General features: G+C 36.1%; 3 protein-coding genes, 1 non-coding gene and 1 pseudogene across 5 annotated transcripts; 4 read left to right on the top strand and 1 right to left on the bottom strand.

Moving 5' to 3' along the window:
• The first annotated feature begins 13,321 nt into the window (after positions 1–13,321).
• LOC130953780 (small nucleolar RNA R71) lies at positions 13,322–13,425 on the top strand. The gene has a single exon (XR_009075941.1). It is a non-coding gene; the product is annotated as a small nucleolar RNA R71 (small nucleolar RNA).
• Positions 13,426–26,938: 13,513 nt separating this feature from the next.
• On the top strand, positions 26,939–33,877 carry LOC130950052 (DNA-directed RNA polymerase II subunit RPB1-like; annotated as a pseudogene).
• Positions 33,878–37,760: 3,883 nt separating this feature from the next.
• Positions 37,761–40,469, top strand: LOC130948238 (pentatricopeptide repeat-containing protein At4g02750-like). The gene has a single exon (XM_057876949.1). The coding sequence runs from the start codon at positions 37,919–37,921 to the stop codon at positions 40,190–40,192; it is 2,274 nt and encodes a 757-aa protein (XP_057732932.1). The 5' UTR covers positions 37,761–37,918; the 3' UTR covers positions 40,193–40,469.
• Positions 40,470–49,218: 8,749 nt separating this feature from the next.
• On the bottom strand, positions 49,219–52,076 carry LOC130950051 (uncharacterized). Its single transcript, XM_057878615.1, has 4 exons — positions 51,716–52,076; positions 51,060–51,141; positions 50,149–50,954; positions 49,219–50,048 (listed from the first exon to the last, which is right to left on the bottom strand). The coding sequence occupies exons 1-4, from the start codon at positions 52,074–52,076 to the stop codon at positions 49,219–49,221; spliced, it is 2,079 nt and encodes a 692-aa protein (XP_057734598.1).
• A 2,796-nt stretch (positions 52,077–54,872) lies between these two features.
• LOC130950932 (protein SMAX1-LIKE 3-like) lies at positions 54,873–58,217 on the top strand. 2 transcript variants are annotated; one of them, XM_057879535.1, is made up of 3 exons: positions 54,873–56,168; positions 56,264–56,468; positions 56,718–58,217. In XM_057879535.1, exons 1-3 carry the CDS (start codon positions 54,955–54,957, stop codon positions 57,981–57,983), a joined length of 2,685 nt encoding a protein of 894 aa, XP_057735518.1. In that variant the 5' UTR covers positions 54,873–54,954; the 3' UTR covers positions 57,984–58,217. The 2 variants fall into 2 exon arrangements, with proteins under 2 accessions (XP_057735518.1, XP_057735517.1); XM_057879534.1 differs by having other exon boundaries at positions 56,715–58,217.
• The last annotated feature ends 13,872 nt before the right edge of the window (positions 58,218–72,089 follow it).

The following is a 72,089-nucleotide window of genomic DNA, read 5'->3' as shown; positions in this document are numbered from 1 at the left end:
GCAACACAATCAAAGACCATTCAATACTCTTCCTCGCAATAAAAAAGGTACCCAGCTTTGCCTTATATAGAGGAAGCACTCAGCACGTCCCCCGAGTTGCATCACCAATCAACCAGACTTCGCCACGTAGGAACACGCCCCCACATGCTGACTTAGCATGCCCTCCCACGTGTTGCTTCGTCAACCAATGATAGTTACCCACGCGTAATAAATTATTTTTATTTACTTGGCCTCAAAATTAGTTTATCACTAACTACAACAGAAGTGGTAGATAGCGGCGGTTGACTTTTTGGATTGAGATGGTTTACTAACCACCGCTAAACATATAGCAACAGTTGATTGGCCGCTGAAACATATGGCGCCGGTAAACCCTTAGTGGCGGTTTTCTGTGACCCCTGAAATAACTGCTGCTAAACAGTATTTAATGGCAAAAAGGTTTTGTGGTGGTTAACGATCGCTGCTATTGACCAGAACTGATTTAAGATCCCATCTCACGATGGTTAGTTAACCGCCACTATATTTGTTGTAAAAAATTGCAGTTTTTGCAGCGTTTAATAGTAACTGCCGCTAAACTTCGTATTTTTGTTTTTCATTTTAAATAGTTTATTTGAATTTTCATTTCATATCACAATCACCATTTAAAAATTTTTTTAATTTAAAGATGTCACGTATTAATTTAACTGATTATGTTTTCAATTATAATAAAAAAACATAATTCAAGCAAAACACAATGCTAGAATAATCCAAATTATATATATAAATGCCAAAATAAAATAGTTAAGAGCAATTTGTCCTCAGAGTGCATTGTTCGTAAAGCAAACCAAAAAAAATTAAATTGTTAAAAGATCTCTATCAATTTTGCTGCGCTCTCCAAAGACCTCAGCTCTACAGTAACGTTAGGTGACAAAGTGTCTCCTTACAGTTGGATTATGTATCTCAATAGATTCTCTATGGTCTGTCTCTTTGTCTTCTCTTCTACTACCTCTACCTTTAGTTCTGCTGTCGCTGCCTTCAATTCTGTAATCTCCTTCTGATACTCCTCAATTTGCACTATAGAATTCGATTGTTGTGTAGTATTACGAATAATTTCAGTTGGACATGGTCCAAAACCTAATCCTCGAACTCGTCCTCAATGCTCATTTCCAAGGACTCGTGCAAGCGAATTATTATGTGAAATTTCCTTCGAGGAACCATCTTGGCTCTAGATATTTGCAGTCGCTTCCAACAGACATACCAGAATTGGGTTATTATGATTTCAAAGTTAGCAACATGAATAGAGCAAGAGATGTAAATAATTATAAAACAATACTTACTCTAACAACACGCGCATCATCATTCATATACGAGCCATCTTTTTTTTTTTTGAGTCATAGTCCATACATTTTCTCTACCAATGCGCCTTTGTTGTGCTTTCTTTTATAACCACATTAAATATTTTCACAATCATACATGTAACAAATGAATATCACAAAATACAAAAAAATATATGAAAGATAATAAACACATAATTACCTCTTCATCATTTCGCCTTGCCAAGTTTTTTTACCCCGAGTATGTGTATAAAGTTGCTTCGACCGATTTAGAGCATTTTGTCTACACTTTTACTATAAATAAAGACACAAATTTAATTGATCATGCACTGAATTTTAGAACTTAATGAATCCTTATAGAGCCCTGGTTTTTTAAGGTTTAGAAACATAATGGACTGGTAGTTTGGGTTTTTAATTCTATCACAGTCAATCAATCATTATATTCAGGTATTCAAAATGTTTAAAATTGCAACACTAAATGGCATACTAATTCAATGTTAATTACCTTCATAGAGTTCTTCAAACGATATTGAAGGAACCATTTTGACGGTTGTGCATTTATTCCTAATAGTTTACGTTTAGCATTTTCTTCTAAATTCTTTCTGTCGTCATAAAACTTATGAAATAAGTTATTTCTTGTTTCCTTCTAGATTTTTCCTATCCTTTGAATCATTACCCACTTTATTTTTTCATTGTCATCGTCTTCGTATTGAAAAGTCCGCTACAAATTTGAGATATAATGCAATGAATATGAACATAAGGAAAAATAAGGGCATATATCATATTTTAAATTACATAAGAAGCTATCAAATTTAAGATTCTACCTTAACTATGTTGTATGCATGTTCCTTTAGAGCAATGTCCATTGTCTTCCAAATCTCTTCATTTATGAAAAAATGTTAAAAGTCAGCACCCACACTCCCTAAAAATCCACTAAATAAACCAGCTGCCTAACTGGTCGGTTGTAACTCTGTATTAAACTCCATTATGATCTATTTACCAGGAGGAAGTACTATGGCCTCCTTGACGCTCAAATTCATCCTTTTTGTGACGCCATCCTTTAAGGAATAAATAACAAGGTTTTGTGTCATTATCGTTGCCCAAAAATTACATAGAATACTAAAGTGATCTAATTATAATAAAATAATCAAGATACGAGGAAAAAACTTTATCGACAACATCAACACTCCAATAATCTGTATCCTTGCAACCGTTGGGATTCTTACAACGTACATCGTCTACTTCGGCATATAAGTCGTCAACGTGATCATCCCATGACTCAACCTCATCGGCCTCGGGATCATAATCTTCATCCTTCGAAGATATTTGGGTAGCCTCAGTAACATGTTCAATCTTTGTGTGTCATGCGGAAGCTTCACCGGCATCATTCTAAGTTGACGGAGCTAGCCGTGTTTCAATCCGCGATGGATGGAATAATATATTTTTTCCAGGCTTCTCAGCATTGATATGCTGAGTTTTGACATCAGTGTCAGCATTGGGAATACAATGTACGGCGGTCTCCTAAGAATATTTTCAAACATTTACACAAACTAGAGTTTTTATACACTTATTAGAAAGATGAATCTATAAAAGAACCAAAAACGAAAAAGGAAGACATTTACAATTTCAATGTAACCAAACAAATGATTAACCTAAACTAACATTCACATCCAACTTGAAAAGAATGCAATCAAAATATTAAGATAAAATAGGAAAGACAATGAATACTTAAAAGTAAATACACAGAACCAATTAATATTCCAATGCAGCCTTTTTCATAAATTAAAAGTCATAATTGCTTTCAAACCGGTTTATGACTAACATTTTTAACCTACTCAAACATTAAAAATAATTCTGTGAAAAACAACATGATGCTATCAAAAATAGATTTTGTATATGTTATTCCCACTTTGAGATTAGAGATTAAATACAGTTGGATAACTTTTGTGGCTTGGAAGGCAATTTTCTTTTCTTTAAGTGGAAGAGCTAAATCAGATCATAGGCAAAAGGCCATTTCATTTATTTAAAAATCCTAATATATCACTTGAATTGAGATAAGTATATATGAGTAGTGTACATTCCTCTTGAATAAGAATGAGAATATCATACCCGTTATGTCATCAGATATGGCTAAATGAATAGCCTTTGAATTTTGTAGTGGTTGGTTGCTGTGAAATTTAGGATAAAGTCTATATTAGGCTGACTATTTATTCACTTATTTATTGCTCACATTTATTTATTTTCTACTTCTGTATCTGTTTATTTCTTTATTCTTTATTTTTTTATTGTTGATTGCTTGGAAATTTCTTGATGTTTGTTGATGTAGATCGTATAGTAGGCTGTATGTAACACTCTACCACATAAAACTTTACGCTTAAGCCGTAAAATAGAGGTTGTATGGTATTACGACCTCTAAAATAAGATATATACTTATAATAGTAGAAAAGATATAATATACGAGGAGCCTTAAAAAAATAGGTAAAACAAAATCGCAAAAATAAAAACGCAACATTCAGAAAACGAGATTACTTGCGTGTAAAGAAAACTAAAGTTCATAAGTAAAAAAAAAACAGAAAGTGGAAATAGAGGGCCAAAAGTACAAAATAACAAGCTCCTAACTCAGCCTGCGAAGCTAAGGCTGGCCGGAGAATATTTACATATCTCAAAACCTAAATACGTAAATGAACCCTAGCTCTCCATAAACCTCTAAGAGAAACAAAATAAACAAGTTATTCGGAGAGAAAGTTAAGTACATATATACATAACTATACATCAAAATGAAACCCAGAAACCACTCCGCTTCAGAAGTCCAGACACCTAGCGTGGTGCTGCTCGACTTGCATCTGAAAAATAACAACATAGTATGGAATGAGAACCAGAGGTTCTCAGCATGGTAAAGGTGCCACGCATATAAGATATAAGGTCCTGGGAATGCCAGAGGATATCCTAGAATGCCGTCCCTCGGGTATAAAGCTTAAGCAACTAAAAACAGAAGCCATACGTGGGTGGTCATCTAAAGGTTCTCAACCTAACTAAACTTAACCCGTTCACTAAACTTCTCCAGTTTTCCTCCACTCCTCCATCTCCTAAGAGTTGCATAGACAAATAAGCAAAATAAGGCACACATAAGTAGTTCACAAGTAATACAGATAACAATTATAACAGATAGTAGAGTATAATAACATAGGCAATCCCATATAGTTCACAAGCAAGTAGATCAGACAATATGCACATGATGTATGCCTGTCCTATGGCCGATGAGTCTTATCTGTCGATTATCAAGCCAACCCGACAAGTCCGGATGTTAAATCCTTGGATTGTCTCTCGTCGCGCATTCCCATGAGTCTATGCATAGCTTTTTCTCTTTTCATTCATAATTCATACATTCATATATAACTTTACTCAATAGGGGTTACCATTCCCAAAAATTTATACGTGTCCGGTTACCCTTACGACGTAGGGTCAACAGAGTATCGAGTTTCGACCTGGAATATGTGGTGGCAAGCCACGGTACTTTACCTAGGGAAACTCGTATCTCAAATAACATTGAATGCATAAGCCTCCTAAGTATTTATAATCATTGTAATCTTTGGATAACCATATCATATAAACCATGGTACCATATACACTCCAAATATACACATTTCCATATTTAATTCATCACTTTTCCCACTTTACTTCAACCCCAAGTTACCTCAATTTCCTAACTCTACCTTACTAATAGAGTTACTACTATGATTTGCGGCTAAAAAAATGAAAATAGAGGTTTAGAAGTTTGAAATTTGATTTAAAAACACAAAATCCATTTTTGCTGAAACAGGGGCCACCTGTACGCGTGGACCACACATACGCGTGGGTGTGCATTTTTTGAGAGGTCACGCATACGTGTAGGGCACGCGTACACGTGGGCATGCGAAAATTGTTGCTCGCGTACGCAAGCACCTTCCTCGCGTACATGAGGATCCCAACCTGAAAGCGTTGGTCGCGTCGCATGCAGGTGGTCAAATACGTAACCTTTTAAAAATCAGTGTTTGCGTACGCAAACACACTACTCACATATGCAAGCAGCCAAACCCAAAGAGTTTGGTCGCATTGCGTGCAGTGGTCACATACGCAAGCTGTGCAGAATCAGCAAAATGCTGAATGCTACAGAATTTTCAGTTTTGCCTCTGAATTTCTGACTTGCATAACTTTTTTGTTTTAAAACATTTTTTATCCGTTTTTCAAACGGCGTAAACTTCATAGACACAATTTTCATATGAAATAAGTTTGAAACCTTTTGGAGGTTCGGAAGCCAAGTTATGACTCGTCGAAGTTCGGCCAAAAATCGATTTTACACAAAAGACTTCAAACCTCAATTTTCTTGGAACCTAAACTCATATCCATAATTTTACACATAGATTCAGCACAATATCATATCATAGCACATCAACACAACACTACATGCTTCACATCACACCACCTTCAACCATACTTCATAATTACACAATTTCGAATCTCAATTTCTTATTTCGCATCAACAATGTTATCAACAACTCACTCAATACACATATAATCATATCATCACATCATCCATCATCAATTCATCAATTAACACACTATCATCAGCATAAGCAGCAACCATCCAACATACACTCAATTCATATCATCATATTTATCACAGGTACTAAGCATTGAACATTTTCTTATATTTCAACCTATCCTATGGTCATCTAGCCTAAGTTTTTACAAAATATTATACATTAATAATCACCAAAGCCAAACACAGCCTCACAAGTCCAAAATCACCAAGGCCTTGACACTAATCCTTCACCAAGCCTCAAATGTCCAAAATCAAGTTCCAATATATGTATATACACCTAAATTCACATTTTTCACATATTCATATACAAAATTCAATACTCACACTCTAAATCAATGAATTCACTAAGGATAGTAATCCTTACCGTACCCACAGACCAAACAAACCAAATCCAACAAGTTCCGCAAGTTAAATCGAACCTAGAGTACCAAATTCAACAAAATCTCAACATGGATACTCAAGATTTTTGAAAATCAAAGGGGTAGAGCAACTGAAGTGAGAATGAAGCTTACCTATAAAATTGTTTCGGTAGATTCGTAGAGCTCGACGCGGTGGACGCGTAGTCGCAAATGGTGCGGCGATTGAAACTCGAGGTGAGGAGATGTGGTGGTTAGAATTGGGTGCTAAGGTTTGAAAGCTTTTTCCCCATTTTCCTTTGTTGTGCAGTGTGAATGAAGAGGAAGAGGAAGAAGAAAGGGGAAGCTGGATTTATTAAAGGTGAATGGGCTGAGTTGGGCCTTGGCCCATTTTGGGTCCAGTTCGGCCTATTTTGCCCAATCTTGGGCCGAATTCTTTGAAATTAGTGTCAAAATTCTCGTTTTAATGAGTTCTACCCTATTTTAAATAAAATTTATATTTCTAATTTATTTTATTAAAATTTAATTTATTAGTTAATTATTCGCTAATTTAATGGGGTTTACACTGTATCTTCTGTCTCCTTTGTTAGGCTTTTTAATCAGTGCTCAAAAGTGATTATGTAGAGTTGTTAGCATTAATTTCTCTCCTGTTGCTAAATGTGGATTTTGGTACATGAAATTGTGATCATTAACAATGGCGCCAAAGACTTGGAGCTCTCAAACGTGAATCACACTTTGTCACAACTTCGCACAACTAACCAGCAAGTGCACTGGGTCGTCCAAGTAATAAACCTTACGTGAGTAAGGGTCGATCCCACGGAGATTGTTGGTATGAAGCAAGTTATGGTCATCTTGTAAATCTCAGTCAGGCGGATAATAATGGTTATAATGGTTTTCGAATATAACAATAAATAAAGCATAAAATAAAGATAGAGATAGTTATGTAATTCATTGGTGGGAGTTTCAGATAAGCGCATGAAGATGTTGTGTTCCTTCTGAATCTCTGCTTTCCTACTGCTTTCATCCAATCATTCTTACTCCTTTCCATGGCAAGCTATATGTTGGGTTTCACCGTTGTCAATGGCTACCTCCCGTCCTCTCAGTGAAAATGGTCCAAATGCGCTGTCACCGCACGGCTAATCATATGTCGGTTCTCGATCATGTCAGAATAGGATCTATTGATCCTTTTGCGTCTGTCACTACACCCAACACTCGCGAGTTTGAAGCTCGTCACAGTCATCCCATCTCATATCCTACTCAGAATACCACAGACAAGGTTTAGACTTTCCGGATCTTAGGAATAGCTGCCAATAATTTTAGCTTATACCACGAAGACTCCGATCTTTCGGAATGGAGGCTAAGAGATACGCGCTCGATTTAAGGTAGAATGGAAGTGGTTGTCAGGCACGCGTTCATAGGTGAGAATGATGATGAGTGTCACGGATCATCACATTTATCATGTTGAAGTGCAGCGAATATCTTAGAACAAGAATAAGCATGAATTGAATAGAAGAACAATAGTAATTGCATTAATACTCGAGGAACAGTAGAGCTCCACACCTTAATCTATGGTGTGTAGAAATTCCACCGTTGAAAAGACTCTGGTCTAAGGACTAGACGTCCAAAGATGATCTAAGGATATTCCAAAGATGAAAATACAATAGTAAAAAGTTCTATTTATACTAAACTAGTTACTAGGGTTTACAGAAATAAGTCTAAATGCAGAAATCCACTTTCGGGGATCACTTTGGTGTGTGCTTGGGCTGAACTTGAGTTTTACACGTGCAGAGGCTTCTCTTGGGGTTAAGCGCTAAGTTGTAACGTGTTTTTGGCGTTTAACTCTGGTTTGTGACGTGTTTCTGGCGTTTTACTCCAGAATGCAGCATGGAGCTGGAGTTGAACGCCAGTTTGCGTCATCTAAACTCGAATAAAGTATGAACTACTATATATTGCTGGAAAGCCCTGGATGTCTTCTTTCCAACGCAATTGAGAGCGCGCCATTTGGAGTTTTGTAGCTCTAAAAAATTCATTTCGAGTGCAGGGAGGTCAGAATCCAACAGCATCAGCAGTCCTTTGTCAGCCTTCTATCAGATTTTTGCTCAGGTCCCTCAATTTCAGCCAGAAAATACTTGAAATCACAGAAAAACACACAAACTCATAGTAAAGTCCAAAAATGTGAATTTTGCATAAAAAACTAATAAAAACATCCCTAAAAGTAGCTAGATCCTACTAAAAACTGCCTAAAAATAATGCCAAAAAGCGTATAAATTATCCGCTCATCTCAACACCAAACTTAAATTGTTGCTTGTCCCCAAGCAGCTAAAAATCAAATAGGATAAAAAGAAGATAATATACTATAAATCCCAAAATATCAATGAATATTAGTTCTAATTAGATGAGCGGGACTTGTAGCTTTTTGCTTCTGAACAGTTTTGGATCTCACTTTATCCTTAGAAGTTTAGAATGATTGGCATCCATAGGAACTCAGAGTTCAGATAGTTTTATTGATTCTCCTAGTTAAGTATGTTGATTCTTGAACACAGCTACTTTTATGAGTCTTAGCCGTGGCCCTAAACACTTTGTTTTCCAGTATTACCACCGGATACATAAATGCCACAGACACATGACTGGGTGAACCTTTTCAGATTGTGACTCAGCTTTGCTAAAGTCCCCAGTTAGAGGTGTCCAGAGCTCTTAAGCATACTCTTTTTGCTTTGGATCACGAATTTAACCACTCAGTCTCAAGCTTTTCACTTGGACCTGCATGACATAAGCACATGGTTAGGGACAGCTTGATTTAGCCGCTTAGGCCTGGATTTTATTTCCTTGAGCCCTCCTATCCATTGATGCTCAAAGCCTTGGATCCTTTTTACCCTTGCCTTTTGGTTTTAAGGGCTATTGGCTTTTTCTATTTTTTTTTTCTCTCTCTTTTTTTTTGCAAGCTTCTTCTTTTTCACTGCTTTTTCTTGCTTCAAGAATCAATTTCATAATTTTTTAGATTATCAATAACATTTCTCTTTGTTCATCATTCTTTCAAGAGCCAACAATTTTAACATTCATAAACAACAAGATAAAAAATATGCACTGTTCAAACATTCATTCAGAAAACAAAGAGTATTGTCACCACATCAATATAATTAAACTAATTTCAAGGATGAATTCAAAACTCATGTACTTCTTGTTCTTTTGTATTAGAAACATTTTTCATTTAAGAAAGGTGAAGAATTCATGGAATTATTCATAGCCTTGAGACATAGACACTAGACACTAATGATCATGTAATAAAGACACAAACATAGACAAACATGAAGCTCAAAAACCGAAAAACAGAGAGATAACAACAAGGAAGTTAAGAAATGAGTCCACCTTAGTGATGGTGGCGCCTTCTTCTTGAAGGACCAATGGTGTTCTTGAGCTCCTCTATGTCTCTTCCTTGCCTTTGTTGCTCCTCCCTCATAGCTCTTTGATCTTCTCTAATCTCATTGAGAATGATGGAGTGTTCTTGGTGTTCCACCCTTAATTGGTTCATGTCATGACTCAATCCTTCTAGAGAAGTGTTGAGTTGTTCCCAATAGTTGTTTGGAGGAAAATACATCCCTTGAGGCGTCTCAGAGATTTCTTGATGATGAGCTTCCTTATGCGTCTCTTGAGATCCATAAATGGGCTCTCTTGTTTGCTTCATCCTCTTCTTAGTGATGGGCTTGTCCTCTTCAATGAGGATGTCTCCTTCTATGACAACTCCAGCTAAGTTGCATAGATGGCAAATGAGATGAGGAAAAGCTAGCCTTGCCAAGGTGGAGGGCTTTTCGGCTACTTTGTAGAATTCTAGAGAGATGACTTCATGAACTTCTACTTCCTCTCCAATCATGATGCTATGTATCATGATGGCTCGATCCACAGTTACTTCGGATCGGTTGCTAGTGGGGATGATGGAGCGTTGGATGAACTCCAACCATTCTCTAGCCACAGGCTTAAGGTCCAGTCTTCTCAATTGAACCGGCTTGCCTTTTGAGTCTCTTTTCCATTGAGCTCCTTCCACACATATGTCCATTAGGACCTGGTCCAACATTTGATCAAAGTTGACCCTTCTAGTGCAGGGGCGTGCGTCTTCTTGCATCATAGGCAAGTTGAACGCCAACCTTACGTTCTCTGGACTGAAATCTAAGCATTTTCCCCAAACCATTGTAAGCCAATTCTTTGGGTTTGGGTTCATGCTTTGATCATGGTTCCTAGTGATCCATGCGTTGGCATAGAACTCTTGAACCATTAAGATTTCAACTTGTTGAATGGGAATGGTAAGAACTTCCCAACCTCTTCTTTGGATCTCGTGTCGGATCTCCGGATACTCATTTTTCTTGAGCATGAAAGGGACCTCAGGGATCACCTTCTTCTTGGCCACAACTTCATAGAAGTGGTCTTGATGGACCTTTGAGATAAATCTCTCCATCTCCCATGACTCGGAGGTGGAAGCTTTTGTCTTTCCTTTCCTCTTTCTAGAGGTTTCTCCGGCCTTAGGTGCCATAAATGGTTATGAAAAAATAAAAAAAAAAGTTATTCTTTTACCACACCAAACTTAGAATGTTGCTCGCCCTCGAGCAAAAGAAGAAAGAATAGAAGAAGAAGAAGAAGAAGAAGAAGAAGAAGAAGATATGGAGGAGAGGGAGAGAAGTGTGGTTTCGGCCAAGGGGGGTAAGAGAGGGTTATGTTGTGTGAAAATGAAGAAGGATTGAGGGGTTTATATAGTGGAGGGAGAGGGGTGTATGGTTCGGTCATGTAGGGTGGGTTTGGGTGGTAAAGAGATTTTGAATTTGAAGGTAGGTGGGGTTTATGGAGAAGAGTGGATGGATGTGATTGGTGAAGGGGTAATGGGAAAGAATGATTGAGGTGATTGGTGAAGGATATAGTGTTATTGGATTGTGTGAAGAAGAGAGAAGTGGGTTAGGTGGGGATCCTGTGGGGTCCACAGATCCTGAGATGATCCTGTGGGGTCCACAGATCTTGAGGTGTCAAGGATTTCTCATTCCTGCACCTTTTAGGTGTGTAAAACGCCCTTTGTATGCAATCCTGGTGTTTAACGCCAAACTGTAGCTTGTTTCTGGCGTTAAACGCCCAAATGTAGCTTGTTTCTGGCATTAAACGCCAGACAGATGCTTGTTTCTGGCGTTTAAACGCCAGACAGCTCTTCCTCCAGGGTGTGCTTTTTCTTCTACTATTTTTGATTCTATTTTTAATTTTTGCAATTGTTTTGTGACTCCACATGATCATAACCTAATAAAACATAAAAGAACAATAGAAATATAAATAAATAAAAATTGGGTTGCCTCCAAAAAAGTGCTTCTTTAATGTCAATAGCTTGACAGTGAGCTCTCATGGAGCTTCACAGATGTTTAGAGCATTGTTGGGACCTCCCAACACCAAACTTAGAGTTTGAATGTGGGGGTTCAACACCAAACTTGGAGTTTGGTTGTGGCCTCCCAACACCAAACTTAGAGTTTGATTGTGGGGGCTTTGTTTGACTCTGTATTGAGAGAAGCTTTTCATGCTTCCTCTCCATGGTTGCAAAGGATGATCCTTGAGCTTTAAACACAAGGTAGTCCCCATTCAATTGAAGGACTAGCTCTCCTTTGTCAACATCAATCACAGCTCCTGTTGTGGCTAGGAAGGGTCTTCCAAGGATGATGCATTCATCTTCATCCTTCCCATTGTCAAGGATTATGAAATCAGCAGGGATGTAAAGGCCTTTAACCTTTACTAACACGTCCTCTACCAATCCATAAGCTTGTTTTATTGACTTGTCTGCCATCTCCAATGAGATTCTTGCAGCTTGTACCTCAAAGATCCCCAGTTTCTCCATTACATAGAGTGGCATAAGATTTATACCTGACCCCAGGTCACACAGAGCCTTCTCAAAGGTCATGGTGCCTATGGTACAGGGTATTAAGAATTTACCAGGAACTTGTTTCTTTTGAGGTAAAGTTTGTTGAACCTATGTATTTAGTTCACTAATGAGCAAGGGAGGTTCATCTTTCCAAGTCTCATTACCAAACAACTTGGCATTCAGCTTCATGATGGCTCCTAGATATTGAGCAACTTGCTCTTCAGTTACATCTTCATCCTCTTCAGAGGAAGAATAGTTCTCAGAGCTCATGAATGGCAGAAGAAAGTTTAATGGAATCTCTATGGTCTCTATATGAGCCTCAGATTCCTTTAGGTCCTCAATAGGGAACTCCTTTCTGTCTGGAGGACGTCCCATGAGGTCTTCCTCATTGGGATTCACCTCCTCCCCTTCCTCTTTGGATTCGGCCATTTTGATTATATCAATGGCCTTGCACTCTCTTTTTGGATTCTCTTCTGTATTGCTTGGGAGAGTACTAGGAGGAGTTTCAGTGATTTTCTTACTCAGCTAACCCACTTGTGCCTCCAAGTTTCTAATGGAGGACCTTGTTTCATTCATGAAACTTAAAGTGGCCTTAGATAGATCAGAGACTATGTTTGCTAAGTTAGAGGGGCTCTGCTCAGAATTATTTGTCTGTTACTGAGAAGATGATGGAAAAGGCTTGCTATTGCTAAACCTGTTTCTTCCACCATTATTATTATTGAAGCCTTGCTTCTGTGGATCCTTCCATGAAAAATTCGAATGATTTCTCCATGAAGGATTATAGGTGTTGCCAAAGGCTTTACCCATGTAATTTACCTCTGCCATTGCAGGGTTCTCAGGATCATAAGCTTCTTCTTCAGAAGATGCTTCTTTAGTACTGTTGGATGCATTTTGCAATCCATTCAGACTCTGAGAAATCATGTTGACTTGCTGAGTCAACATTTTGTTCTAAACCAATATGGCATTCAGAGCATCAATTTCAAGAACTCCCTTCCTCTGAGGCGTCCCATTACTCACAGGGTTCCTCTCAGAGGTGTACATGAATTGGTTATTTGCAACCATGTCAATGAGTTCTTGAGCTTCTGCAGGCATTTTCTTTAGGTGAATGGATCCACCTGTAGAATGGTCCAGTGATATCTTAGAGAACTCAGATAGACCATCATAGAATATATCTACAATGGTCCACTCTGAAAGCATGCCAGAAGGACACTTTTTGGTCAACTGCTTGTATCTTTCCCAAGCTTCATAGAGGGATTCACCATCTTTTTGCCTGAAGGTCTGAACATCCACTCTAAGCTTACTCAGCTTTTGAGGAGGAAAAAACTTAGCCAAGAAGGTCGTGACCAGCTTATCCCAAGAGTCCAGGCTATCTTTAGATTGTGAGTCCAACCATGTTCTAGCTATGTCTCTTACAGCAAAAGGGAAAAGCATGAGCCTGTAGACTTCAGGATCTACTCCATTAGTCTTAACAGTATCACAGATCTGCAAGAACTCATTTAAAAATTGATAGAGATCTTCTGATGGAAGTCCATAAAACTTGCAGTTCTGTTGCATTAGAGCAACTAGTTGAGGCTTCAGCTCAAAATTGTTTGCTCCAATGGCAGGGATTGAGATGCTTCTTCCATAAAAATTGGAAGTAGGTGTAGTATAATCACCAAGCATCCTCCTTGCATTATTGTTGTTGTCATTATTTTTGGCTTCCATCTCCTCTTCTTTTTTGAAAATTTCCGTAAGGTTTTCTCTGGATTGTTGTATTTTAGCTTCTCTTAGTTTCTTTTTCAGAGTCCTTTCAGGTTCAGGATCTGCTTCAACAAGAATATTCTTATCCTTGCTCCTGCTCATATGAAAAAGAAGGGAACAGAAAATAATAATAGGGATCCTCTTTACCACAGTAGAGAGATTTCTTTATGTGAGTAAAAAAAAATAAGAAGAAAATCCGAACACAGGTAGAGGGGAGAAGAGGGTTCGAATTATGAATAGAAGAGAAGTGTTAGTAGATAAATAAATAAATAGAAGAAGATGAGAGGGAGAGAATTTCGAAAATTATTTTTGAAAAATAGCTAGTGATTTTTGAAAATTAAGAGAAGAAATCAAATTAAAATTAAAATTTGAAACAATTAGTTAATTAAAAGAATTTTGAAAAAGAGTGAGAAATTTTCGAAAGTTAGAGAGAGAAAAGTAGTTAGGTAGTTTTGAAAAAGATAAGAAACAAACAAAAAGTCAATTAGTTAGTTGAAAAAGATTTGAAAATCAATTTTGGAAAGATAAGGAGTTAGAAAAGATTTTTGAAATTGATTTTGAAAAAAAGATATGATTGAAAAAAGATATGATTGAAAAGATATTTTGAGAAAGATTTTATTTTTAAAATTAAAATTGATTACTTGACTAACAAGAAACTAAAAGATATGATTCTAGAATTTAAAGATTGAAAGTAACAAACTTCAAATTTTTGAATCAATCACATTAAAGTTTTTGAAATTTTGAAATAAAGATAAAAAAAGATTTTGAAAATCAATTTTAAAACTTTTCGAAAATAAAAAAAAAATTGAAAAAGATTTGATTTTTGATAAAGATTTTGAAAAGATAAGATTTTTAAAATTGAAATCTTGACTTGACTAATAAGAAATAACTTATTTTAAAATTTTTTGACTAAGTCAACCCAAAGATTTGGAAATTTATGAGTAAAATAAGGAAAAGATATTTTTTATTTTTTTTAATTTTTAATGAAGAGAGAGAAAAATAACTAAATGACTCAAAACATAAAAATTATGAATAAAAACACATGATGCATGCAAGAACACTATGAATGTCAAGATGAATACCAAGAACACTTTGAAGATCAAGATGAATATCAAGATTTATTTTTGAAAAATTTTCAAGAAAAGAAAAACATGCAAGACACCAAACTTAGAAATTTTTCATGTTTAGACACTATGAATGCAAAAATGCATATGAAAAACAACAAAAGACACAAAACAAGAAAATATGAAGATCAAACAAGAAGACTTACCAAGAACAACTTGAAGATCATGAAGAACACCATGCATGAGTTTTTCGAAAAAATGCATAAATTTTAAAAACATGCAATTGACACCAAACTTAAAAATTAACACTAGACTCAAACAAGAAACATAAAATATTTTTTGTTTTTATGATTTTATAATTTTTTGTATTTTTTTCAAAAATTATTTTGGAAAAACGAAAAAGAAGAAAAAATTTTGAAAGATTTTTGAAAACTTTTGAAAAGAAAATTACCTAATCTGAGCAACAAGATGAACCGTCAGTTGTCCAAACTCGAACAATCCCTGGCAACGGCGCCAAAAACTTGGTGCACGAAATTGTGATCATCAACAATGGCGCCAAAGACTTGGAGCTCTCAAACGTGAATCACACTTTGTCACAAATTCACACAACTAACCAGCAAGTGCACTGGGTCGTCCAAGTAATAAACCTTACGTAAGTAAGGGTCGATCCCATGGAGATTGTTGGTATGAAGCAAGCTATGGTCATCTTGTAAATCTCAGTCAGGCGGATAATAATGGTTATAATAGTTTTCGAATATAACAATAAATAAAGCATAAAATAAAGATAGATATACTTATGTAATTCATTGGTGGGAGTTTTAGATAAGCGCATAAAGATGCTGTGTTCCTTATGAATCTCTGCTTTCCTACTGCTTTCATCCAATCATTCTTACTCCTTTCCATGGCAAGCTGTATGTTGGGTTTCACCGTTGTCAATGGCTACCTCCCGTCCTCTCAGTGAAAATGGTCCAAATGCGTTGTCACCGCACGGCTAATCATCTGTCGGTTCTCGATCATGTCGAAATAGGATCCATTGATCCTTTTGCGTCTGTCACTACGCCCAACACTCGCAAGTTTGAAGCTCGTCACAGTCATTCCATCTCAGATCCTACTCGGAATACCAAAGACAAGGTTTAAACTTTCCGGATCTTAGGAATAGCTGCCAATAATTCTAGCTTATACCATGAAGACTCCGATCTTTCGGAATGGAGGCTAAGAGATACGCGCTCGATCTAAGGTAGAACGGAAGTGGTTGTCAGGTACGCGTTCATAGGTGAGAATGATGATGAGTGTCATGGATCATCACATTCATCATGTTGAAGTGCAGCGAATATCTTAGAATAAGAATAAGCATGAATTGAATAGAAGAACAATAGTAATTGCATTAATACTCGAGGAACAGCATAGCTCCACACCTTAATCTATGGTGTGTAGAAACTCCACCGTTGAAAATACATAAGTGCAAGGTTTAGGCATGGCCGAATGGCCAGCCTCCCCAAATAGCATGTGAATTCGAAAATTGAGAAAAAGACTCTGGTCTAAGGACTAGACATCCAAAGATGATCTAAGGATATTCCAAAGATGAAAATACAATAGTAAAAAGTTCTATTTATACTAAACTAGTTACTAGTGTTTACAGAAATAAGTCTAAATGCAGAAATCTACTTTCGGGGCCCACTTTGGTGTGTGCTTGGCCTGAGCTTGAGCTTTACACGTGCAGAGGCTTCTCTTGGGGTCAAATGCCAAGTTGTAACGTGTTTTTGGCGTTTAACTCTGGTTTGTGACGTGTTTGTGGCGTTTTACTCCAGAATGCAGCATGGAGCTGGCGTTGAACGCTAGTTTGCATCGTCTAAACTCGAATAAAGTATGAACTATTATATATTGCTGGAAAGTCCTAGATGTCTACTTTCCAACGCAATTGAGAGCACACCATTTGGAGTTCTGTAGCTCTAAAAAATTCATTTCGAATACAGGGAGGTCAGAATCCAATAGCATCAGCAGTCCTTTGTCAGCCTTCTATCAGATTTTTGCTCAGGTCCCTCAATTTCAACCAGAAAATACCTGAAATCACAGAAAAATATACAAACTCATAGTAAAGTCCAGAAATATGAATTTTGCATAAAAAACTAATAAAAACATCCCTAAAAATAGCTAGATCCTACTAAAAACTGCTAAAAACAATGCCAAAAAGCGTATAAATTATCCGCTCATCAGATTTGCATCTATAATCATTCCTTTTTTCCAAAATAAACTTCAAGTATCGGGTCCTTTTCTATGTTGATGCACATCTTTGTTATTATATAATGTGTGTTTTTTAATTGGTTGTGCCTTCTTTTAGTTTTTTGTTTAGGATTTGCTATTTCAACTTCTAAACGATTCAGAAAAAGTTTGTATGTTCAGGATTGTTGTCATAGATCATCTGCCTTTGAAATTAAAGAGGAACATTGATGCAGGATTTGAGAAGGCTCTCCAAAATACTGGAGGTCCTTGCTCAAAGATGGCCAAGGTTAAGGACATTTAGGATGGATATCTTATCCATCATAACTTAGCTGTTGACTTAGGTCTAGTATATTAAAATTCCAAATTAGATTTTACTTGTCATATGTATAGAAGGACACAGCTTATAGTAGAGTGTAGAATTTTCAATTCTCTTCTATAAATGTAATTAGTTAATATTACCAACTATGGTTATATGAATAAATGCAGCAACTTTATTAGTTCTTTAGTGCCTTATTTATACTTCTTTGGTTTTCTTAGTAGTATTTTTGTATGTCTATCTTGCACATTATGTGATGCCTATTTTTATGAAATTACGACTTATTTTTACATAGAGTAAGGAGCTTATCAAATCCACTATTTTGGGAGAATACGGATAAATCATTTGACTTGTGCCTAGCTAACTATTCATGGTGATTGCTTTCATAGGTCTACTTTGACTTTACCTCATAGGTTTTTAGCCTTATGTAGGTTAATTTTTGAAATAAATATAATGATAAAAAATTTATAGACAAAGTGATTTATTTTATGTATAAGGGTAAATATATGGTTGGTTTTCTCTCTTTTCAGTGGTGATAACTCTCTTCCTCTTCTTTTTCAGAGGCAAGAATTCTAGAAGGGCATGTTATATCATTCAGTTGTTATATCCACAAAGAGATATCCATTTGCTTTTTTGTTTCAACGTGTGTATTTCTATACTTTGTGATCACTTTAAATCATGTCTAATTATTATTCTACTGCAAGATTAAACAGGATGAGTATTTTAAAAAGGGTAGTAAAATTACAACAGAGAAAAGGTGAGTTAGTTTTTTTCTTTATTAGCTCACAAGATGAGGATATGTTAAGTAATCTAATGTTCTTTGCTAAATTAAAGCATCTTATTTTCTGCTTAATATTTTCTTCTATTTATTCTTGGTTTCTTTTATAGTTGTTAAGCCAAGAGTTTCAGCTCAGGAAACTCACACTTCCCACAGTAACTGATTCCATGTTACTTTTTTAGACTATTATATTTTATATCTTTTCATTTTCCCAAATTAGTTATGCATGCTATCATAGATTTTGCATATATTTTTTATCTTACTTTGCAGCTGACTCCATGCGGTTAAATTAGTCTCCTGCAACAAATTTATTTACCATTATATCAGGTTCTATTATAAGAAAATATGTAGTCTCAAATTTTGGTAAGAGTTGATATATAAATTTATTCTTTTTGTCTCAAATATGCTAATTGATTGTTCTTGTTTGTTCGACTTGGTTAAATGCTATACTTCTTTGGAGTTATAGATCAATCATCAGAGATTTATGATGCTTCTATAAGTATTGCACCTATGCTTGATGACGTTCATGATCATCCATTATTTGCACAAAGTGAAATGCAAGGTTAGTTTCTTGTGAGGTCTCGACTAAATAATAATAATAAATTTAAAGAAGAAAAATGAGTATAATCATATGGGGCAACATAATGGCGTCTTCAATCAAACATACTTGAACAAGTACAATAATGAAGTAGAAAATAAAGGAAAAAATATATAGCTAGTCAAAGATTTAAACCAATGTTCTGAAAACCGGTTCGAACCGACTGGTCGGACCGGTTGAACCGTGAACCGTTGAGAAAAGCGGTTCGGACAATAGGCAAAATCGCAGATTTCAGAAATCGTCATCGAACCGGTGAACCGGTCGGAAATCACTCGGTCGAACCGAACCATGATCCGACCGGTTTTTAGAGAAGGCAACTAAACATTGCCGTTTCAATCCCCAAAAATCCCTAACTATTACTCCGTCGCACAGCCAAGCCCTAATCGAGCTCCTCAGTCCTCTCAGTCTCGCACACACACTCAGTCAGGGGGAGGGCTCCTCAATCTCATCGAGCTCACCTCCGTCCAGCCACCGTCTCGTGCCGTCGCCGTCGTCGTTCCTTCGAACAGCCACCGCCTCGTGCTCGCTCACTTCGCCTCCATCGCACAGCAACCAGTGCAACCTTCGAAGCCTCCGTCGCACAACCTTCGAAGCCTCCATCACACAGCAGCCATCGCAACCTTCGAAGCCACCGTCTACTGCTCTGTCTCCCTTGGTGTCTCTCGGTGTCTCTGTCTCCCTTGGTCGCTCGGTGTCTTTGTCTTTGTCTCTCGGTGTCTCTGTCCCCTTCCACAACCACTGTCTCTTGTGTGTTCTCTAGGTAATTTTTTTATTAACTATGAATTTATGATTGAATAATTACTTGATTCTGTGAAGTTCTGTGAACTCTGATATAGTGATATCTGATATGTGGTTTACTGATATAGTGAAGTTTTGTGAACTCTGATTCAAGTCATTCAATTGTGAACTGATATGGTGATATAGTGATTGAATAATTGTTTTTCTGTGAACTGTGAAGTGTGAACTAATATAGTGATTGAATAATTGATTGAATAATTGTTTGCCTATTTCAACTGATTTTTCAACTGAATAATTGAAATTGAAATTGAAATTCTGCAACTAATTGATAGGTAGGTTTTGTTTGTTTATTTCTCTTGAATTGAAATTAAAATTCTGCAACTAATTTTCTGGTTTGAGTGAGTAAGAGTCAGCTTTTTCTGCTATTTAACTTCATGTTGTTTTATGGGAGTACAACTTGATGGAGCTATTAAGGAAGCTTTTGATGTGGCCTACAACAATATATATGCATTCCATGCTGCTCAGACACCTGAGAGAATTGTTGAGAACATGAAAGTATGTATGCCATTCCAATTCTTATTCTTACTTTGGATCATCCATGTTTTATTAAGTCAATTTTTTTAAACAGTTGAAAATAAATTACTTAAAGATATGTTAAGTGGTGTCCTTTTATGACAATTGTTGCTTGCCAACTTTATTTAGAAAAGGCTAGATATTTCTAGAAAGATTAAATACAAAATACGTGGAAGATTTATTTTGGTTCTAGTCAGATGTGCATTACTGCCCCTGATTTATGGATTTTCACCATTATGTTTGTGCCAAGTTCTTTGATTTTGTAATTATGCTTATGTGTTTGTTCATTCTTGGGGTGTTACACCAATATTTTTGTTTTGAGTCTTCTGAAAATATCAGGGAATTCAATGCAAGCGAGTTGCAAGAAGTATTGATTCTGTGGGTCTTTATGTTCCAGGAGGAACTGCTGTATTACCATCAACAGCTTTGATGCTTTCTATTGTAAGTGAAATTTTTTATCAAACTTGAATCAGTTGGATGTTGGCATGTTTATGTTTGATTGGCTGTTTTTGTTATTTGACTTTTAAGTTTGTATTTGAATGAGATCATAACATTCTGATTTATGTAACACTTTTAATTGGGATGATATTTTAAGATTTATATTAGACTATAATTATGTTTTAATGTGTTTATTTATATTTTATTTATTATTTTATTATAAAACGATTTTTTCGGTTCAATCACGGTCGAACCGGTTGAACTTACGAACCAATGAATCAGTAGCTAGAGCGGTTCGATAACCGGTTCGGTTTTCAGAACCTTGATTTAAACTTGCCTACTAGCTATCCACAATCCACCACCAGCAACAGTACAACACCTTGCACCTACACTCAGACTAGCATCACTTTTCACCAGCGCATCTAAATTCTAATATTGTATCTAAGTAGTAGAGCAAAGAAAGATTTCAACATCATAGGCAAAGAGAGAAAGATATTGAGAGAGAGCAAAATAACAAATAATGACCAAGAAAATAGAACACAAAAACTCACCACAAATGCAGCAAAGCAGTTATCTAAAGAAGGAACAGAGCCACCCGGAGACAATGGAAGGGAAGCATGAGAACAACCTTTGAAAGAATAGAGCCACAAGACGTGACTTCAACCCGCAGCAGAGGAGAATCACCAGCAGAGCCTGCAGCAAAGCAGATAAAAGAGAGTGCGGGGAGAGTGTCCAACGAGAAAGTGATAAGACGACGGCGTTTGAAGATGAGTTAATGGTGGTTTAGTTTAGCTTAGGGTTTTGGGTGAAATATGTGTTGATTAGGGTAATTGATTTAGGTGAAATTGAATGAGAAAAATTTGGAAGGATTTCAAATAGCTTTCTATGTTATTTTAGGTCTGACTCATTTGTACTGTTCTAATAATCAAACTTCTGTAATTAATATTTATGTAAATTGTTACTTAATTATATTATTGCAATTTAAACTATTAATTAACCTACATACATTTTATTCAATTTCTATTATTAGGAATTGAGCAGTGAATTTTTTGTATTAATTATTTTATCTTCTTAATAAATTAATTTTAAATGATAAATTTTCTTCTGTTTAAAAGATAAATTTAAAACTATTTTTTATTCAATAATAGTGCAGTATAATTCGGTTAGAATAGATATATTATTATTATTTCATTTGAATTTTACTTTGAATAATTATAATTTTTAAATATCTGGAAGGCTATATAAATACTTATATAGACGTTTGAATATTTAAATAATTAAATGAATATTAATGTATTTGTTTTTAAATTAGTATTATAAACCCTAAATATGAATTTTTGAAATAAAGTATGTGCAGTTGATTATTTTTTTTCTTCTTCTTTGATCCTTGTTTAAGAAAGACATCATGGGGCGTACAGAGTCAACGGGTATAAGTTTAGAATTATGGCAAAGAATGAAGGGATGAAAATCCAAAATAGTAGAGTATATGTCCCGTCTAATGCATGAAGTTAAGCAAGCATGCGTGACAAAAAAAGTGGATGTTGGTAATGTTCCATATTATGACAAAATAGTAGACATAATTGAATTGAATTACAGCTATCAGATCTCAGTCGTATTGTTCAAGTGTGTTTGGGAGGATACGACTATAGTAGAGGCATCAAACAAGATCATTTGGGTCTTACTAGTGTTAATTTCTCTCGTTTGATACACACAGATGATCAAGAAGACCATGAACAGTACATATTGGCGTCGGAGACTCGTCTCGTATATTATGTGGATGATGAAATAGATAAAGAATGAAGTGTAGTGTTCATGTGAAGCCACGAGACTTATATGACACGGGAGAAGAGAATGAAGAAGCTGAAGTTGATTTTTCTCCACAGCCAAAGTTGAACATGTCAACGGCAGGTGATATTGGAGACTTACAATTGACCAGGGATAATGATATAGAAGACTCCACAAACAATGCTTCTGAAAATATCGATGAGGTTGCATAATGAAAATAGGATTAAAGTCAATTTACTTTAAAAAGTTAATTAATGTGTTTAATAATCTTAATGGTGTATGTAGTTTGATGGTTATATCACCATTGGCATTTTCAGAATTTAATTAAGTCTTTACTGAATTGTTAGTTTTAATAAATAAAAGTTGTTTTCCATTTCTTTATATGATTTATTTAGAAAAAGTTATCTTACAATGAAGTATTAATTTCGTTATTATTGTTATTGTTCTTAATATCGTTGTTATGATAATCATGCTATCTATTAGTTATAATCAATGCTAATATTGTTATGACTAATAAATATTAGTGAACAGAGCAAATAAAAATAGAAGACTTTTCATCATGTTGTGCAAGCACAACATTCGTTAAAAAGATAATTATGGCCTCTCCATTTTTTTTATTGGAACATGCAATTTCTGTTGCTATAGACATATGGTTTTGTAGAATGAATGTTAGGTATTGGTTGGAGGCTATATCAGGACGCTCTTATTTCAACCAATACTTGAAAACGACTAACGAATTTACCATGTAGATTTGTTCATTAGGCATACCCTTTAAAATGTCTTAAACCATATTTGATTAATACATATTTTAAGTTGACATATGTTAACAAATTTACTACAATAATATTTGCTACATCAGCATTCATATTTGTAGGAATTTTATGAATGGGGATCAATGTACGAAAAAAAATTGATATGTTTTTGTGACGTGTATCTGGGAAGAGTTCTAGAGACATACTTACTGAATTGAAGGTACAAAAAATATATAATATAGAAAGTTCATCATAAAAAAAAACAGTATTTTACGAAAAAGATGATGAGCTATATTTTTTATTATATAGATGCGCTTTACAAACAAGCATGCGATTGAATTGGATATTGCATCACAGGAGAAAATAAAATTTATAGAATTGCACATTACAAAGCTTCTTTCCAAAAAATCTGCCCAAACTATCAACAAGGGAGATGGTAATTGTTGTTTATTTTTGTTTAGTTTTAAAACTTGTCTTAGCAAATTAAGGTACATTTTTTTCTAAATTACTATCTAATGACTTTGGAGTTGGTTTTTTCTGATTATACTAAGATTTTTGTATATGGGTTGATATTTTCAGTATTGGCTGAATATTCAGAAAAAATAGCTAATGACAGTTTAGATGGGGCATGATTGATTCAGAGGACAATTTAGATAATATCTCTTCTGTTGGAATTGACATCTCCATACAGTTTGATCTGAATAAGGTTCCAGAAAAAGATAATGAAACTTTAGATTACCAACAAAGAGAAGATGATGTACACGTTGCAAAAAGGGACTTCAATTTGAAGTCATAGTTTGGAGATGACATATCAGATCCTTTATCACATGAAGTCATTAAATTCTTGACATAATATTTTTGGCCAGGTCAATACGATGTTAAAGATAAAATTTGACCTTTTATTTTAAGACTTACATTGTTTTCCTTAATTTAATGGTTTATGTTGCGGTATTACATATTTCACTACTTTAATAATTTATTGATTTAGGTTTAGTAAGGTATATCTTTGAAGAAGCCTAAAATTAATGTATGCTCAATTGAAATTAGCATTAATTTATACATATTTTATATTTTTGTTCTAGATTTATGCTTGAATGCAAACTTAAAAAGATTTTATAATAAATGAGAAAATCTAATTGTAAATTTTTTCACATGATTAAATAAATATATTTTTGAATTGATTAATTTTTTTTTATGTAAAACAAATCAAAAAATAGTGTTTAGGTAACAGTAACTCAAACATATTTCTCAAAATAAACTTATGAGAATATATCGAAAATTAAAATATGGCAAACTCAATTTAATTACTAATAAAAAATTCTAATTTTACGAAAGACAATATTTTTCTATTACAACATTGAAGAAACTAGTGAAAACTTAAGCAGTTTATACTCTGTTGATTTTTAAAAAGAGATTACATCTAAATATCAAAGTGAGGAATTTAACGAATTTGGCGGCGGTTGGAGTGAATCCGTGGCTAAAAGTAAATTTTGTCTCAGCGGCTACTTCTCGCAATTAGGTCAATTTAGCAGCGATTACACTACAATTGTCGCTAAATTCCAAACGAATATCAATGCCAGACCTAGCCGCCGCATCAACTGCCACTATTTTTTGGACGGCGGCAGTTGTAACTGTCGCAAAACCACCATTGCTATCTGTTAGATTTGTAGTATTTCTGTAATCATAGTGCTGGTGGGTTTGGTAGTTGTAATGATTTTTATAATAGACTTGTAATTTTGGTGTTTGTCATCATATTCAGATTTTAGTAATGGAAACATAATTGATATTGGAGTAGTGATAGTGGTGAAAAACTAACAATAATATTAACGAGGTATGTGTAATTTATTAATTTTAGAAAAAATAGTTATGAAAAGGTTTTAGAAAGTAATAAAAAGTTAAAAAAAAAGTTTAAGACCGTTCATTTTTGGCAAAAACATTTTAAATTAAAAAAGTAAAGTATATTTTTTGTTGCTAAAATTTGTTAAAAATTTTAAAAATATTCTTAAGTATTATTTTGTTTCAATTTTATAACAAATTTTTTTTATTTGCATCAAACTTACCTCTATTAGTTAAGTTTCAAAAAATTTAGGATCAATCTAGCAATAATGCATAATAAATAAAAATTAATGATAGAATTATGTGTCTGATTTGCTTATGTTAAAAGTTATATTTGTATTGCTGAATTAGTCTTAAATTTCTTGAAAAAATAGCTACGAGAAATACATTTGATACAACTCAAAAATTTCGAGACAAATTTAAAATAAAATAAAATTTATGAATATTTTTAAAATTTGAGTAATTACCCAACTTTTCTAAGGTTTTTAATATCGGATGATTTAGTCCGCATATTTCAAAATCCACAAAATAGTCCTTAAAACTGCATTTGTTTATAAGTACGAGACACTAATATACAGGAATATAGGGTACATTTCATTACAAGCATAGGACATTGAGACAGAGATACAGAAACATAAAATCATGTTTGACAGATGAGACATGAACAAAAATATTATATCCAAAGATACTGAATTACTGTATTTTGTGTCCATCCTGATAGGAAAGACATAGAGACACTAACAAGAGACACAACTTATTTTTATTTTTTCTTTCATTATTCTTATTATTTTTTCATAATTATATTTTTTATTATTATATTTTCTTCCCAAATTGTTTGAATAAAAAAATAAGAATAAATTGAATTTTCATAATTCGTTGTAGTATATTACTAAACAAAATATAAAAATTAATAATTTTTGTGTCTTATTTTTAGTGTCTTATCTTGTTTTATCCTGTTATTAGAACCAAACGTATCTATAGAGACATAAAATCATATTTAAGAGACAAGACATAGATAGAGATTATGTATAGAAATATTGAATTATTGTATTTTGTATTTTTTCTGATAGGAAGAACATAATGACACTAACAAAAAGACAAAACTTATTTTTTTAATTTTTTTTCATTATTTCTATCAAATTTTTATAATGATATTTTTTATTGTTATATTTTTTTCTTAAATCTTTTGTATGAAAAAGGAGTAAATTAAAATTTCATAATTTATTTAAGTTTATTATCAAATAAAATATGACACTAATTTTTTATCTTTATTTTTTGTGTCTTATTTTTAATATTTCATCTTGTCATATTTTCAGAACTAAATACAATCTAATATTTACCTCTAATAGACAATATAACCCTGATTTATTTAATTAAAATTACTATTTTTAAATTTTTAAAATTTTTTAAAAATTATTTTAAAATTTTTTAAATTATTTTGTACTTCACGGATCAAATTAGAAGAGATTACATTGACTAACGAAATAAATAATAAAGACAATTTTATATATTTAAAAAAAAATTAGTGTCCAATTTTAAAATCTAATAGAATTATTTAAGTAATTACTCTTAAAACTTTTGGTAAATTCGAGAGAAAACAATTATAATTTTTCGAAGTGAAAATATTTTTTTCTTGCAATTAATGCTTTATCTATTATTTTATTAAAAGGTCGTGGACTTGTGAGCCGGACTAGTTAAATACCCTACATTCATGCGCACCGTAACAACTCCTCTCATTGTCATATATCATATATGCAACGTGAGAGAAAGAAAACTCTCGCCTGTGCCAGGGTTTATGATATAGTCCGAGCCTGAAGACCAAAGTTGAAAGAGAGAACAGAAAAGAAAACAAGAACTATTGATCAAACTTCAAAAGAACATTGACACATAAATTCGAAGCAAAAATCAATTCTATATTATAAAGAATAAACAAATAATAACTGCATTTTCTTTTCCGTCACCGTTCTGGTTGCCATGGATATTAGGTTTCCTTATTCGCCGGCGGAAACTGCAAATGTACGTACGGTTCAGTTCGGAATTCTCAGCCCCGACGAAATCGTAATGTTTTCCAACTTAAAACATTTCAAAACCCTCGAACTTGAAGAAACCACAATGATTGTGATTATGTATTGTGATTGTGATTGTGTGTGTGTGTGTGTGTGTGTGTGTGTAGAGGAGAAACTCTGTGGTGGAAATCGAGCACGGGAAGAGCTGGCCAAAGGTCGGAGGGTTGAGCGACCCTCGCCTTGGAACCGTTGATAGGAAGATCCGGTGTGCCACGTGTACGGCTGATATGGCTGAGTGCCCGGGGCATTTCGGTCACTTGGAGCTCGCTAAGCCAATGTTTCACGTTGGTTTCTTGAAGACGGTGCTCACCGTCATGCGTTGTGTTTGCTTCAACTGTTCCAAGATTTTGGCGCGCGAGGTCCGATTTCAAATGTTTTGAGAACCATGCATTGAGTTAATAGGAGAAAGGAGCTTAGTTGCTTCTTGTTGAATTTGAATTTTTTCTGAATTCTTGTTTAGTAGTCTCTTTTTAAGTTGACTACGGTTTTGGAGCAGGATAAGAAGTTTGAACAAGCTTTGAAGATTGGGAACGCTAAAAACAGGCTGAAGAGGATCTTGGATGCTTGCAAAAACATAAGCAATTGTCAAGGTGGTGAAGATTCTGAGGAGCTGGTTCGAATTGGCTGCGGTGCCTTGCAGCCCAAGATTACTATTGACGGCATAAAGATGATTGCTGAGTATAAGGCTCGGAGGAACAAAAACAATGACCATGAACAGCTTCCTAATCCTGAAGAAAGGAAAGAGATTCTTTCTGCAGAAAGGGTAATAATTGACATTTGATCCGAGTTCGGAATTTATATTATTATCTTGACTTCTATGTTTGTTGCTAAATAGTAAATAATAAATAATAAATACACATGTTGAATCAATTGAAGGTTCTTGGTGTTCTAAAAAGGATAAGCGACGAGGACTGCGAATTGTTGGGCTTGAATCCGCAGTTTGCGCGTCCTGATTGGATGATCTTGCAAGTTCTTCCAATTCCTCCTCCACCAGTGAGACCTTCTGTTATGATGCACTCATCTTGTAGGTGTGAGGAAAGTGTTCTCTTCTCTTGCACTGTCTTTACTTGCTGTACAAGTTTTCTAAGCTCTTTAAATTTAATTAATCCTTTACCAATGATAGTGATGAGTCATAACATTTTCATCTTTATCTTACCTACATTATGTAATTGTTGGTGCATGTAGGATGACTTGACTCATCAGTTAGCCACAATCATCAAGCACAATGAAAATTTGAAGAGACATGCGAAAAATAGATCACCTCAGCATATTGTTTCCCAGTTTTCTCTGTTGTTGCAGTTCCATATAACCGCATATTTTGATAACGAGTTGCCGGGACTGCCAAGAGTATGATTGTGTTCATATGCCGCCGTTTGCTACTGATATAATCTGCATTTCCTTTATAACCGTTGAATTTGGAATTTTGATAAAATTTTCACAGGCTACTCAAAGAACAGGAAGGCCTATCAAATCAATTTGTAGCAGGCTTAAAGCCAAAGAAGGTCGGATTAGAGGAAATTTGATGGGGAAAAGAGTTGATTTTTCTGCTCGAACGGTTATTACACCAGACCCGAACATTAACATTGATGAACTTGGAGTGCCATGGAGTATTGCTTTGAACCTTACACACCCTGAGACTGTAACTCCATATAATATTGAAAGGTTTTCCTTTGGATATGGTTTTCTACTTGCTTGGCTTTTAAAACATTTTGTATAATTATTAACCAAACAAAGAATTTTAATTTACAAAAAAATGTGAAAAACAGGTTGAAGGAGCTTGTAGAGTATGGACCCAATCCCCCACCTGGGAAAACTGGTGCCAAGTACATCATTCGCGATGATGGGCAAAGGCTTGATCTCAGATATTTGAAGAAAAGTTGCCATCCTCATTTGGAGATAGGATACAAGGCATTGTGTTTTAGATGATACAGTTTCTCTTCTTATTTTAAAAAGGTTTCCTCTTGATGTCTGCTAATAGTTTCAATTGTTGTGATTTTAGGTGGAGCGCCATTTGATGGACGGAGACTTAGTTCTCTTGAATCGTCAGCCTAGTCTTCATAAAATGTCCATTATGGGGCACAGAATCAAAATCATGCCTTATTCTACGTTTCGGCTTAATTTGTCGGCAACTAAGCCTTATAATGCTGATTTTGATGGGGATGAAATGAACATGCATGTTCCTCAGTCATTTGAAACCAGAGCAGAGTTGTTGGAGCTCATGATGGTGCCTAAATGCATTGTATCTCCTCAATCAAACAGACCAGTAATGGATATTGTTCAAGACACACTATTAGGATGCAGAAAAATCACCAAGAGAGATACCTTCATCACAAAGGTATTATTCACCGAATTTTTATATATTGCTGCAGTTACTTGATATATGAAGAAGTTCTTGTACAAGCTACTCAGGTTAATGAATTTTTTTGTTTTCCTTTTTCTTTTTTAAAGGATGTATTTATGAACATTCTAATGTGGTGGGAAGATTTCGACGGGAATGTTCCTACACCAGCAATATTGAAGCCAGAACCATTGTGGACTGGGAAACAAGTTTTCAATCTTATTATTCCCAAGCAAATAAATTTAACTAGGTATTCTAGCTGGCATGATGATAACGAAGGAGGATCATCAATAACTCCAGGGGATACTATGGTCAGAATTGAAAAAGGGGAACTACTTACCGGAACTCTTTGCAAAAAGAGACACTTGGAGCATCTACTGGAAGTCTCATTCATGTCATTTGGTATGCAACATCACTATATAAAATGTTAATGTTCCATTCATCTTTACAACTACTTTGCAAAGGGTTGAATTGATCTAATGATCTTGGTAAACGTGGCTTTGGAAACTGTAATAATTCACTTACTTTCTTCTTTGCACACCCTCGCTAATGTTGGCTTGAATACAGGGAAGACGCTGGCCCCGATGCAGCTCGTAAATTTCTTGGTCACACTCAGTGGCTTGTAAATTACTGGCTTCTGCAGAATTCTTTTAGCATTGGAATTGGTGATTCGATTGCGGACGCTTCGACTATGGAGGTTATTAACCAGACTATTTCAGAGGCAAAAGAGAAAGTGAAAACACTATTTAGGGATGCTCAAGAAAAGAAGTTGGAGTCTGAACCCGGTCAGACAATGATGGATACATTTGAGAAGAAAGTGAATGAGGTGATTCAATTAAATTGCAGGTCACTTTGATATATTACTAAATTCTGCATTTGCTTGAATATGATGTTTCATGTTATTGGCAATCTTAGGTGCTGAACGAAGCTCGTAATGATGCCGGGAAAAAAGCGCAGACAAGTTTATCTGAGAGCAATAATCTGAAAGCAATGGTGACAGCTGGTTCCAAAGGAAGTTTTATCAACATATCTCAGATGACTGCTTGTCTTGGTCAACAGAATGTTGAAGGCAAGCGAATTCCATTTGGGTTCATAGATAGGACACTGCCACACTTTACAAAAGATGATTATGGGCCTGAAAGCCGAGGCTTTGTGGAGAACTCGTATCTTCGAGGGCTGACCCCACAAGAGTTCTTTTTCCATGCCATGGGAGGTAGGGAAGGTGTTATTGATACTGCAGTGAAGACCTCTGAAACTGATACATCCAAAGGCGGCTTGTGAAGCTATGGAGGATATTATGGTCAAATACGATGGAACTGTTAGGAACTCCGTAGGAGATGTACAATTTCTCTATGGAGAAGATGGTATGGCTGTTTGATTGAAACACAGAATCTTGATTCCCTGAAAATGAAAAAGTCAGACTTTGATAGGACCTTTAAGTATGAGTTTGATAAGGAAACTGGAATCCTAGTTACATGCTTGAAGGGCCGATTGAAATCCAGCATAGTCGTAATTTACTTGAGGATGAATTTGAAATGCTTGAGACATGATGATTGCTATGGATTACTTAGAGTTCTCTCCACTCCCTGAATAAGAGGCTCATGCTCAGAAGACATTTAAGATTGACTTTGATATGGACCGATTGAAATGTGTAGAAGCTGTTGATAAGGAGAGACAAGTTGTTCCTGGTGATGATCTTAGTCAGCTCAGAAGAATGCTACTGTCCTGTTCAATATCCTTCTTCGCAGCACTCTTTCCAGTAAAAGGGTCTTGCAGGAATATAAGCTTTCCCGCGAAGCATTTGAATGGTTAGAGATAGAATCAAGATTCCAGCAGTCCTAGTAACTGCGGGGGAAATGATTGGTTGTGTGGCGGCACAATCTATTGGGGAGCCGGCTACTCAGATGACTCTCAACACATTCCACTATGCTGGTGTAAGTGCTAAGAATATTACACTTGGTGTTCCCAGGTTAACAGAAATTATTAATGTGGCCAAGAGAATCAAAACACCTTCCTTGTCTGTGTATTTGAAACCTGAGGTTAGTAGACTTCAGAGGAGGCCAAACGTGTGCAGTGTGATTTAGAGCTTACTACACTTAGGAGAGTGACACAAGCTACAGAGGTGTGGTATGATCCAGACCCATTGTATACTGTAATTGAAGAAGATGTTGATTTGTGAAGTTGTACAATGAAATGCCTGATGAAGTTGCTCTTGAAAGAATGTCACCTTGGTTGCTTCGCATAGAATTAAACCGAGAGATGATGGTGGATAAGAAGTTGAGCATGGCTGACATCGCTGAGGAGATAAAACATGTGTTTGATGATGATTTGAAATGTATTTTCAATGATGACAATGCTGAAAAGCTCATACTTCGTATCCGAATCATGAATGATGAAGCCCACCGGGGAGAGATTCAGGATGATTCTGCTGATGATGATTTCTTAAAGAGAATAGAAAGCAACATGCTTACTGAGATGACATTACGTGGCATCCCTGGCATCAGCAAAGTATTTATGAAAAGTATTGACGTTCCAAAATTTGATGATAATGAAGGTTTTCAGACTCATAAGGAATGGATGCTTGAAACTGATGGTGTCAACCTTTTAGCTGCAATGTGCCATGAGCAAGTTGATGCAACAAGGAGCATAAGCAACCACCTTATTGAAATTATTGAAGTCCTTGGAATTGAGGCAGTTCGGCGGGCTCTTCTGAATGAATTGCGTGCTGTCATCTCTTTTGATGGATCTTATGTCAATTACAGGCATCTCGCTATTCTTTGTGATACTATGACTTATCGTGGCCATTTGATGTCAATTACGCGCCATGGTATCAACCAAAATGATACCGGTCCAATGATGAGATGCTCATTTGAACAGACTGTTGATATTCTCCTTGATGCTGCAGCATATGCTGAGGCTGATCACTTAAGGGGTGTCAGCGAAAACATCATGTTAGGCCAGCTTGCGCCCCTTGGCACTGGACAATGCTCTCTGTATCTTAATGACGAGATGATTAAGAATGAATTTGATCTCCAGCTACCTAGTTATATGGATGGTCTTGACTTTGGCATGACACCTGCTCATTTCTCCATGTCAACTCTCTATCTTGATGCCTTGATGTCACCAACTCATTTGTCCAATCCAAATCTGCGGCCATCACCAATTAATAATGCAGTTTTTTCACCTTATGGAATGGCCTGCGGTTACAGCGCATATCGGTGACCAGTTATTCACCTGCTTATGATCCAGTTTCACCTAAGTACACTCCCACTTCTCCTGTATATAGCCCTGTGTCACCAAGTTATAGTCCTCTTTCCCCAACTTATACGTGAGTCATTCTTTGGATTCTTTTAATATTGGTTTCTGGAAATCTATATGATAAATGGAACTTGCAACCAAACTGTATTGATATCCTGAAAACTTTATTTTCATAAAAAAAAACTTTAGATTTGAGTCGGAGATTATATTCTTTTGCAGCCCGACGTCTCCGGCATATAGTCCTATATCACCTGCATATAGCCCCTCCTCTCCTGGGTACAGCCCTACATCACCAAGCTATAGTCCTATATCACCTACATATAGCCCCTCCTCTCCTTGGTACAGCCCTACATCACCAAGCTATAGTCCTATATCACCTACATATAGCCCCTCCTCTCCTGAGTACAGCCCTACATCACCAAGCTATACTCCTATATCACCTATATATAGCCCCTCCTCTCCTGAGTACAGCCCTACGTCACCAAGCTATACTCCTATATCACCTATATATAGCCCCTCCTCTCCTGGGTACAGCCCTACATCACCAAGCTATAGTCCTACTTCCCCTTATTACAGTCGGTTATCTGCAGAGTATAGTCCCACATCACCATACTATAGGTGAGTCATTCTTTGGATTCTTTTAATTGTTGAACTTTGCTAATGGATGAAGAAATGGAAGTTGCCAACACTAAAATGAGGATGAGCCTTAACCTTGGTTCTCAATATTAGCTTTTTGGGTAGTTGAAAATAGTATAGTGATTTTGGTTCTCAACTGCACACTTGTTTTGTTATAGTTCTTCACTCCAAGTAACTATATGCCATATTATTTTGCAGCCCCTCATCACCAACTTATTCTCCATCCAGCCCAAAATTTAGTCCAAGCAGGTAAGTTAAGAACAACAGTACAAATATTCTCTCTTTCTTTCTTCTTTTCTTGCTTTCTTATGTGTTGCTAAAATTGCAAGAGGTTGCATTTCTTCTTTGTTTGACTAATCCACATTTTTGCATTTTACAAGTCCGGATTTCAGCCTAACTTCTCCACAGTTCAGGTATGCATCTATAGATATCATTATTTAATTATTTTAGTTGCCAAATATTTGGGCATATATATTAATTTTGCCATTCTGTTTCATCATTTATAGTGCTTCAATGGAATACTCGCCAAGTCGACATGGTTACTCACCGTCATCAACCAGCCAATACACTCCATAGACAAGTACCAAGGATGAGGATGATAATACAACTCTCTGAGGTACACTCACACCTGAAGAAAATTAATATCTGTCATGATTTCTATCTTTATTGGATGGAGTATTTGACAGTAAACATAATTATGAAAATCATCGCTAGATATATAAGGTGATTCAATATTCACTTGATTTTATTTTGTTCGTATTGATTTAATAAATGTGCATTTTAAAATAAAAAATCTTTAAATAGTCTCTCATTTTTTTCAAAGAAAAAAATAGTACAAGAGGTGTTATTATTTTAAATGTAAAATTACTTTTATGTTAAAATAATATTTAAAGATATTTTTTAAACAAATTTTATGAATAAAAAAATTACTATAATATCAAATTTATAGCTTCTTAACATAAAACATTTGTACTCTCATTAGTGATCCTATTTTTCTAAAATATTTTCCAAACACAATAATGGCCAGATTTTTGGAAAATTGGAGGATATTTATTGTTGCTAGTATAAGAATTCGAGGGAAAAAGAAAGAAGGTTTTGATGTTGGTATTCTTGCACTTTAACTTCCCTTGGGATTCATGGTTGCAAAACAATAATGAGTGATAGCATTTGCTCAGGTTTTCTTTCTCTGCTTTTTGATTTCCCCCTTGTTTGATTTAAACTTGTAGAAAAGTTACCTATTTGTATTGTGGTTATAGTAGCATGTATGACTACTCAATTCAATTCTGAATCGAATATTTCACTGGAAAGTATCTAAGACTGGTGTGAATGGTTCAACACAACTTGAGTCTTCAAGGAGAAGAGTTAGCTCTGCTTGGCTCTCATGTTTGCATGATTCTATCTGTTTCAATTGTATTAATAATCACAATGGAACTATGCAAGTGTTTCTGCTTTCATTTGTTTTCTCGATCTTTTTCTTTATATTTTAGCATTCTTTTTCCCTCTTCATCCAAACAGTTAATCTAGTTGTTTGATAGTATAAAAATTCTGATACATTTTTATCGGTAATAATTCTAGAGATCAAGAAATATTGGGAACGACTAAGATTCATGATCACTTGTTACATGGTGATATCTAGAATGTCCAATACTAAGAAATTTTTAGATATGCTATGTAGACAATGATCATGGATTTTTATGATTATTGTTTTTAGTATTTTTGAATCTCTTTAGAATTAATACGGATACTTCAAAAGAAAAAAAAAAGATATTTGTTGAATTAGCTACGAATACAAAAACTCAGCATGGTAGTCTGTATAAAATATAAACAAAGAAGATTACAATAGTCATCCAAAAAGGATATTACAATACTATTATTATATTATCTTGACATCGATCTTAAATTAATTCAGAGGAAACTTATAAGACTGATAAAAAAAAAAGCGTGCACATATTTCAGTTTATAGGCATTCAGAACTAATTCTGTAACTATCATAAATATGTACAATACATTGTATATACACAAAAAAATTAATTATTTATATAAAATATATATCAAAATATAAAATATACAATAAAAATAAATTAAATAATATATTTATACACAAATATATTATGATTAATTTTCAATGTGTATATATTATTTTGAGTAGAGTTGGAGGTTTGTATATTTATATATACTTTAAATTTTGCTTAAAGAGTAAAGACTATATAAAAGAGATAATCATGATCTTCTTTTATCTATTTATTCTTATTATATAAAAATTGATGCTTAAATTTTTAAATTTTTTATTTAAATTAAATAAATATATCAAATTATCAATTACGAAAATGTATAAAATCTGAAGTATTTATAAAAATTTATTATATAACACATCTCGAATGTTGAGAGGTTAATTCAAATTTGAGCATATCTCAACATCTGAGACATAATTGCTAACTACCTTTCTAACTCTACTCAACTCAGCTTGAGCATGCTAAAAGTCCTTTGCTAAATAAACAATAAGAGGAGCAATCTTTTACTCCTTAGTAATATCATCAACATCAAAAACAAATTTATTTAGTTGATACCATAAAAAATTCATCGTAATAATAAAAAGAAGGGGTTAAAATTGTCATTGGTAGAGAGATTTAGTAGATAAACAACTAAGCCAAAAAAAGAGAATTAAAGAAGTTACCTGAAACCAAACTATTATCAATGCTTATTTACGGGCCTCTTGCCACTTTGCAATCACAGAATACATGGAGCAAAGATTCAGAAGATACACCACAAATGATACAACTGTCTTCCTCCACCATATATCTTCTGGTGTGGTCAAAAGGGTTTGATGCACTACGAGCTAGCAGAAAGACCGCAACCGTTGAGCCTCCAGCTTCCATATTTTTTAAAATAAGAAAGCATTTGAGTTATCCGCATGTCCCAAAAAGATAACACAAGCCGATTTGATCGAATAACACCACTCAATATCATAAGCCAAACCAAACTATCGATGCCCTAAAATGATTTAATAGAAGCAAAAATATAATATCAATCCTCTCCCAGCATAGTACCAATCCGATCATAGTCTCAATGACTATTAATAACAAACTCGCAAATTCTCTCTTCCAGCATCTCTTCGCTAACTTCTAATTTAGCAAAGTCCACAAGTTTATGAATACCTAGAATTTATTGGTCAGTCCAAAAATTAATCTCAGTACATAATCCGACCCTCCATATGAGATTATTCTAAAAATTCTTCTAAATTATTTGGATGCCTTGCTTTAACAACACGAAAAGTAGCCTCATGACATCCATAATGATTTCAAAGAACTTTAACCCAAAGATCTCCTTTATTATGGACAAATGTTCGATCTAATTCATCAAATTTGCATTATTAAGAACTCACACAGGTCTAAAGCCGAAACCTCTTTGCGCCTTAGGCGAATAAAAGGTTTTCCACTTAAAAAGATGAGGCTTTCTAACCAAATCAACTCCTCCAAACAAAATTGCGACATATGCTATCAATTCGATTACAAATACTCAAAGGCAGCTTCATAGTTTGCATTATATAAGATAGGATAGTTGATAGAGTCAATTGAACAAGACTCACTCTACCTACCAAAGAAACATTACGGGCTTTTTAAGAGTTAAGACATTTTGATATTCTGTCAAAAATGAAATGATACATTCAAATATATCATGATTATAAAATTAATTCATAATTTTATATTTATCTTTTTAATAATTTTTTTATTCTCATTTATTTTTCTAAATCCAAATAAATTTAAATTTGACACATCTCTTTATTAAATATATTTAAATATATCATGATTATAAAATTAATTTATATTTTTTATGTTTCTCATTTTTATTCATTTTTTTAAAATTTTATTTAATTATTTGTAATCCAAAAAACACCATATAAAAAGACAAAGTATGAAAATTAAAACAAATATAAAAATAAAAACAACAAATAAAGATATAATTTTATATAATTCTAATATAAAAAATTTACAATTTTTTTAAAAATAAATGAATTCAAATTTTTAAATAATAAATTATATTTTAATTTATATTATATTTTAGTTAAATAATTATATAAAATTATATATTAATGATTAAATAAATATTTTGTAAAATATTTTAAATATAAAACCATTTAAATTTAATATTAATTTATATATTATTTAATTAATATCTAAATAATATAATATTTATTAAAATATATTATATAATATAATTAATTAATAAATTTAAAAGATCAACATTTTTAATAAAATCTAATAAGCTTTTAACCAATAAAAAAATATATAATTTTATATTATTAAATATAATCTCATATTATTAAAAATACTAATAAAAATTAATTAACGATTATAAATCAAAAAATCTGTTGGCACTTAATACTAACTGTAATTAATTTACCACTCCGAGAGGTCACCACTCTAGTTCAAAGAAAAAGAAAATCATATCTAGTATATATATCATTGTTGAAAAAGGGTTAGAGTTTCCATTAATTAGGTAAAGCCAAAACATGAAGATGGAAGTTACATACTGATTCTGGAATATCTTGTACGCAAACATGGTTACCAAACATAACAATCATAGTAGGTAGTTAGTTACGTAGCTTCTTTCTTTGCACGGCAAAACACAAGGTCCCTACCATCTCCTTCATGGACCATGAAACACCATCTCAAATCAATAGCTGAACATGGAAAACGTGTCTTCAACCAGAACCAGGGAATCATTCATCTTGGCAAACTTGGCCAAGTTGAAGACGCTGTCACTGTCTTCGAAACCATGCCCCACAAGAACCTAGTAACTTACAATTCCATGGTTTCGGTCTTTGCTAAAAATGGTAGGATCAATGATGCCCGCAAACTGTTTGATAAAATGCCCCATAGAAACCTGGTTTCTTGGAACACCATGATTGCTGGGTATGTTCACAACAACATGGTTGAAGAAGCTGCTCACTTGTTTGACACAATGCCTCGCAGAGATAACTTCTCATGGGCTTTGATGATAACTTGCTATTCACGTAAGGGGATGCTCCATAAGGCTAGGGAACTCTTTGATTTGGTTCCTGATAAGTTGGACACTGCGTGTTGGAATGCCATGATTGCTGGTTATGCAAAGAGGGGTCACTTCCGTGAGGCCGAGGAAGTGTTTGAGCGGACACCGGTAAAGGATTTGGTTTCTTACAACTCAATGTTAGCCGGGTATACCCAGAATGGTAAAATGCATCAAGCATTGCAGTTTTTTGAGAGGATGGCCAACAAGAACGCAGTTTCATGGAACTTGATGATTGCTGGGTTTGTTAACTGTGGTGATCCTAGTTCTGCTTGGCAGTTGTTTGAAAAGATTCCAAATCCTAGTGCTGTTTCTTGGGTTACGATGTTGTGTGGATTTGCAAGACACGGTAAGATTATGGAGGCTAGGAAGCTTTTTGATAGTATGCCTGGTAAAAACGTGGTCTCGTGGAATGCAATGATTGCAGCCTATGTCCAAGACTTGCAAATTGGTGAAGCTGTAAAGCTGTTCAAGGAAATGCCAGATAAAGATTCTGTGTCATGGACTACAATAATTAATGGGTACATTAGAGTTGGTAAGCTTAATGAGGCAAGGAAAATTTATAATCAGATGCCTTGCAAGGACACGGCAGCACAAACTGCTTTGTTGTCCGGATTAATACAGAATGGAAGAATAGATGAGGCTGGTCAAATGTTCAGTCGAATTCATGTTCGCGATGCTGTTTGTTGGAACAGCATGATTTCAGGCTATTCACAGAGTGGAAGAATGGAAGAAGCTTACAACCTATTTAGACAAATGCCCATCAAGAATGCAGTTTCGTGGAATACCATGATTTCCGGGTATGCTCAGGCAGGGAAGATGGATCGAGCAGCAGAGATCTTTCATTCCATGGAAGCAAGGAATATAGTTTCATGGAATTCTCTTATTGCAGGTTTTCTACAAAATAGCTTATACTTGGACGCTCTTAAGAGTTTTGTTATCATGGGACAGGAAGAACAGAAACCAGATCAATCAACTTTTGCATGTGCTTTAAGCGCGTGTGCGAATCTTGCAGCATTGCAATTAGGCAAGCAGCTCCATGAATACATTTTGAAGAGTGGTTATGTAAATGATATCTTTGTTAGTAATGCCTTGATTGCCATGTATGCAAAATGTGGAAGGGTACAGAAGGCAGAACAGGTGTTCAGAGATATCTGGCGCGCTGACCTTATCTCTTGGAATTCCCTCATTTCGGGTTATGCTTTGAATGGATTAGCAAATGAGGCGTTTAAGGCCTTCCAGCAGATGTTATCAGAGGGGATTGCTCCAGATGAGTTTACCTTTATGGGTATGTTATCAACATGCAGTCATGCCGGTTTAGCTCTGAAGGGTTTGGCTTTGTTTAAATGCATGGTTGAAGAATTTAGCATTGAACCCTTGGCTGAACATTACAGCTGCCTAGTTGATTTGCTTGGCCGTGTTGGTAGGTTTGAGGAAGCCTTCAATGTAGTGAGGGGTATGAAGGTGAAAGCAAATGCTGGACTATGGGGTTCGCTTCTTGCGGCTTCTCGAGCACATAAAAACCTTGAACTCGGTAGAGTAGCAGCCAAGATGCTTTTGGAACTCGAACCTGCTAATGCCTCCAACTATGTTACTTTGTCAAACATGCTTGCAGAGGCAGGAAGATGGAAAGAGGTTGAGAGGCTAAGGGTGCTCATGAGGGAGAAACAAGCTACGAAACTTCCCGGATGCAGCTGGATTGAAATACAAAATCAAATACAATCTTTCATCTCCGACGATCCCTCAAAGTCGAGAGCTGAAAATATTCCGTTTATATTGAATAGTTTAACTGAACACATTAGGGACAAATGTATATCTGATATGAATCAATCATTGGAATTTTATGATTGGAGATACCAAAGTGTTAGCCTGCCAAGAGGTTAATTAAAGTAGCAAAAAACCTTTTTGAATGAAATTAGAGAGAGAATTTCTAATTAGAGAGATACCAAATGTCCAAATGTCATGTGTTAATGCCATGTCTCTTTGAGAAGAAAATGATGCCGCAAATTTTGGTTCTGTGGCAGAAAAGTTGAAGCATACCAGAAAATGAATGAACACCCTGCAAGGTGATATATTCACTAGAATGGTTCTCTTCAGCCATACTTTCTTCATGTATTCACCTTTTTCCATTTTTGTGATTTATGAGAATACTAAATACTTATCTACCATGAAAAAGATATATGTAGCTTCAGTAAAACTAGTCTCACATAATCTCAGGTGTGAACAATACATAATTGATACTTGATGCATTTATGTTTTTAACTTGTTATCAATTAGATGAAATACTTTTCCACTGGACTATTGGAAATGATATAGACATAAAAAAGTGTGTTAACTGGATGTCCAAGATGGTACAAGTACACAAAATATTTTACCATCCAACTTGAAATGTGTTCCTCTATCAGTGATATGTCACACACATGCTATATTGTATGCATCATGCAAACTGAGTTCTGCAGGAATTCAGGATAAAGATGCTGCTAGCTATGCTCTATTTTGGAATGTCCAAAATTTACTGTTCTCTTTCAAATTTCTAACCACTTGTTCTCTGTTATGTAAATCAACTATCATTGAGACAAAACCTTCAAACTAGATGCTACTCTCTTAATTCTCATGACCATTCCTGAGTTTGAACTCAAATACGACTTAACGAGAGACTTACAAATCCTCCATCTATGTCAAGTTTCTGCTGCAAATTCATTAAGTTTTAAATGTAACAACAACAACAACAACAACAAAGCCTTGTCCCACTAAGTGGGGTCAGCTACATGAATCAAACGACGCCATTGTGCTCTGTCATGTATCATGTCTACAGAGAGACCGTTTACATGTAGATCTCGTTTGACCACCTCATGGATAGTCTTCTTAGGTCTTCCTCTGCCTTTCGCCCTTTGTCCATCTTCCATCTCATCCACCCTCCTGACTGCATGTTCTATCGGTCTTCTTCTCACATGTCCAACCCCTGAGACGATTCAACCATCTTTTCCACAATGGGTGCTACTCCAATTCTCTCCCTTATATCTTCATTCCTTATTTTATCCAATCGCGTATGACCACTCATCCATCTCAACATCTTCATCTCTGCCACACTCAGCTTATGTTCGTGCTCCCCTTTAGCCGCCCAACACTCCTTACCATACAGCATAGCCGGTCTTATAGCGGTGCGATAGAATTTACCTTTAAGTTTTAAAGCCACTTTTTGTCGCATATAAAACCAGATGCACTCCGCCATTTTGACCAACCTGCTTGGATCCTATGATTTATATCCTGTTCAATCTCTCCATTATCCTGTATGATGCACCCAAGATACTTAAAACTTTTAACTTTTTCTAGGATGTTTTCTCTCCAATCTTCACCTCTATCTATTTGGGGTTTTCCCTTCTCAGACTGAACTTACATTCCATATATTCCGTCTTGCTACGGCTTATGCGCAGACCATACACTTCTAAAGCTTCTCTCCATAACTCCAACTTCTTATTTAGGTCTTCCCTTGACTCTCCCATAAGGACGATATCATCGGCAAAAGCATGCACCATGGCACAGGCTCTTGGATGTGCTCTGTGAGTACTTCCAGGACTAATGTGAAAAGGTATGGGCTTAAGGATGATCCCTGGTGTAATCCTATACCAATAGGGAATTCTCCGTCACACCACCTTGAGTCTTCATACTAGTTGTGGCCCCATCATACATGTCTTTAATTGCCCGAATATGCGATCCTTACTCTCCTCTTTTCTAAAACCTTCCATAAGACCTCCCTTGGTACCCTATCATATGCTTTTTCCAAATCAATAAACACCATATGTAGGTCCCTTTTACTACGATACCTCTCCATCATCCTTCTTAATAGGTATATCGCTTCAGTGGTAGATCTTCCTGGCATAAATCCAAATTGATTCTCTGTTACTTGTCTCTTTTCTCAACCTCCGTTCTATCACTCTTCCCATAACTTCATAGTATGACTCATAAGCTTAATCCCTCTATAGTTTTCGTAACTTTGTATATCCCCTTTATTCTTGTAGATAGGTACCAAGGTGCTCTTTTCTCCACTCATCAGGCATCTTCTTTGACCTTAAAATCTCATTAAAAAGCTTGGTTAACTAGTTGATGCCTTTTCTCCAAGACCTTTCCAAACCTCAATCGGGATATTATCAGGTCCTACTGTCCTGCCATTTTTCATCTGCTTTAAAGCCTCTTTTACCTCGAAGTCTCGAATCCTTCGATAGTAGTCAAAGTTTTGATCTTCTTCCCTTGTGCATAATCGACCAAGACTCGGAAGAGTCTTCTGTCCCTCATTAAATAACTCGTAGAAGTAACTCTTCCACCTTTCATTAATCTTCCCTCTTGGGCCAACACCTCTCCATCCTTATCCTTTATGCACTTACCTGATCCAAATCTCTCGTTCTTCTTTCCCGACTCTTTGCGATTCTATATATACCTTTTTCTCCTTCTTTTGTGCCAAAGATTGGTAGAGACCCTCATGCTCTTGTTTTGCTTCACTTACAGCCACTTTTGTCTCTTTCTTAGCCGCCTTATATTTTTCCCAATTATCTGCATTGCGGCATAAAGACCACTCTTTAAAACATTCCCTTTTATCTTTATCTTTTCTTGTATACTCGCATTCCACACCAGGACTCCTTGTCTCTTGGTCCTATTCCTTTAGATTCACCAAAACTTTCTTTGCTGTTCTTCTAAACTTCTGCCATCTCCTTCCACATCTCTTCCGCGCTTCCGTTTCCATCCCACTTGCCTCTTCTCTACCCGTTTAGGAAGTTTTCTTTGTTCTCACCTTTCATCTGCCACCCGTCCTTGGGTTCTTCGTAATGTCTTTTCTCAACTTTTGCTCAACGCGAAAATCCATGCCGAGCACCCTATGTTGTATTGTCAAACTCTCTCCCGGAATAATTTTACAGTTAATGCAAAATTTTTGGTCGACTCTCTCAACAAGAAGAAGTCGATTTGAGAGCTTGTCATGCCACTCTTATAGGTTATAAGATGTTCGTCTCTCTTTTAAAACATGTATTTGCGATAGAAGATCAAAGGTTGAAAAAAAGTCCAAAATAGTTTTACCCTCGGCATTGATCACCCGAAACCATGGCCTCCGTGAATACCCATATCTAGTCACTTCTCTCCCAACATGGCCATTTAATCTCCTCCTAAGAAAATTTATCTCCCAAAGGTATGCCTTGAACCAAACTCTCTAGATCCTCCAAAAACCTTATCTTGTGTTGTTCGTTCGAACCCACTTGCGGTGCATAGGCGCTAATCACATGGAAAGCACCTCCCTCCACCACAAGTTTGATAGAGATGATCCGATCTTCCACCCTCTTGACATCCACTACGTCCCTCTTCCACTGCTTATCCACAATTATTCCAACCCCATTCCTATTCTTCACCTTTCCTGTATACCAAAGTTTGAAGCCAGAAGTATCCAACTCCCTAGCCTTTGCACCAACCTATTTCGTTTCTTGTAGGCACATAATGTTAATCTTCCTCCTTGTCATGGTGTCCACCACCTCCATGAACTTTCCTGTTAGAGTGCCTATGTTCTATGTCCCAAATCTCAACCTTCTGTCGCTTCGACCTTTACCTTTTACTTTGTGAACTAGCTTATTTACCCTCGTCCGTTCACGAAAACGCGAGAACCCTTGCTCATTTAACTACATCCGGGCACCGATGCAGCGGCTCTTGCTTTGACACCGTACTCGAGCCATACGCGTTGCTTCCGGCAACGACCTAGCTTTAACGCAATAATGTCTTTGATTCATGTCATGGGGGTTCGGCTATATTTTTATGTTGGTTGCCGAAGACCTAACACAACCCTCCTCCTTTATCCGGGCTTGGGACCGGTTATGTACCGCAAGTATAACATAGGCGGAGTTAAGTTTTAAATGTAACAAAAGGGTCAAAATGACTCTCCCGATGTAAAACACATTTAACCAACTTGAATTGGTTTAGTAGTCAGTTTACTAGTCCGCTTAAACAAAGGTCAGGAGTTCAAATTTTGCTTTATATATGTAGCAACCTGTTGGTTAACAGCAAATTTTTAAATGAAACTCAAATTCACAGCAAATTACCTTGGTCTGTTAGGTTGTTAGGTTGAAGGATACTGTGAAAACCAAAAACAAAATCTAAAACGTGAATTTCTTTTTTCTTTTTTGGTATGAAAATGGAAGGAGTATTTAATTGAAGCATAATTGGGCTGTTAGAAATGTGGGCCTCAAAGCCAATCCAATTTATACAGCCACTGTCATAGTGACATTCAGATTGCAGAGCTTCCACCAATGAAAAGGTTCGACCAAACAGTATAAATGTGACCCAAAAAAAATATCAGACACACTATTTTCTTTCTAATGCTCATTTATATTATTTTTTCAACTAAAAATTAGAATTTTTTTTTTAATATTGGGTCAAAGTTGGTGTTACCCACCAAAATGACGAAACAGGGGAATTTAACGTCGCTATGGGAGTCGTTAAATGTTGCAAGGAAGACGTCAACGCCGTTATGTGGAAAACGTCATTGACGTTTTGATCAAAACGTCACCGACGTTTTGTTTTGCATGATCAACACGTGGCAATTACTTCTCTCTTCCCACACGATTAATGAAAATGCCAACTCTCTTCTTCCTTCATTCTTTCTTCTTCAGGCCATAGTTTTCATTATCCACTTTGTTTGAAGAAGCTGGAAGTTACCATTTACTTACCCCACATCCCCACAACAACAAAAAACGGCAGCCCCACATTCCCGCAACAAGAAAAACGGCAACAGTCAAAGATAGAAAAAGGTTAGTAATTTAACGTATTATTAGTAGTTAGTTAGGGTATTTGTTTTGAACTCAAAAAAAAAAAATAGTATAAATATTTTTAAATAGTTTTTGGTTACGTAGATGAATAAGTTAATTATTAGTTCTTGATTAGGAGTTGTAAAAAATATATATCTTTGTTATAGTTATAATTATAAAATAATATTAATTGTTAGCGTATCGTTAGTGTATATTATTCGTTGAATGTTGTATAGATTTTTTAATTTTAATTTGTTTAATTAATTTTTTTTAAAAAACAGAATTTTTATTAATTTTAGTTTGAATTTATATAATTTATGTGAAAAAAAGGAAAGGCCGCTTTAGAATTTTTGTTTAGTTTTGTTTTAATTTTTACTCAAAAAAAATTAATAATTTTAGTTTTATTTAAAATAATTGATTTCAAAACAGAATTATTTATTTAATTCGGATAAAATTTTTTTAGTGATTTAGGTTTTTAGGTTAAAATTTAACTAAAATATAGTCTTAATTATTATCTAATGAGCATGGGTTATTTTTTAAATTTTTTTATATAAATATTAGGTGTTTTAGTTTTATTAGTTTAAATTTTTAGTTATTTATATGTGTAGTGCGTGAAGTTTTTAATAATAAAATTGAATTATTATTAATTATTAATATATATATATATATATATATACCATTACGTTTTTTTATTTTATTTAATTATTGGAAAACAAAATTTTGTATTAAATTTTAGTATGTTAGTAATTTTAGACATTTTTGCAATATATATTAAAAATAATAGAAACCATATTTAGATCGGATAATTAGTAATTCTTAGGATATGTGTTTAGTAAATAGATTAAGAGTTATTATTATTATTTTTGGTAAAAAAGAAAAAAAGTATATAAGTAATTTTTTTATTTATTTTAGTGTAGCGTAAAGACAAAATGGGAAAACGTGACACCACACGTGCTGACGAGCATATATCAGAATATCTTCGACATTCTATATATGTAAGTAATTTTTGTATGTACTGTGATGCTTAATAATGAATAATTCAATTAGTAATTATAAATTATTTAAATTTTTAGTAATTATTAATTATATTTGTTACTAAACCGAGTATTAGTTTAGTAATATTGACTAGTTCTGGTTATTGACGGTTAGTTATTATTTTTGTTATCAGGGTTCAAGAAATTTGCACACTAAGACACTTACACCAAATAGCTCATATGATGCTAGGGTGGAAGAACACTCAGAGAGAGCGATTCTATCATATATCTCAGATTGGAAGGATCATGTCTCACGGTCCACTATAGACGCACTATTTTGAAAGGTAGCGGCCTGAGACGCACACATTCCATCTTCCACATGGCGAGTGCACGATTACTTTGGGGACGTTGCCATGATTTTTGGACTCCGAACTCACGCTTGCCAGTTACTGATCAACTGACCACAGCACAAGTGGTTAGAAAATGCGTGCATGACCCAATTTGTATTGCTTCTGGCCCGAACGACCATAGAGGAGCGGAGTCAAGCTAGCATGGTTCCGCACCCTAAAGCGGCGCCAACATTTGACTGACGCAGTAAGTAGGGAAATTTATGTAAAATGTCACATAATGTGTCTATTTGGAACAACTTTATTTAGTGACAAGTCTGGAATCAGTGTGCACTGGAAGTATTTACCGTTGCTTCGTGACTTTTCTCAGATTCACAAGTTTAGTTGGGGTTCAGCTTGCCTTGCACACATGTATCGATCCTTATGTCGGGCATCTAGGTATGATTGCAAGGACATTGATGGTCCTATGCCATTGCTCCTTGTATGGGCATGGTTACGAATGCCATCAATAGGACCACTGCCGATGGATACTAGCTTTCCACTTGCTCGCAGGTAAAATTTAGCTAAGATATGGATTTAGTGATTTTTACTGTAGTAACTGATATTATGAATGACTTATGATTTAATTTGATGTGGTGAGTGGTTGATGGTTGAAATGATTTATGAATTGAGGGAACCCTTAAGGGTGGTTAAGTCCAGTTTTAAGGGAGGTTATGTTCAAATTTTTATAAAAATATGAGTTATTGCAATATGCCAGGTGGAATGATTATCAATCAGCTGTCGAGCAGTATAAAAATTGGACAACTGCTGATGTCAGGAGAAGATTGGACAATCTTTCTCCGGACGGGGTATGTGTTTCCTCATTTAGATTTGATGTTAAAAATTGATTGTTAAAAATTGATTGCTCATTTATAACTTTGAGATTTAATGTGTTTTTTACAGTTTGTGTGGGATGCATACAGTCCCAATCGGATTGCGCCACATCTTATTCCATTTGAGATCAACGATGGTGCAGAGCTATGGAGTGCGACTGTGCCTTTAATATGCTTTGAGACTGTGGAGTGGCATCCCATTGATAGGGTCAGAAGACAATTTGGCTTTCATCAAGACTCGCCAGTTGAACCAATGAAACTCGGTGCGTCCCACAACATAGTGCTGACGGGACCCAAAAACAAGAACTGGGGCGTAGAACACGAAAAATGGATCTCACAGTGGTTAAACAGTCCTGCATCCGTATTGACCGGTGCACATGGTGACCATTATCAACCTTCTGAGCAGTACATGGACTGGTATGTTCGTAGTTTCGGTCATCACCTGCGTCTCTCCGAGCATGCCAATGAAAAACAACAACCACAGCAAGAGCAATCACATCAAGAAGAGCAACCAACTCAGCAACAACACCCACCACTGCAAGATCAACAACCATATTCACAGCCATATACATACCCACCATATCCATACCTACCACATCCACAAGCATATGCATACCCACCATGCGCACCATCATATTCACAACCTTTCACTTAGCCTGTTATATCATATCCACCATACTCACAGGAATATGCACAACATTTCACTCAGCCTACCATACAGCCATACACACAGCCCTCTACGATGCACGAGGAATACATACCGTCCCAGGCACCGTACTATTCGTTGACACAAATACTAGGGACATCGACACATGATGAGGAACAGTATAGGCATATTATTGATTGGGTTCAGGGTCCTGAGTCATCTTAATGGGTAGATAATTTATTCTCTACCCAGGACCCTGTACAGGTGCCGGTGCCTCAAGAGGGTCCTGGTCGATTATCTTTGGATGCGAGCCGTCCACCGCGGTCCTTTTCTGAGTACTCTATGTCGAGGAGCTCTGTTGATTCTGGTAGGAGTGTCCATAGGGGGATTGGATGTCGGCAGACTCCGACACGGATTTCTATGCCCGAAGGAGATGAGGAGATTGACAATGCGGTTGAGGAGACTAGTTTAGGGGAGCATGAAGTCGATCAGTTGGTTTAGTTCCTGATGCGGTTGATGAGGGCGTACAAGTGATGAAATGATTGACGAAGCTGGTGCAGGTAATTTGATTGTTATGCATTAAATGTGATTGATATTTATGTTTATGAGATATTATTTAGTGATATAGTAATAGTATTGTGTTAAATTATTTTTGGCTGTTGATTTAGGTTTGCTATTCACCCCTTGTTTCTTGATTAGGGTTGGTATCATATTATCGATACATTAGTATTGACCAGCGCTAATTTTTGTTATCATTCAGGTGCCCAGGATAAGGATATGACCTTAGGATTGACCCAGCTCGTAAAAGTGCCTCTAGATGGTCTCCGTCAACCATTAAAAAGAGGGTGAAGAAAGGATGTTCCAAAATGGCAAGAAACATGAAGAAAACTTTCTCTAAATGAACCATTGTACTAATATTTATTATGCATATATAGAGAGACTATTGTTTAATGATAGTGCACACTAGGGTTTAGAGAGTTGTGAACATGGTTGATGAATTGTTGAGATTGAAAGAACCCTAAAGGGTGGTTAAGTTCATTTTTAGAAGAGGTTATGTCCGAATTTTTTTAAAAATGTAAGACTTTAACTATTGAATTGTGTGAAATGTGACTTGAAAGAACCAAACTTCAACTGAATATCACCTAAACAAGTTAAATGGACAACACTAAAAAAGAGATTAAATCAATTACATGGATACAACTAAAGATAAGAGCAACTGAGTTACACGGATACAACTGAATACAAGAGTAAATAACATAAATGGGACAATAAAAAATTAGCCAACTTGACAACTACTCATTCGGAGCCGAACCACTAGCACTAGCTCCTCCACGATGCGGGCATCTACTTCGGCTGTGACTCTCACCACCACAAAGTCTACAACGCCTAGGACCACGTAAATCACGCACATCCATCTCATTTAAGAAGCGTGTTTTTTTAGGACGACCTTTGGCCACTCGCCTGAGGTGAGGATTTGGTACTAGTCGTGGTCCTTGATACACAGGCCATGTTGTTGGATTTCCTAGTGGCCTGAATCGGGTTCTGTACACCTTTCGGATCTCTGCCATTGTATATACCTCATGCACATACTGCTTCCAATCTAGGCGCTGGTTTGCACAACAGGCAAATACATGGCGACAAGGAATTCGATCGACCTGAAACTCACCACAATCGCAATGTCTTAGACGCAGATTTACTGCAAACTCTAAACCACTGGGCATCTCTCGTACTTCAAAAACTTCGTTTTGCCTATCAAATAAATTAACTTGGATATTTCCTGATGCCGTTTGATTAGACTGGATTTTCTCAGTTGCATACTCAGAGAATAAATGACCTGCACTTATACGAGCCTCAGCCTCGGCCCTCTTCCTTGTGAACAAGGCATTAAGTCTGTAAAAAGTTGCCTTGACAAGGGCTGTCACAGGAAGATTACGTGCTCCTTTCAAAACTCCGTTAATGCACTCCACTAGGTTAGTGGTCATGTGTCCCCAGCGATGTCCCTCATCATATGCCAAGGCATATTGTGATCGAGGAATATTGTCGAGCCACTGCTTGTAAGCCACACCCCTCTCACAATATCTCTCGTAACACATGTTGAATTCACGGACTGTTCTAGAATAGCCTGCCATAAGAGAACAACGGAATCCAGATAATACCATAAGTTTATTGTTAACTTTTCACCGTCGGCCACAAACTGCATAAAATGTAAATAATTTATTTACCTATGTTGACAATCAGCTTCTGCAATCCTGGCGCTTTGAACCTTCTCAAGAAGTTAGAAGCGATGTGCCTGATGCAAAACATGTGAATAGCCCTCGGATATTGCCATGCTCCATCACTACGACCTACAGCTGAGATAATGGACTCGTGTCGATCAGAGATAAGACCAACACCATCTCGATTTACTACATGCGTTCGTAGATGGCTAAGAAAAAAGTGCCAAGCATCGGCGGTCTCACCCTCGACTATGGCAAATGCAAGAGGCACGATATTCCCATTTCCATCTTGTGATACTGCAACCAAAAGAGCCCTTTTATATTTTCCATACAAGTGTGTGCCGTCTACCTGTACCAGCGGCTTGCAGCTTCTAAATGCTTTAATACAAGGATAGAAAGCCCAAAAGACTCGCGTCAAAATCCTGAGATCCTCAACCAACTCATCTCCTCGGTAAGCATATGCAGTTTCGTACTCAACAGCTGCTGATGGTTCTTTTGCAACCATTGCTTCAAACCATGTCGGCAAAGCTTCATAAGAAGCTTCCCACCCACCAAATATTTTCTCAACTGCTTTTTGTTTGGCCAACCATGCTTTGTGATAACTTATTGTATAGTTGAACTTCGACTGCACTTCAGCAATTACAGATTTCACCTTTAGAGATGGGTCGGCTTCAACCAATGATTTTATCGCTTCTGCAATTGTACCAGAGTCCAGTTTGGCATGATCTTGAGAGATAGTAGATCTGATGCACGTGTGACTACCGTCATACCTCCTTATCACCCAACAATACTGTCTTTTTATAAGACTAACTCTGATAAGCCAATCACAACTTGTTCCGTAATGTACGCATTTAGCATAAAATGTTGTCGGTTCAGATTCATACACCCTATAATCGACGCCCCTCTAAATGGTATACTCTTTAACTGCTGCAATCACAGCTTCTCTAGAATTAAACTCCATTCCAACGACGAACTCACCATCTACGACAACAGTAGGAACTGCACGAATGATAAAACAAAATAAGAATAATAATTTCTATAACTTCCGTTAGATAATAATACTAATAATAATATTTATAATAATTAGTGTTAATTATAATAACAATAACGTACCAATACTAATAATAACTCAAATAATTCTTCTAACGCATAATAACAATAATAACAATAATACTAATAATAATAAAAATAATTTCTATAATTACCGTTGCATAATAATAATAATAATAATAATAATAATAATAACTTCAGTTTCATAAAAAGACTAATAATAATTAGTAATAATAATAATAATAATAACAACGTATCAATACTAATAATAATTCAAATATTCCTAACAACAACAACAACAACAACAACAACAACAACAACAACAACAACAATAATAATAATAATAATAATAATAATAATAGTAACTTCAGTTTCATAAAAAGACTAATAATAATTAGTAATAATAATAATAATAATAACAACGTAACAATACTAATAATAATTCAAATATTCCTAACAACAACAACAACAACAACAACAATAATAATAATAATAATAATAATAATAATAATAATAAATTTACCTCTATTGACATATTCAGGAAATTCTGGAATATGCATGGCATCAAGATTTAAAGTATGCATAAACGATGGCTGTCCTGATAGATGTTGATCCACTAGTGCATTAGCAACATCTGCTACATCTCCCTCAACTGATATATCATCTTCTTCCACATCTTCAGTTGGACCAACAACTTCATAATTACCTTCAAACTCTTCATCACTTTCGGTATTATAACCCATCCAGTCTATATTAGGTTCCGGAAAATCAATATCTTCAATTTCTTCGAACTCAACATATAACTCGATGAGTGAGGCTCGTGCTCTAGTTTGATGGTAGGTCAAAAACATTCCTTGTATACTAGCTTCATCCGCCACGTGCATTACTTGAAATTGAACGAAACCACCAAATACTAACACAGGCTGCCTATATAAAATACTGGTCACTCTCTTCCGGCCTTGCTGACCTACACTCTGACAGAGTACACTCTTAAGTCCTTCATATGTTATTGAAAAAGGAACAATAATAACACATGGATTCTCACACAAAAAACTCACACCTTCATGTGTATCATACAAAATCTGACCATTGAAATATATTTTTAAACTAACATAACTCTCCATTTTATACACTTATTACATTTACCCACAACTTATTTCACTCAACATGCAGAACAACTTCAACTGCTAAAGAATGAAGAACAGCTAAAGAAGTAAGAACAAATTCAACTGCTAAAGAAGAAAGAACTCTAAGCTTTCTGGAAATTTGAAGGCAAATAACTTTGTGTTATTCATTTTCTACTCTATTCAAGATGTTTTCCGCACAACACTAGCATGCCTTATATAGCTAATTTTAAATTTTTTTATTCATACTTGTACTAAACGTCACCACCGTTTTGATCATTTTCAACGGTAAAATTTGCTTCTATACAAAACGACACCGCCGTTTTCTATTTTTAAATTAAAAAAATTTTGCCTCCTACACAAAACGGCAATGCCGTTTTCAGCTATGCTTATTTTTTTAATTATTTATTCTAACAAAACGGTAGTGCCGTTTTGATTTTATTTATTAAAAAAATTTAAATCATATACAAAACGTCTCCAATGTTTTGTATCTTCTGAAAAAAAAACCATTTCTCTCCCATAGCAGTGTTAAACTCACCCAAAAAAAAATATTAAAGAGAAACACACACCTTTTCCTAATATTTAAAAAACTCAGCCTAAAAATTATGTCCTTATTTAAAAATATTAAATTTTATAGAGAAAGTAACAGATACAAGGTGCCTTCTAGTTTGTTAGATTGCAGGATTAATTTTGCGGACATATAATTCAATAATCCAAGTAAAAGAAATTTTAAGGAGATCATAAATTCAAACTAGGATCTATCTTTTTATTTTTGGTTCAGAAAAAAAAAAAAAAAGAAGAGTTATACGTAATATTTTTTCACCTCGTATACCCTTCTATACCCTAAACTCTTCTACCTCACTTTTTCCCTTTTTTTTTTTTCTTTTTTTTTTTCCTTAGATATAGTTGCCTTCTACCTTACTTAAAGAGAAATTTTTGTATAAAGATTGAGGGAGGATGCCATTGTTATTCTTTTTTTTTTCCCTTAAAGAAAAATGGTTCAGTTACAAAAATAGAAGTGCTTTATTAAAAGCGTAAAAGGTTCAAATTCGATTATTTATTTTTGCTACCTAGTTAAAAATATATTCCGAAAATTTAAATATTTTTTTATCAAAAATAAAATTGGAGAATGCCAATGAAAGGCACATTGTTCTATTATCATCAAATCACAGCATTACTAAACTCCCAACAAATTTTATTTTTCCGTAAAATAAAAAAAACCAACAATTCAATGATTAATTCATGTTATGTTACCCTCAAAATTTCAGGCAACAGAAAACCATGATTTAGACTCTGATCATTAAAATGTTGAAGGAAAGACAACTTTTTTGGGACATGAATAAGTAAACTTCTACATTTGCTTAAACAGATTAATAGGCTAATTACTAGATTAATCCAACTTAATTATTGAACAAGAACAATTAATGTTTAGTTATGTTATTTTTTCATAGCAACTGACACTTTTTTATTAATTTATCTTTCTTTATTTATTATCACTAATTAAAGTAAATAAATTCTTTTTAAATGCACTTATTTTACTCATCTAATTACTCACTTAATGATAAATAAAGTTTGAAACTTTGAATTGACACTTCCTTATTTAATATATATAATAATTTATTTATTATATAAATTCACTTTTAACGTTGAACACTAGATGAAAAATGAGGAAAATAAGGAAAACTTGAAAAAAAAATCAAGAAAAGAATGTTGTGAAGAGAAACTATAGAGTTCACAATTAATGCAAACACAAAAATTAATATCTTTCTTACAAATAAACATATTATATGTATCTCTTCATACAATGATGTATCTACCAAAAGTTTTATAATGTATTATACATTATATTTATTTTTAACCAAAAAAATATTGTTATAGGATTTTCTACTATATATTTTTATGATTAATATGAATATAAAAGAAGAAAATACATATATACTAGAAAAACATTGAAGAACTTACTAATTTTGAGTGAGAATTGTGTGATTCATTATTCCATCAATCATTCAAGGAATTATTCCCTATTGGGACCCTCATTCACTCCCTCGAGAAGAGTTAAAAGGAAAAGTCTTAAAACTTACAAAAACCAAACCACAGTCATTCACTTCACTCAACAAACACAAACACAAACACAGTATCCATAGTTTCCTGTCCATTCAAACAGACAGACAGTCCTCTCTCTCTCTCTTTCTCTCTTTTTTCTCTTCCCTTCTTTCCCTCCCTTTTCCCTTTTATCCACTTTCTCTTTTGCTCCCTCTCTCTCTCTTTTTCCCATCATCAAGGTTTTTAAGGAGCTTATTCTTAACAAAAGTGGTTTATTCCATTATTATTTAAATTCTTTTATATAGTTCCCACAAATAACACTGACCATAAGCTTTTGATAATCCACATTCCTTTACATCTAACAATCAATAGAGAAAGATAAAGCAATCAAATCCCACTTTCATACAAAAAGCCAAAACTTCCCCTCACTAACAAGAAAGGCACAAAACCCTCACAATATATATCTATCCATCTTGCACCCTCTCTTCATAATAATAATACAAATGAAAAAAACCCCATTAACACTTCTTCTCTAGATAGTTCAAAATTCTTCTAAACTTTTTTATTTACTATCACTTCTTGCCAGCAAAGAGATATGAGAGGAGGAATATGCAGTATTCAGCTTCAGGCTCTCACGCCTGAAGCTGCAACTGTTGTCAAGCAGGCAGTTAGTCTCGCGACGAGGAGGGGCCACGCACAAGTGACTCCTCTTCACGTCGCGAGCGCCATGCTGGCTGCATCTGCAGGCCTTCTAAGGAAGGCTTGCCTTCAGTGCCACTCGCACCCGCTTCAGTGCAAGGCGTTGGAGCTCTGCTTCAACGTTGCACTGAACCGGTTGCCGGCGTCCACTCAAAGCCCACTATTGGCACCTCATCACCAGTACTCTTCGACGCCGTCGCTGTCCAACGCGCTGGTGGCGGCGTTCAAGCGCGCGCAGGCTCACCAGCGCCGCGGATCCATTGAGAACCAACAGCAGCAACAACAACACATCTTGGCTTTGAAGATTGAGGTGGAGCAACTCATAATCTCAATCCTTGATGACCCTAGCGTTAGTAGGGTCATGAGAGAAGCTGGTTTCTCAAGCACAGTTATCAAAGCTAGGGTTGAACAAGCTCTTTCAATGGAGGTTTCTTCACAGAAAGAGTCCAAGGAAAGCAGCATAAGGCCTCATCAGCAACAACAAGTTCTTGGTAATGGAAGCAATAACAACAATGTGTCACCGTCTTCTAGACCTTTTGGTCAGTTATTCATCAAAAATGATGATGATGAGGTGGTTAGTGTGTTGAATGAGTTGGTGAAGAGGAGAAGGAACACAGTGATAGTGGGAGAGAGTTTAAGCAATGTTGAAGGAGTAGCGAAGGGAGTGATGGAGAAATTCGAGGTTGGGAATGTTCCAATGGAGTTAAGGTATGTTCAATTTGTGAGCCTTCCTTTGATGTATTTCAGGAACATTTCGAAAGAAGAGGTTGAAAACAAGATGATGGAGATTAGGAGCCTTGTGAGGAGCTATGTTGGGAGAGGGCTTATTCTCTACTTGGGTGATCTCAAATGGTTGTTTGACTTTTGGTCAACCTTTTGTTCTGATGAATCTTCAAAGAACTTGTATTGTTCTTTGGAGCATATGGTTATGGAGATCAAGAAATTGGTGTGTGAGAATAATAATGGTAGTAGGGTTTGGCTTTTGGGGATTTCAAGCTTTAAGACTTACATGAAGTGTAAGATTTCTCATCCTTCTTTGGAATCTATTTGGGAGCTTCATCCTTTCACTATTCCTGTTGGAAGCCTTAGCCTAACTTTAAACTTTGACAGGTAAATTATTATATTCTTTATATTTTCTATTTTCTATTTTCTTATTTTGTTTGTTGTAATTAATTAATGTATGGTTGTTGTTTTAATTATTACAGTGATTTTCAAGGTCAAGAGAGAAGCAATGCATTATTCAAGAACCTAACTTGCTGTAGAGATTGTTCACTAAATTTTGAAAAAGAAGCTCAGAGCATAACCAATAATGTGAGCAGAAAAGTTAGCAGTGTTACTACTACTACCACCTTGCCAACATGGCTCCAAAATTGCAAAAAAGAAGACAAAATTCTCATAATAGAAGATGAGGTTTGTATATACCTTTTGCTACTTCATTTTTAGATTCAAAAAATCAACAAATATTATTAATATTATTATTTTATATAAAAAAAAATATAAAATATTTTATTTTTTATATGAATTTAATTTTAATATACTTCGAGTATAAAAAATAATTTTATATATGCATCTAAAAGAACTAATATTATATATCAAAATTAAATTTTTTATATTTATGAAAAAACAATTTTTGATTCTCTTTTGTTATTTATGCAGCAGGAAAATACAATAAGACTTAAGGAAGTGTGCAAGAAATGGAACTCATTTTGCAATTCAGTTCACAACAACAACAAGAGACAGATTTCATCATCAATTCATGAAAAACCAGTTTTGTTTGGTTCATCAACTCCATCATCTCCAACTTCTGTTTCATCATCACATGAATTATTAGCAAAATCTAACAACACTCATCATCACCAAAGCCAGCACCTAATAAACTGGCCAATCATAAGCATTTCCACTGAGGAAAAAGTAGAACCAATCAGAGAATGTGAGTTACTATACACTGAAAATGGCAGTGATGAAAATTGTTGCTATGATGGCAACAACCTCATCATGTTCATGCCAGATCATAGAGAAGACAATAACAATGACAATGACAATAATGCCCTCCACCCTAAGCCAGATCTCTTGTCAAATCCAAACTCAAGTCCAAACTCAGCTTCTTCAAGTGAAGCAGTTGAAGGCTTAGACAGCACTCAGATGTTCAAAGAACTCAATGCTGAGAATCTCAAGATTCTCTCTGATGCATTGGACAGAAAAGTTCTTCATCTTCAACTTCCACAACACAACAAAGGCAAGATTGTTCATGAGATTGCAAGCACCATCCTTCAATGCAGATCAGGAATGATGAGCAACAAAAACAGATTGGTGAAGAGAGAAGAAGAGAAGCAAGAGACTTGGATGGTGTTCTTGGGTTTGGACCATTCTTCAAATCAAGCCAAGGAGAGTGTCTCAAAGGAGATAGCTAAGGCTGTGTTTGGATCTTATGCTAACTTTGTAACAATTTCCATGAGCAATTTCCTCACTGATGAATCCAAACACTGCAATAAGAAGAAGAGGCCAAGGAATGAGTTTGGAAGCAGTTATCTTCAGAGGTTTGGTGAGGCAGTTAATGAGAATCCTCATAGAGTGTTCTTCATGGAAGATTTGGATCAAGTTGATAACTTTTCCCAAAAGGGTATCAAGAAAGCCATCGAGAGTGGTAGTTTGATGCTTCCTGGTTGTGAATCTGTTCCTCTCAAGGATGCCATTGTCATTTTCAGCTGCGAAAGTTTCTTCAGTTCTTCTTCTGATGAATGCAAAGGCAAAGGGAAAGAGAATGGTGATGATGATGATAACAAGATGGAGGAGAAAAGTTCCATGAGCCTTTGTTTGGATCTGAATATTGCCATTGAAGATGATGCTTCTAGAGGTGGAGACATTATTGGTATCTTAGAGTTAGTTGATAAGCAAATTAATTTTAGTGAACAAGAATTATCATGATATCATAGGATAATAATAATGCATGGAAATAATAATTAAACATTATTATCCTCCTATGACAAATTTGGGTGTTACCTTTCTTTTTTCTTGTTTTATTATGTTTTTCAGTTACACAGATTTTGTGGGGCAAAAAAAAAAAAGTGATTTGCACTTAGCTTTTGTTTAATTTAGTTAGAGATAGATACAACTTATGTAGTATTTCAAGCTTTGTTATGGGGAAATGGTATATTTAGCAATGAGTCTCTCTTTGTATGTATGTGTATATGTTGATGTACTTCAATCTTTTTGAATTAATGCAAACTTTAATTTAATTTAATTAGTATGCTCCTCAGTATGATTATTAGTTAATTAATTATTATTACCTAGACTAACCAAGTTTCTTCATCCTTTTTTTATATATGATGATCCATTCATTATTATGCAATATATAGTAAAGAACATTCAATATTAAAGGGAGAAAAAAAAAGCAGAAGAAATTGATAGATGTATGTGGCACTTCTCTATACCATCAGTCTATCATTCATGTCCTTTATTGTGATATGAATTTTATTATACGACAAAAGATTGCATTGTGTTATTGAAAACAAATTAAAATTTTAATAAAACTCCAGGGCCAATTTTTGGTGCTGATTTTGGTGTTGAACTTGCCTATTTTGTTTTAAATAAGTTTTCAATATTTTAAAATTATTTCTTTTTATATTATTAAAATTATATAATAATTTTTAACTATTTTTAATAAATTAGATATCAAAATTTAGACACCAAATTCATCACTAAAACTCCAGTCCTTACAAATTTCATCACATATTCACATGCATGCATGACAGTGTACTAAATATTTCCCCCACTATGATGTTTGCTGAAAGTGATGTTATTATTTAGGTGAATTAGTACAGAAGTAAGTTTATATATGTTTTCTTTAATAATATGAAAGAGAAATTAATAAAGGTAGAATCCACATTTTGAATAACAATAAAATAATAAAAAATAATTATAAAAGAAATTTATATTCTCTCTCTATACCACTCCAATCTGTATAGTACAGTGCTCCAATTAATTAATATTTAAAATAGTATGTGCATAAAAATTATAAAAAATAAAAGAAGAATAAAAAAGAATCTATATATGTTGAAGTAGAGACCCTAAAATTTGAAATTTAAAAAGTAAATAATAGATACAAAATATGATCATTTGAATATTTAAACGTCAAGAACAAATTGTTAATGTAATTAATTATATAAAAGAGTAAAAATTTTATATCACGTACTTACAGTATTTGGATAATTAGTTGAAAGTAATAATAATAATAATAATAATAATAATAATAATAATAATAATAATAATTAATACAATTTATTACATATACATCAAAAATTAATTATTTATTTAAAATATATATTAAAATATAAAATATATTACTATATATATTTTAATCAATGATTTATTTAAACAACATGAACAATGAATTTTAAAATTGGTCCATTTCAACTAAAAGATATTATACCCTAATTTAATGTTACTAATTAAATTAAAGATTAATTTACTCTTTTAATCCTATTATTCACGTTGTTTAATAATATTGTTGGTTATGTATAATTTTCTATATATTTATACTGTTCTTTACCGTGCAACTAGTATTTTTTTTTTTAGTTGATAATAGTAGTAGGAAATGTATATAAGAGTTTTCCAAATTAGATGCATGTGCGACAATTTTAGTGTTTGTGTTTTGGTTCAGAAAAGTAAGTGTAAAAATTTGCAGGCCTTATTAGACGATAGCTTGTGTTGGATGATAAAACAGGATTTTCGCAGAAACACATGCATGCTTGGCATTCATAAAACTTCTTTGTCAGCATAACGTATAGTACTATTCTTACAGCTTTAGTCATATATACATAGCTAGTACTTATATATAAGATACATCTCTTTCCAAAAAAATAAAAAAAAGTTCTGATTATTGTCTTATTATATGTTAACATTGTCATAAAAATTAAAAATAATCCATGCATCTAATTAAATTAAGAACATTTGTTGGAATATAAAATACATATTAAAATTATATTATGGTTATTTTAGTGATTGATTTTTAATGTGTACGTAATATTTTTAAAATTTTAAACTCGAAATATTATGTTAGCGCAGGATTCAAATTGTGAAGTGAGTAGTATTCTTGCTTATTAATTACTTCACCCAATTCTCATTGTTGGTATTCAAATACACATCTTTTGGAAATATGACTTTAAAAAAAGAAAAGAAATTAAAGGTCTTGGAAAGGTGAATAAAGGAATTATTCATAGCGTAAGCATACTGCAAAGAAAAATCAATGCAACTTGCCCAAAAGTTATTAATAATTATTCATTTTCCAAAATCGTTTTATCAGTGAACTTAGATTATTACATCAACTCGATCGTAGCATATGCTAGTTGGAACTAACTATTCTCATGCATTATATTCTTTTGAAACTAACTATATTCATATATGAGTTTCAGAGTTTGCATTGTTTCCTATATATATTCTGTTCATACCCTGGCCCAATGATAAGGGCCCAGGTCCAACCGAAAGGCCTAATCCAATAGGATAAGCCTTACAAAACACCGACTTTCACATAAGAAGTCGGTGTCAACCACGACTTGGTATGAAGAGGTCGGATGTGAGATTAGCTGGCAGATAAATACTCATTCAAATGAGTAACCGCCCCTAAAATCTCTCTACCCGCCTCATAAAGCCATATCTTAACCTCCCCAAGATAATGGGGACGGTTACCACCCTAAAGATACGGCACTACACCAACGGTGGTTATTGGCTCACCATTATAAATACACTGACGCCCCTCAGGTATCTCTAAGTCCAATACTCTCTAAGACCTGCTTACGCCCTTGCTAACTTAGGCATCGGAGTGTCTTTGCAGGTACCACCCCCCATTCACACGCGAGCACAAGTCGGACGGAGCCTCCCGCGTTGCAGACCTCCCTGGAGTTCTCCTCCATTACGCACTTGGGCCGCCAAACGCCATCCATTGGACTAAATCTCCGGTTACCCACAGTAACATTGGCGCCGTTGCCGGGGACCCGCGAGATCATCCCTCGATGGCAGAAAGATCCCATGAAGAAGGCCATGTCGAGACGGATTCTGAGCAAGAGAATCTAGACATGGGCAATGACAATGAAGACACAGCCCAACATCAAGACAATGATCAACATAGAGAGGGTACCTCCGGAGTAAAGAATCCGAAGGTAAATTCCTCAGATGGGCGTGAATCAGAAAAAGGCGGACCAGCTCACGTAGCTGAACTAATGGGATTGGTCCATAACCGCCTGGAGCAATTGGAACAAGAACGGGAGAGACAAAAGGAAACCGAAAGGTACCTTAAAGAAGAGATGGAACGGCGAAAAGAGTTAGAAAGAAAACTCTTGCAGCTAGAATCCTCTCTCAAGAACTCCCGCGACGAAGGAGAAGACCAACTCCCAGGCGGAGAAGATCCTTTCAGCGAGGACATAATGAGGGCAAAAGTTCCAAGGAACTTCAAAAGCCCTGATATGGACCTCTATGATGGAACTACGGATCCAAAGCATCATCTTAGCAATTTTAAAAGTCGGATGTATCTGGCTGACGCCTCCGACGCTACGAGATGCAAGGCTTTCCCGACCACTTTATTGAAAGCAGCGATGAAGTGGTTCGATAGCCTTCCTCCAAGATCCATCACTAGTTTTGAAGACCTCTCGAGGAAATTCTTGATGAGGTTCTCAATCCAAAAAGATAAGGTAAAACATGCACCGAGCCTCCTGGGAATAAAACAGGAGGTCGGAGAGTCTTTACGAGCCTATATGGAAAGGTTCAACAAGACATGTTTAGAAATCCAAGACCTGCCCACAGAGGCAGTGATAATGGGGTTAGTCAACGGACTCAGAGAAGGCCCTTTCTCACAGTCCATATCTAAAAGACACCCCGTTTCTCTAAGCGATGTACAAGAAAGGGCCGAGAAGTACATCAACATGGAAGAGAACGCAAAACTTAGAGACATGAGTTCACGACCGGGACCTACTTCCTCCTCTAAGGAGAGGGAAAGGGAAGTCAGGAAGAAGGAAGAACCCAGTCTCGAGAGGCCCAGGAAATATCACTCTTATACTCCTCTAAAGACCTCTATAGTGGACGTATACAGAGAGATTTGCAACACTGAGAGGCTGCCACCCCCAAGACCTATTAAAAATAAAAAAGGGGGCAGTCGCAGCGAGTATTGTGAGTACCATAAGATATATGGTCACTCCACCAACGACTGTTACGACCTCAAAAATGTGATAGAAAAGCTGGCTAGAGAAGGTCGGCTTGACAGATATCTCATGGAGAGGTCGGACATCCATGGAAAGAGAAAGCGAGATGATATGGACAGAAGAGATCCTCCGCCACAGACCCCTGAGAGACACATTCACATGATCTCAGGAGGATTTGCGGGAGGTGGGATCACCAAATCTTCTCGCAAAAGACATCTCAAAAGAGTCTACCAAGTCGAGGAAGAGACCCCCGACTTCCCCACTATCTCATTTACAAAAGAAGATGGGCAAGGGATAGTACCCGGACATGATGACCCCGTGGTGATAACTATGATCCTAGCTAATGCCCATCTCCACAGAACCCTAGTAGATCAAGGAAGCTCGGCGGACATCCTTTTCAAGCCCGCCTTCGATAAGCTAGGGTTAGATGAAAAAGAGTTGAAAGCTTACCCCGACACCCTATACGGGTTAGGGGATACGCCAATAAGGCCACTGGGATTTTTACCCCTTCACACCACCTTTGGAAAAGGGGAAAAATCAAGGACTCTAAGCATAGACTTTATAGTCATCGATGAAGGGTCAGCCTACAACGCCCTAATCGGCAGAACTACCCTTAATCGCCTTGGAGCAGTGGTATCAACTCCTCACCTCTGCATGAAATTCCCAACTCCAGGGGGAATAGCAACGGTGAGGGGAGATCAGAAATTGGCGAGGAAGTGCTATAACGAAAGCCTAAATCTGAGAGGAAAAGGCAAAGAAGTCCACACCATAGAGTTGGGTGGAGCAAGAACCAGAGAAGAACTACGACCCCAGCCGGGAGGAAAAACCGAAGAGATACAAGTCGGTGAGGAGGAAGGAAAAAACACCTACATAGGAGCCAACCTGGGGGAAGCCCTGAAACAAAGGTTGGGGGAACTCCTAAGAGCTAATTCCGACCTCTTCGCCTGGAAGGCTTCCGACATGCCCGGGATTGATCCCGAGCTTATGTCCCATAGGCTCTCGGTTTACCCAGGGTCCCGACCTGTACAGCAAAGAAGGCGCAAGCTCGGCCCAGAACGAACCTCAATAGTAGAGGAACAAGTACAGGCGCTCCTGGAAGCCGGCTTTATCAGAGAGGTCAAATACCCAACGTGGCTAGCCAATGTAGTGCTAGTCAAGAAACAAAATGGTAAATGGAGAATGTGCGTCGACTATACCGACTTGAATAAGGCGTGTCCTAAGGACCCTTATCCTCTACCGAGTATTGATACCCTGGTAGACTCCAGTTCAGGGTACCAATACCTATCATTCATGGACGCCTACTCGGGATATAACCAGATCCCGATGCATGAACCCGACCAGGAGAAAACATCATTCATCACACCAAAAGCCAATTATTGCTACGTGGTCATGCCATTCGGACTGAAGAATGCAGGAGCCACGTACCAAAGGCTGATGAACAAAGTGTTTTCCTCCCATTTAGGGAGCCTAATGGAGGTATACGTCGACGACATGTTAGTAAAAACCAAACAAGAAGTCGACCTCTTAACCGACCTCTCACAAGTCTTCGACACTATAAGGTTGCATGGGATGAGATTAAATCCCGCAAAATGCGCCTTCGCAGTAGAGGCAGGGAAATTTCTAGGCTTCATGCTAACACAAAGAGGGATTGAGGCCAATCCCGACAAGTGCAGAGCCATCCTAGAAATGAAGAGCCCGACTTGTTTAAGAGAGGTTCAACAGCTCAATGGCCGACTTGCAGCCCTCTCCAGATTTATGGCAGGATCGGCACTAAAATCCCTTCCATTATTCTCCCTGTTAAGGAAGGGATGCCAGTTTGAATGGACTCTGGAATGTGAGGAGGCATTCCAAGAGTTCAAAAAATTCTTAAGCCAACCTCCTATCTTGACCCGACCAATACCGGGAAAAGACCTCGTCCTATACCTATCCGTCGCAAACAGGGCTGTCTCATCAGCCCTAATCACAGAAGACGAGGTCGGTCAACACCCGGTCTACTTTACCAGTAAGGTTCTACAAGGCCCTGAGCTAAGGTACCACAAACTAGAGAAGTTTGCCTACTCCTTAGTGATAGCCTCACGAAGGCTACGACCTTACTTTCAGGCTCATACAATAAGAGTCCGTACAAATCAACCCATGAAGCAAATCCTTCAAAAGACGAATGTTGCAGGGAGAATGGTTCAATGGGCGATAGAACTCTCCGAGTTTGATTTAAGATACGAAACTCGGACTGCAATTAAAGCCCAGTGCCTCGCCGACTTCATTGCAGAATACGCAGGTGAACAAGAGGAAAAACCGACTACATGGGAACTCTATGTAGACGGATCCTCCAACAAGACAGGGAGCGGCGCAGGCATAATATTGGTAGATGAAAAAGGGACCCAGATAGAGGTCTCCTTGAAATTTGAATTTCCGGCTTCAAACAATCAGGCAGAATATGAAGCCTTGATAGCCGGATTAAAGCTAGCAGAAGAAGTTGGCGCTACAAAGGTGATGATCTACAGCGACTCACAAGTGGTGACTTCCCAAATAAGTGGAGAGTATCAGGCAAAGGACCCCAATATGAAGAAATACTTGGAAAAAACCTTGGAACACCTCGGGCGCTTTGCGGAAACCGAGGTTAAGCACATAACTCGGGATCTAAATAGCAGAGCTGACGCCCTATCCAAGTTAGCAAGTACCAAACCCAGAGGAAACAATAGAAGCCTGATCCAGGAAACCCTCCAAGAACCCTCGGTATCAAAAACAGAGGATCAACAAAAGGTACTTGAGGTAGTCGGCCTAAACCTCGGATGGATGAACCCCTTAGTCGAATACCTGAAGTTCGACATCCTCCCCAAAGAGGAGAAAGAGGCTAAAAAGATCCGAAGGGAAGCACAACATTATACTTTGATGAGAAATGTCCTTTACAGAAGAGGGATATCAACGCCATTACTAAAGTGCGTACCGACCTCAAGAACCACCGAGGTGTTGGAGGAAGTACATAGTGGGATCTGCGGAAACCATCTCGGAGCGAGGTCGCTGGCCAGAAAAGTGATCCGAGCAGGATTCTATTGGCCGACCTTGCAGAGAGATGCAACAGACTTTGTGAAAAAATGCCAGCCATGTCAGACGCATGCAAATTTCCACGTGGCTCCACCAGAAGAGCTCATCAGTATAACTTCCCCCTGGCCCTTCGCAAAATGGGGAATGGATTTGTTAGGTCCTTTTCCCCAAGCACCAGGGCAAGTCAAATACTTGATCGTGGGAATAGATTACTTCACAAAGTGGATAGAAGCAGAACCACTAGCTACTATCACCGCTCAAAGAAGTCGCAGGTTCCTCTACAAAAACATTATCACAAGGTATGGAATACCTTATTCCATCACCACGGATAATGGGACTCAGTTCACCGACGCCTCCTTCAGAAGTTTTGTAGCCAGTATGAAAATCAAACATCAATTCACCTCGGTAGAACACCCACAAGCCAATGGGCAAGCCGAGGCAGCTAACAAAGTCATACTGGCAGGACTGAAGAAGAGATTACAGGGAGCAAAGGGAGCTTGGGCTGACGAGCTCCCCCAAGTGCTATGGGCTTATAGGACGACCCCCCAATCCGCCACAGGAGAAACACCCTTCCGACTAGTCTACGGCGTAGAAGCCATGATTCCTATAGAAATCAGTGAGCAAAGCCCAAGGGTAATTCTTCATGATGAGGTCGGAAATGTACAGGGGCACAAAGAGGAGCTCGACTTGCTCCCCGAAGTCCGAGAGAACGCCCAGATAAGAGAAGCGGCATTAAAGCAAAGGATGACTACCAGATACAACAAGAAAGTCATTCGAAGAACATTCGCCGCAGATGACCTGGTCCTAATTAGAAACGACATTGGGGTCAACAAATCAGGAGATGGAAAGCTCGCCGCAAATTGGAAAGGGCCATACAAAATCAAGGAAGTCTTAGGGAAAGGTTATTATAAAATAACCGACCTGGATGGCACTGAGCTACCAAGGTCGTGGCATGCTTGTAATATGAAAAGGTACTACAGCTAGAAGCGAACTCTACTCCCTGATGTACTCTTTTCCCAGCTTCACGATTTTTTCCCAAAAAAGGGTTTTTTCTGGAGAGGGGTTTTTAACGAGGCATCATAGTAGAGGCTAAGGGAAAATATACTGTCAAGACCCTTAGTAGCAAAAAGGTACCTTCCCGATTAATAAAGATCTTTTTTATTCATATGTCTCTATTAAATATCCTCCTTTATTTTTCTAAGTCTTTCTACGAAACGCGCCGACTTAAGCTCGACAAAGCGTGAAAATCCCATGAACCGACCTAGATGGTCGTTAGGATAAAACGACGAGGTACAAGTCGGTGTAAAGAGGTTATATAAGTCGATCGTAAAAAACTCGGGAATCAACCCGACTCATAAGTCAGAAAGTGATCCCGAGTAAGGAAACTTGGAAAACTTTGATCCACAGATCGGAGTATAACACCGAGTAAGAAGAAAAACGCATCGCAAAAATAACCTAAGTCATAAAAACTCACTAAAGCAAAGTCGAGTATGAAGGATAACAAAAGAGACATGACAACCCGAAAAGTTTAAAGCTTGCATACAAGCCTTTCCACGAAAAAGGCTCGAGAAAATAATACAAGCTAACAAAAGGTTTTTTCGAAAAGATCAAACATATCCGAAACAGAAAAGCATGTACACACGCAAAGTAACTTAAACCCTTATCCAAAAAGGGCATTTATTTTGTTTAAAACCCTTATCCAAAAAGGGCAACGAACAGAATATTTTGTTTACGGCCCTAAAAGGCCAGAAGGAAATTGTTCACAACCACTAGCAAATAAATAGAAGTTTAAAAAAGAGGGGACCCACAGGCCGGGCCCCCATATATAGCCACAAAGATAAGAAGTCATTTTTTAGACAAAGTAGAGGAATCACCACCACCAGGAGGAACACCACCAGGACCGGGAGGAGGAACGGAGGAAGAACCCGAGGCATCCGTAGGACGAGGAGGAGACTCGATAATTCTCTGTCCCCGAGTCTTCAGGTCTGACTCGGAAATGACCTCGGGAATGGGAAGATAAACAATGGCGCCGTCAATAACCACCTTGTCAGGATGTAGTGGAGAAAGGTCCAAGTCGGGAGCGATAACTCTGACTTGTTCCAAGAAAATTCTCCAAGACTCCTCGGCACCATCGGCGATAGAGTCCTCCAACTCGGCGTATGCGTTCCGAGAATTCAGCAAGTCCTTCCTCACGGCCACAATATCTTGAAATAAGCTGTGATAGCTATCTTGCGCCGTCTTCCTCAGATTAGCCTCCAAAGTACATTGGGCCCGTAGCTTACCCTCCTCCTCCTTCAGGTGATCCCTCTCCTTCCTCAACTTATCTCTCTCCTCCTTTAGCTCCTTCTCATGTCTTTCAAAAATACGAAGCCTCCCCTCCAACTCCTCAACCCTCGAGGTTGCACCCAAGGAGCTAAGGGGAGCCTTCTCAAAAATGTCTTAAAGTTTGCCACAAACACCCGCCGTCCTAAAACTCTCCTCGGCCATGGTGGTAAGGTGGTTTCGAACAGAAACATCATCCATATGTATAAAAGGATAGATGTTCTTTCGGACGAATGCCATAGCATCCGCCTTAACCCTACCATCGAAAGAAGAAGAGCCAGACTCTGAAGTCTTGCGCTTCTTCTTCTCGGGTTCGGAGAGAATTTGGGCAGAGGGGGGTGGTCGCGGCAAACTCGAGGAAGAGATAACAATAGGTTGAGTAGGAGTGCCAGTATTCGTAGGAGGAGGAGGTAGAGGGGGAGGAGAGGTGACCGCCCCGGACCTAGCCCGGGACTTCGCCTTGGCCTCCCGGACCCTTTGGTAGGCCTCTTGAGCATTCTTCTTCGCCATATCTACAAAAGAAAACAAATAACAAAAGTTACAAGTCGGTAAAATATAAGTCGGCGAAAACTACTCGGAAATAAAGAATGCATGCACTACCTATTTGAGATTGAACGAAAGTCGGTGTTCCCTGAAGAATTTTTCTGGTATCCAAATATGGAGCCCTCCCCCAAGCTTCTCGGAAAAACCCCACAATGGCCGCCTCCACCTCGTCTAGGTCATCTAGACCAATCTTTTCGCAAGGAGTGGCCGGCAACCAGTAAAGGGGAAAGCGATGGGAGGAATGCTCGTCCAGAAAAAAGGGGTGGTGGCCCTCTACAGCTTGAACCTTGAAGAAGAAGTTTTTGAAGTCGTGAAAAGATTCGTCAAAAAGGGTGAAAATCCTCCGACCTTGAATGGCTCGGAAGGATACCCATTGTTGTTTGTTGTTTAGCCCACTAAAGGGCTTAGTCATATGGAAAAGATAAAAGAAAATTCTCAAGGAAGTCGGAAAGTCCAGAGCGTGGCTTATAAACTGGTAAATCTTCAAAAAACCCCATGAATTGGGGTGGAGTTGAGTAGGGGCAACCTTACAGTGGTGCAAAACGGATATCTCGAAATCAGAGAAAGGAAGGAAAACACCCAAACGGGTGATCATACATTCATACATGAAGAAAAAATGAGGGGCCGCCTCATTAGCTCTCTCAAAACAGACCCGGTCTTCAGGACCCGGGACTATCAGTTCATATTTGGGCTCGTCCTCGTCCGAAGTACAGAGCCTATGATGAGTACGAAGGTGGGTGATGAACTCAGCGTCAACCAACGGTTCCTCCGCAAGGACCGTATCGTCAACCCACTGAGAAAGAATGTCTACAGAAGCCATTTTTTATATAAAGAAGAAAGTGGCAGAAAACCTACAAAAAGGAAAAAAGAAAAAGAAAATCAAAAAATACGGCCACTAAAGAAGAGAGATTCGAAACTAGAATCTACAGGTCAACCTATCTACTCGCAAAACAAAACATGCAAACATAAAGCATGGCATGAAAAAAGCAAAACTAACCTTTATCCGAAAATGGAGGTTGGAGAAGAACAGAAGTCTTCGAACGCAAGGATGTAGTACGAACAAGATAAGGAGAAAGTTTGAAAGATTGCAGAAACGGAAAATGGAAAGAGAGGGAAAGTATTTATAAAAAAGGCTAAGGGGCATAATGGTAAAAAAGCGAGGCAGTCATTAATGAGACTGCACCGTTACCAAAGCCCTCAATCCCTAAATGATCCCTCAACGGACACGACGCTTGAATTGACGTAACTGTCAGAAATCAAAGGTTGCGAAAATCACGTCGGTTTCCAAGATCCGTATTCTCTCAAATAAGTCGACTACGAACCCGAGCTAAATACTTGAACCCAAACTTTAAAGAAAATTTGGGCTCAAGTAGGGGCACTGTTCATACCCTGGCCCAATGATAAGGGCCCAGGTCCAACCGAAAGGCCTAATCCAATAGGATAAGCCTTACAAAACACCGACTTTCACATAAGAAGTCGGTGTCAACCACGACTTGGTATGAAGAGGTCGGATGTGAGATTAGCTGGCAGATAAATACTCATTCAAATGAGTAACCGCCCCTAAAATCTCTCTACCCGCCTCATAAAGCCATATCTTAACCTCCCCAAGATAATGGGGACGGTTACCACCCTAAAGATACGGCACTACACCAACGGTGGTTATTGGCTCACCATTATAAATACACTGACGCCCCTCAGGTATCTCTAAGTCCAATACTCTCTAAGACCTGCTTACGCCCTTGCTAACTTAGGCATCGGAGTGTCTTTGCAGGTACCACCCCCCATTCACACGCGAGCACAAGTCGGACGGAGCCTCCCGCGTTGCAGACCTCCCCGGAGTTCTCCTCCATTACGCACTTGGGCCGCCAAACGCCATCCATTGGACTAAATCTCCGGTTACCCACAGTAACATATTCTTTGACTACTTTTTCATTTTGCACTCCTAATATCACTTCAAAATATAAAAGGAACAATAATGATAATATATAATAAAAGAATATTGAACAGAATGTAACAAAATATATATACCACCAATGCAAGTTGGAAAAAAAAAAGAAAAAAAAACTTCCGCTGAAAAATATATACAATTTAAAGAGAGAGTTTCTAAATCCCATGCATTATATTGGCCATTATTATTCTCCAATAATTAATAATCACAATCTTGTTTGATTAGCTAAGCATACTGAACATTAATTAATTTTAAGATATGCTTATTATGTTAAATATTTTTGCAAAAATCATTTTAGGTTAACAGTCGTCTTTCAAATATATATTTTTTCGATGCACTTATTACCATTAAAAAGATTTATACTATTAATTAGACAGCTTTTTAAGTAATGAATTAAAAAATTGATTATTTTATTAATGTAATAATATGCGATTAATTATTTGTATAAAACTATTTTAAATTGAGGATGTATGAAAATTAAATTTATGCATATTGCCTACAATTAATAAAGGTACTCAAAATTTTCAAATTTGAGAAAGTACTTCTTCATGTCTAGTGGACTAGCAAAATAAAGCATGCCTTTTGTTAAGCATTCTTTTAGGCATTGTTAACTCTTTCTTTAAGTTATAACTACTAATTAATAATAGCTAGCATAACAATGATGGATTTTTATTCTTTTTATTTAATTTTTGTCCTTTATCTTTTCTTTTTTTTTTCTTTTTTTTTCACCAATTTTTTTCTTTTCCTCAAAAGAGTGAATAGGTGAAAGCAAAGTTACAATGAAACTATGAAGTGGACCAAGTCTCTTGCTAGCAAAGTGGCAAAGGCTTTAAAAGATAGGAATAAATTGATCCTTCATGCTCTAAAAGAAGCAAAGATGGAGACAAAAATTAAATTGACCTTTCTCTTTGCCAATAAATTTTCACTGAATTAATCCAAAATACACCTATATATGTGCCTTCTCTAGCTTACAAGAAACCTACGGCTTCCTTTTTGAAAAGATTTTGCAACTAACTTTTAATTTCTTCTTAATGTTTTAATTAAGATCTTCAATCTTCGCCAATCCTCAATGATATATATATAATGTAATCCATCCAAATATTTTCTCAATTATCAATATAATTATAGTTAGATATATATAATTCTGGTAGTGGTAGTTGAATTATATTGATAACAAAAATTATTAAATATATATATAATATGATAGTAAATAGAGATGACAAAATTTGTTGAAATGCAGGGATCTCCGCGAAAACCGTTCTAAATGGAGATTCGAAGACGAAGAAATTTTGTTAAGAATAAAAATCGTAGCCAAAATTCTTTTGAAACAGACATAAGAAGTCGAACGAGGATTTCCATCCCGTCTCCTCTAATTTTAAATGATTAAATTTATTTAAATATCATTAATAATTTATTTTGAATATAATTTTTTTAGTCATTTCTCATACATATATATATATATATATATATATATATATATATATTGAAAAATCTAACCCTAATTTCAAGTGTCTTTCCTTTTCTCTATAACGCTAGTTAATATTCTCTACAGTCACTTTAGAAGGAAAGAACTCGCAAATTCTAATCTCCCATAGTGTCACAATTATACCCTTACTATTTCTTCTCAGTGCTCAACGTGTCGTCATCCTCTCATCACCTTATTGTCGCTGATTGTAACATTCTTTTTTTTTAACCGCTATGTGACTGTGTTTTTATATGTTGTAATAATTTTTTTTAATTTTTTATTGTAACAACTTTTATATAAATGATCAATATAAAAAGATAGAAAATGAAACTCCACAAAAAATCAGAATATATAGGAGACAATATTCCTTTATAATGAAAATTAAAATGAAAAGAAAGAACAAATTTAGGAACAAAAATAAAGAACGGAAAGGTATCCTCCGATGCACCCGCCCTCTCCAGTTGCTATCCCTAATAATAAACATGCCGTTTCATGCAACCTTCTTGATAAATTTTTCGATT

Source organism: Arachis stenosperma, chromosome 9 (assembly GCF_014773155.1).
Source record: "Arachis stenosperma cultivar V10309 chromosome 9, arast.V10309.gnm1.PFL2, whole genome shotgun sequence".
NCBI lineage: Eukaryota > Viridiplantae > Streptophyta > Magnoliopsida > Fabales > Fabaceae > Arachis > Arachis stenosperma.
This window is presented reverse-complemented; position numbering and strand designations above follow the sequence as displayed.

Coding starts and splice junctions, on each gene's coding strand:
- LOC130948238 (XM_057876949.1), top strand. CDS start 37,919: ATGAAACACCATCTCAAATCAATAGCTGAACATGGAAAACGTGTCTTC.
- LOC130950051 (XM_057878615.1), bottom strand. CDS start 52,076: ATGCACGTGGCGGATGAAGCTAGTATACAAGGAATGTTTTTGACCTAC. Junction 51,142..51,715: donor TCCTGAATATGTCAATAGAG/GTAAATTTATTA, acceptor TCATTCGTGCAG/TTCCTACTGTTGTCGTAGAT. Junction 50,049..50,148: donor GAAGCTGATTGTCAACATAG/GTAAATAAATTA, acceptor CTCTTATGGCAG/GCTATTCTAGAACAGTCCGT.
- LOC130950932 (XM_057879534.1), top strand. CDS start 54,955: ATGAGAGGAGGAATATGCAGTATTCAGCTTCAGGCTCTCACGCCTGAA. Junction 56,169..56,263: donor CTAACTTTAAACTTTGACAG/GTAAATTATTAT, acceptor TAATTATTACAG/TGATTTTCAAGGTCAAGAGA. Junction 56,469..56,714: donor TTCTCATAATAGAAGATGAG/GTTTGTATATAC, acceptor TTATTTATGCAG/CAGGAAAATACAATAAGACT.